This window comes from Malania oleifera, chromosome 8, assembly GCF_029873635.1.
Source record: "Malania oleifera isolate guangnan ecotype guangnan chromosome 8, ASM2987363v1, whole genome shotgun sequence".
Lineage (NCBI taxonomy): Eukaryota > Viridiplantae > Streptophyta > Magnoliopsida > Santalales > Ximeniaceae > Malania > Malania oleifera.
Window position 1 is genome coordinate 93542676 of NC_080424.1, and position 72089 is coordinate 93614764.

A 72089-nucleotide genomic window follows, 5' to 3' on the forward strand; every position below is an offset into this window, starting at 1 on the left:
ATTGAATTCAAGTTTTGTAATTCTATTCACGAGCCTAATTAAGTTTTTGTAATTTTACTATTTTAGTATTCTAATATAGTCATGATTATAATGAGCTTTTGTAATTTTTTTTAGCAAAATAAAATTTTTTTGGCAAGAGCTTTTGTAAATTTATATTATTTTTATATTATCCAAGTCATATGATTATGTTATTCGTGTATTTAAAATTATATATACATTATATTATATTTATATTATTTTTTGTTATTTTAGTATCAATTTGTAATATAGTCCATATTTAACTCAATATGTTGAAATATTGGAACCTGATGAAACAAAACATTATTAAACTCGAATTGGACACAGCTATAAGCTCTTAAAACAAAATATCTATCCCAAACTTGCAGCAATCGTGAGTGGAACATAAGTGCACCTTGGATAAGCCTGCTACCTAGCAACTCAACTTGAACATTTTGTATTGTTAACCCGAGCAAATTTGCCCACAAGTTACAAAATTACAAATAGCGATCAGCTGAGCTTGGCCCTGCTGCTCGTTTTGCACCAGACCACGTCTTTGAAGATTACTCGCAACTTGCAGCAAAGCATTCTCAACAACAGATAATTTTAAAAAGAACCAAAAACTGAAAAAGCGATTACTGCAAATGTCAAAACTCAAACAGTAACATTGACCCCCTCTGGAGGATACTCCATAATGGGCCCTCTTTGTAATAGAATCATCTGAATGACTGAAAAATATTGTGGTATGAATATAGATCTCTCTCTCTCTCTCTCATGTGACAGGGGCTCCATGTCAAAATGGCCAGATGATTATAATGGGCAACTGCACTTAATTTATATATTTACATTGTAAAGTAAATTCAATTTAGGGCTTGAAAATTTGTTATTGGCTTTCAAACTCCATCTGTCAACAATCAATCTAAAAAGGCTTTGCTTCTTCGCCCATATTCAGATTTGTTCGTCAGGACTAAGTCACAAGTGACTAAAGAATCTGCCTTTAGCTCTGTGGCTCTAGCTGGCAAGGGGCAAGGATAGAAAGAAGTTCCCAAATGCAACCTCTTGAGATAAAACCTCTTCCAATTAATAGTTCTCTACCCGCAGAACCACGAAACTGCTACCTCTCGTTCCTTGTCTTCTTATCTGATTTACTTTCCGACCCTTTACCTCTATTTTTAGGGATTATGATCAGCTACTGGCACACCAAAAAGAATAGGCTTTTTGGAGAAGAGTACCCATGGTCAACAGAACTCTCAAAGCAGGAAAAAGACCGACGAGTTCCTAAATATCTTTATATACACCTGTGTATCAGTAGTAGCTCTAGAAAGATGTGTTGGTCGTATTGTTCTTCAAATTTGCTTCCAGTAGAACTATCATTGAGGAAAAAGAGTTAGAGAATGTTGTAGCAGTTTATGGTTCTACCCAACAACAAATAGCAGAAAAGGGGATTTAGTGTCAATACCATTTACAATGGAATTACTTTCAGCATTGCAGGAGTTGGCATTCCTAAGAGGGAGTTCTGAAGCTTTCTCCACACCATGCGACTTATAAGGAGCTATGTAAATTTTCTGCTGGAGGGAATCTAGTAAATCATTCTCAATGCATTCATACCTACATACAATAAATGCACAAATAAGTTTTCACATAACGACTACAATGCACTCCGGAAAAATAAAAAGCAGGATAATAAAATTTATTTCATTTTAGATAATGGGGAAGATGCAAATTCAGGAGTTAGGGAATGAACTGTCATCTCATCCCTACATTAATATACTTGGTTGATTTCACCATTGTTCAATTTCACGTGAAGGGGTTTATCTAAAGCCATGGTCATTAAAATTGAAGATTCCATACCCATGCAAATCCTAACTGCATTATGAGAAATCGAAATTTTTTGGGATACTTACAAATTTTTGCAGAGGTTATTGACAACCTCTGACAGATTAATTATATTCATTCTGGCCTCCATAACTTTATCTTCTGCATATGTATCAAATGGCTCTTCTAAAAACATTGAGAGTTTCTCAACATTTCCCTCAAGCTGCTGCTGCTGGTCCTCAAAAAAGTTCCGTTTTATTTCCCTTTCCTCTTCCGTCATTTCCTTTCTGAACATGTCACCAAACATGTAAAATGCAAACACATACGAATATGAGATGATGCGCCTTGATCTGAAGAGTCTGTGGAGTCCATTTGTTACCCAGCTAAAATCTTTAGACCTTGATTCTTTTTCTTCCAATCTTAATGTCTTTTCTAAAATGGTGTTCCTCAGCTTAGATTCAAGCTTGAAAGAATCTGTATGAGCCTTGAATCGATTGTGATAGTGGATGTAACGCAAGAGGTCTTTTTTTGAAGACTCGACTTTCTTCAAATGGTCCTCACTGTAACGACCACAACCATGACCACTAATCGTAGTCCACGTATGCTCTACACCAGTAGCACCACCACAATGCCAACTGCATAAAGAAATTAAATTTTATAGCATGAAGCCCAGATAAGATGCTAGAATTTTCAGCATATAAAATAAACTAATAATATCATATTCACAGCCACCAGGAATCAAACACAAAAATACTAAATGAGAAAGTTCTACTAGCACGGAAGGATTATCCCATTAAGCATTCAAGATTGCAAGGCTGATTCCATACAAGATGCATTAATCCTTATGGGCACTAATTATCCAAAGAATGGAACCAAAAGTCCAGCTTTCAAAGCAGAAATCATTGACTTCGAGCAACAATAATGTCCAACCTGGTGCTTACTTTTTAACCCTTAAGAGGATGAGGGGGAAGGGCATATTCAGATTCATTGAGGGAAAAATTTTGGTCTATGTATCAGAGTATTGAAACCACAACCAAATAAAGGAGTCATATTGTAATAAACTGAGGAAATGGCCATCTCATGCTCAGCTCATGAAACCCCACCAATGAGTCTATGCATACACGTCACTGAATTTGAGGTTGCTTTTTTCTTTCTCTCTCTTTTCTTTAGGAGGGGATAGGGGGTATAAGGAAGGAGGATGGGGAAATTGGATTCATCAGGGTAAAAAAGTTGGTCTATGTTCCTGCTCCTAGCATCTGTAATTACAATTAGAAAAGAGGAGTCTCAACATAATAAATAAAGGAGATGATCAATCCCTACATCGCTTAGAAAACAAATGTGTTTACATATAAAAAAATAATGTAAAATAAAAGAAAAGATTCCATTTCATGGGTCATCCACATATGCCCTAAATGCTCAACTGTTGAGCTGCAAGCAACTGTTAAATGTGGCTATCCCTAGTAAACACGAAATTGCAAGCTATCTTAGCATTTGTGAGGGATGATGTAATAGTTTAGGTGCTATAAAACAATGTGGTATTATCATAAAAGTTATACCCTGCATGCACATGCACCCCCTCTTAATTCTTTTATTATTAAATAAATTTTATTGGATCAAATATTTTCTCTATCTATCTTCTATTGTTCGTTTGACTTTTAATAATAACAACAATAAAATTTATGTTGATGAAGATAACCAGTATACCTCATACGAATTATACTCTGCACACACACACACACCTTTAACTAATTTATCATATAGTAAATTTAATTTTAATCAAATATTTTCTCCACCTTTTCCTATTTACAATAATAACGACAACAGCTACTATACCAACAGAAGTAACTATGATGATGATGAAGAAGAAGATAAATCAATTTGAAGAATATTTGAACAATAAGGAAAGTGGTAAAAAAAAATTTCTAGGCCCAGCTGTTAATTGTTTTGGCCCTAATTGGCTAATCAATGATTTAACCAATGCCTTGACCCACGGGTCAAACCAACCTGATGTTGTTTTAAAACCATGGCTGCTCAACAGCACTGCTCATAGAGAAGGTTTGTTATATAATGCATTGAAGAATTGGTTGTAATAAACAAGACACACTTCATTAGCTTGATCATCAATAAACATATGTTCTAGAATTTAACTACTTAACTGCTTTAACATACCTTGCTAGGATCAGTTTAGGATCAATCTTGTGGAATCATAATTATTTCTTAAAGGTTGCTTGGCATGAACGGTTATCCAATTCAAAATACATAGTTTTATCATTCAGATAAAAATGATCACAGAAGCGGACATAGATTTTGATTTACAGTAAATAGTAGCTAGCTGATACCAAATTAAACCTGCCAAAAGAAAAGAAAAAACCAAAAGGAAAAGAAAATTCACAAGCCAAAAATGCCATATAGACAAGAACAAAACACAGTTTGCCAATCCAAGCACAAAACACAGTTTGCCGATCCATGGCAAGGTCAAAAACAAAATTTAATCCAAAAAGGGAAAATGAACTGGCTATCTGGTCAAGTATACAACACAATAAATAAAAGAGAGTGTTCAAAAAGAGAAAAATGTTTAAATTGGAGGAAAAAGCAGAGACCAGAAATCTCACCAAAATGCTTGCCCACAGATACACCTTACTAGGTTGCATCCTCCATTTTTTTCCACTGGTTTGAGACATTTTGGACAGGGCTTTGTGTTGACTGTGATCCAGTTAACTGTCTCCGACTCATCCTGGCATTTCTTTCTCCAAAGCTCCCACATGAGACAAGAACAAGGCGAGTGTGTTTCAGATGAGCAATTAAAACAGAATTGCAGACTGCAAACACATTCAACTTCACACAATTCATCATCCTCCACACGAATTGCATTTCCACAATGGGGAACACTAGGGCACCATTTGACCCTTCTATTATCATCAATATATGATTCTAGTAGAAAACGATCAAATTTCTCAGCCAAATCAGGGTCCTTTGTACCAACTAGATCTCTAATTATTGTCTCATAACATATAGCATTACACTTGTGTGCCATGCACCTAATGCGTTTGCTCTGACCTTCATTTATCTTCACAATAAAATGCCGTGTCCAACCTAAGCAAAGACATATAACAACCATGAGACCATACTTTCAACTTTTTGATACGTGCTAAAATAAAGAAATAAAGAGTTGGGCCACACACACACACACACATGCATGCAAGGCATAGAACTAGCAATCCAAACATCCAGAGACATTAGGTTTACATGCTATGTGCCAATTATAATCCAATTTCATTCAGGAATTGAATTCACTAGGTTCTAGCTTTATAACTCAAAATTTATTATATTTCTAATCTTCGTGTCTGCAATCAATTTCTATCTCAAGTGTTATGCTTCAATATATACTTTTATGTATAGGAAAAATATATATGGCCCATTTTCACATTCAAGAATAGTAATGCTAAAAAGAAGTTTGGAACATCTATTAAAAACTATTATGCACCATAATTTTCACATTTGAGGAAATGCACCCAAAAGGGGGAGAAAATTTATTTTTTGTAGAAACAGAGATACAAGGATAAATGAAAAGATATTCTGGAAAATAAACTTCTGAAGGTGGCCAAGTCCTTAACAATAAGAAGGCATATAAACAAAGAGGAAGTCTTGCCAACCCAACACAAGCCAGGAGCATAGCAACCTGAATTAGCAGTTCCAATTCCAACAAAAGTTTGCCAAGGATGATGAATCATATCAAGATTGTATCGCTCCCAAGAATCACCTCTAATGTTTTTTTCTTTTTTCTTTTAATGTACTTCATGGAGGTATAAAAATCATTTGACAGGATCAATGTAAAAATAACAAATAAAAAACTCAATAGACTTTTTATGGAAAAAAAAAATCTCCAAACTATATGTTCACTCTAATAGAAATAAGAACTGAAGCACGGGCTTGTGGCCTAGCAGCCCATCAGCAGGCACCCCCACGGAAGGCTAGGGTTCAACTCCATTCAAGGCAATGTTTTGTGCATGCATGTGTCATGTGTGTATGTGCCTATTATTTATATATATATATATAGCAATGTTTTGTGCATGCATGTGTCATGTGTGTATGTGCCTATTATATATATATATATATATATAGCAATGTTTTGTGCATGCATGTGTCATGTGTGTATGTGTATTCGCCTATTATTTATATATATATATATATATATATATATATATATATATATATATATATACACACACACATATATATATATATAAGTTCTCAATTGAGAGGTATGACTTACACTAGACAATCAACAGAAAAGAAAAAAATGTCTCAGATTAAAAATCAAATCTCCATCGGACCACTAGGACTAAAACAAGATTCTGTTGAACAGAAAAGGGGAGGGAGTTTGAAGCACATGGAAGTAGTAGGCATGCTGAAATGGGGCTCTGAATGGTGTGAGGAATGGCAGCTAGGATTTGAGGCTCTACGTATAGGTTTAGGAGACTATGGGCATTAAACAAGAGTTTTTGTTATTGGAGAAATTGAGGAATTATACTTGAATCAAATACAAAATTTGAAAAAGTTAAAGAATAAGGGTATTAGAAGAATAATAGAAACTTGCAGATCCACCAAGGGTTTTTGAGTTACAACAACCAGGAAATCCACATGGAGAAGAGAAAGTACCAGTGCTAGAAATTCTTATTCATTAATCTTCTTGAAATCAAAAGAATACAATCCTTTACATAGACTCCTAGTTTAGGTATTAACTAGGCCTACTAGGGCCCTTAAAACTTGATTGGGTAACAAGGAACTTGACTTTGCCTCCAAGCACATAATTTGACAACTAGAATGACTAAGGACTCTTTAAAAAATATCCTCAATCTACCACTTTCAACTAACTCCACTAGTAAAATTGGTTTTTTAGAAAAAAATAAGAAATAAAAAAAGTAGCCCTTCCATTTTTTTACTGCCAGCTGCCTTGTCTTTTCAACCAAGCAATGACATTCTAAACAAGAAATTGACCCAAGCATCAAATTCCAGTGGCAATGAGTTCTAGTATTTAAAGCACTATCACAGCATACTAGTGTGTTATCATGCATAAGCCTGTGCAAGGGCAGATTTTCCAATAAGAGTTATAAAAATTTATATAAGAAGTTTCGTTTGCAAGATTCTGTGGCTATGAACAAGAAGCTTGAAAGAAACTAGAACAGTAGCTTACAATTGTTGCAAAAGTAGTGGCCGCAGTCCATCCTAGTGATTTCTGCAGCAGTTACTTCCTCTAGGCAGATATTGCACATCACTATTGAGGAAAACTGTTGGGAGAACTCATCATGCTCCACCACTGTTACACCTGCACCCGCAAATAATTTATCTTTCCCTCTCTCTACAAACACTGCGATGACCTTGTCAACATCCCAATGGTGATGAATGAGTAAAGTCCGTGCCTGGTCCTCCCTCAGCGACAGCAAGTCCATTACTCTATGCAAGTCTTCTCTCTGCATGTTTGAAACTAAAATTTGATATTCATGTGGCTTAACTCAGTAAAAAAAAAAGGGAAAATGTACAATTAATGCAAAAGCATAATTGGAGTGCAAAATTTTTTAACAGATGTCTAACCTGTGCAGCCAAAAGAGACTCTTTTGTAATTACCTGCAAAAAAGTGAAAGAGAGTTACAAAACAAAAGTTTGTCCAGTTGCAGAGGAATGTCTAGAAAGAAACAAAATTTATAAGTTGTCATATTTGCTTTTGGGATAAACAACATTTAATTTTAGCTGTTGAACTTATTACAAATTTTGACTATTTGGATATCAAAAATAATTGTGTGTTTTAGAATTTTCTATTACTATTTTGTCAAAGCAACCAAACCAGGCATTAAAAAATTATTAGAAAACCAAGTTAATCTTAACAAATTAATCACATTTTCTCAAAAAATCTATTCATGCACAAAATTGGGACTTACAAAACCCTATAATTCTATGCTCTGCCTGCAATCGTTCAACCAATAGGCAGGAGAGCCTCTGGATCTGCCAGAGTGACACTAAATTTCTGCCAATTCGTATTAGCAACATTCAATTCACCAAGAAAACTTTTGAAAAGAAGAAGTCAATTTTCTTCCTTCCTTCAATCTCATATAAAGAACAACATTCCTACCACGTAAAATGGATGATCAAACAAGTCTTTCTTAAAATTAGAAGAGGGACTTTTGCGTTGATTAACCGAACTCAAGCCTTGATGTTTCAATAGTTTTTAACAACAATAGTCGATCCTTCACAAACTACGAAATCTAGTCATCATCATTCTAGCTATACCCGTATCCCTCCGCTCGGTTGCTGTCATCAGTTTATCACTCCCTGTACAGAAGAACATGATACAATTACCCCAGCAAATTCCTCGCTTTGATTGGCACGACCCCAAATCACGAAACAATATATTCACGCTAACAGACCAAACTAAGTTCTTACACAAACCCTCTGCTCGGGCCTCGGATGCAGAGAAAACAATGGAAACAAAAAGAACCTAAAAAGAGAACGAAATCTTCAGTTAATGTATTCTATGATTTCGTTTTCAAAGTCAAGTCTTCACTAACTATCACTGGCAACCAAACCAACAACGCAATGAAAAAATTTTTAAAAATTAAAAAAAAAAAAAAAAAATACACACACACACACACACACACACATATTCAACCCGTCAAAAAAATTCTCTTCCCTCACTCACCTGACTCGCCGGACCGCGCCCCCTGTGCAACCGGTCCTTGTCCCCGTCGTCGTCTTCCAAGGGCTCCATAGAATCCTCGAAGTCGTAATAGTAATCATCATCGCCACTGAAGTAGTCGTCCATCGGAAACCCAACGCGGATGTAACAGTAACAGCTAAAAAAGATTATGCGAACGAGTTCCGGGGAAGATGAATTTTCCAGGAAAAAAGAAAAAGGATACAAGAATTTGCTGCTAATCTTGAAGAGGAACAGAACTACTGAGACTGCGGATTCCCCTACAGGGATTTTACAAGTATACTGTCGAGTGAAGCAAACAGGCAAGCGTATCAACAGCGTTCTGCGTTCTTGATCTCTCGCTCTCCGTCTCTCACCGCTTTCTAATTTCCGGTGCTATGAATTTATATGGAAAGGCTCGATTAAAAAATTAATGCCTTAATAGAAAAACGGCGAGGAATTAGCGTTTGTGCCGTTATCTTTGACGTCGTTAGTTTTCCCAAAATTTTATTTTACAAGTCTTAACTTTAAATTTTGAGAAAAAAATATATAATTTAATTTCTATAAAATTGTATTAATCTCCATATTTCTAATTAAAATTCACTTCATAATTTGTATTATAAAAAATTTACCATATGATTATAAATTCTTTTTATTTAGTTAGACTCCGTCTAAAACTTAAAATATATTAGAAAAAGAAAATATAGTGTTTGATCACTTTTTCTTCTACCTCACTCTTACTTGATCAATCAAAATAATATTATAATAACTAATGATAATTCAATAAAATGTAATGTTCGGTATATACTTTGTGTATACATTGACGAGTTTCATTAGTGTTGTTAAACTTAATTTGAATGATATATTTAATTTTAAGAAGTATTCATATGAATTTCAATACATTGGGAGAATCAACTTGATTAAAAAGTTTAAATTATTAAATTTTAAGTCTCATTCTTTATGTAAGTTGTTGATATGAGACAATTATTGTAATTAAAATTTTAAACAATAACTTTTTCTCAAAAACATCTATTTGAGAGTTAATTCAATTCTATAATATCATGTTTAAATTGGGAAATGGAATAAGATAGGAAATAAATGAAATAGAATTTTTAATCGTAATTCTAATGATGAATTCGATTCATTCTGCCCAGTTTCATTATATATATCAAGCGTGTAATAATAGTTAACCAAAGATGCCGCCTTCGTTCACACTTGCTCCGTCGACTTGCTTCTCCTGCGTGTATTCTTAATACCACAGCCTTTCAAAAGGAACAAATTGAAGAAAATGAAATCTCTTTTATTTATTTATGTTTTTTCCATTAGGAAAAGCGAATGTCATTATCAGTTTGAATTGGTTTAAGATAAATGATGCATTTTCTATTTCAAGAAATGGCTTGGACTAAATACAAAAAATTCAATAAAAAAACATCTCTCTACTTTCTTCTTCTACAACTCTAAACTTTTGTCAACTGTCTATTTTCATCTTCTTTAAAAAAACAATTAAAATCTGAGTTGAAAATTTAATAATTAATACACACAGATACAAACTCTAATTTTACATTTTGCACTAGAATAAAAAAAAAGTTCACCACTTAACTTTTTCATGTTCTTCATTTATTGTTATTTTTTTTTTGTTTCATTCTATTTTTATAAACAAAACTATATATATATATACTGTGTGTGTTTGTACACTTGTAATTAACGGTAGATCAAGGGTCCAAGGTGAAATACTAATTCTAAGAAGAAAAAACAAAAGCTCGCATGTAATTTAAAAATGTGTTGTGCTACTTTTAAATTGTAACATATTGATGGGAATCAACATCCGCATCGAGTATCTTTCGCAAATATTGTGACATGTGTATGACCACCCAAAGTCCACAATTGGATGTGAACAATACGTTTTCAAAATCTCAATAAATTGGGATCACTAAAATATGTTTGCGATGTTCATGCTTGGTTAATTCAATTCTTTCCTTAGATTGTGATATTATGTGCACTACAAAGAGAGTAAATCATAGGACTAGTGCTGCTTAGAACCGTCCTACATCACACATGCATCATAAGATTAGGAAACCAGATACAACATATATGCTTTGTATTTAAAAAATAAATAGTCTATTCAATAATATGTATAGAAAATATATAATTGAAAAAACACAAGCTGCAATTTTAAGATAAAATATTGATAAAAGAGAACATTTAATTGATGAAGATCTGACCTCACTCTTTAGAAAAACATAATAAATATGTTCTATAAAATAATACCAATAAGAATGATTAATGGACTTCAAAAGAAAACATTTTAAAATTTAAGATACAATATCTAGCTGCCCAAAATTTTCAATTAAATTTTAACTTAAAAACAGTATAAATTAGCGTTGATAGATGAGATTTGGATAAAGTTTTACGCATTATGTTGTTTTATTTTCAGTGGGTGCATCACTTAAGTAAGAATTGGAATAATTATTCTATGCAAAATCTATCATCTTAATTCATATTGTGCATTGAAGAGACAAAATAAAAATATAAACATACAAGAAATTTTATCCAACATATTCTCATTCTCACTTTGTTCTCTAATTTGTGTCAAAATTTACTATGGTACTCAACTTCAGTCTTTTCAAATGGAGCTGCCCCTCCATTTGAAAGTCCTTCCCAATCCCATAATTTGTGTTTTGAGGCAGGAGGAATCAATATTTCCAGCTTACTACATCTTTCTTTTCTTTTCCTTTTTGAAGAAATTCCATACAGCAAAACAAACATGATGGTTAAGACAAATAATATTACAGTCGGCATAAAGTTTTTTAACCCAAAGACAAGGACTAAGGTATTGTAACGTAACGACTGATGCGCCCACAAGACTCGTTCTTGTATTACTTGTTTTGGCATGACATACATATTCGTTTCCAAAAGAATAAAATGGGATAGGGGAAATGAATTTGGCTCTAGTCATTTTCCCTTGGATTATGGTGCATCCTTCTTCTCCGCCTGAGTTGGCATAGAATTTTTGTTGTGTAGAAAAGGCAAACGAAAAACAAAAATCAGGTCATGTGAGATTATCGATGCATCTTTTCTTCTACTTTTTTTTTTTTTTTTACAAAAATAAAATAAAATATTAAATTGAAGGAGAATCAATGAGTACCTAAAGAGATATTCCAATAGCTAAAATTGGAGAATTTTATACTCCAAATTTTACATTCTTATCTTGAAAACATAACAAGAGATCTAAAATGGAAAATGACTAACTTCAATCCAAGATGCAAGCACGTACTTTCTTCTCAAAGCATGGTTACAACACTAAGTATATAAGCTTTTGGCGACTATCCATTTTAATTTTTCTATTAAAAATATTATTGAACTTTTAGTTGAGAAGTTTACTATGTATATTCATCAATCATAACTGAACCAAATTCAGCACATGACTTTCATACTTATTTAATTTTTTTTTCTATTTCACGCCATTTTTATACATTTCATTCAACAAACCAAACATGTAAGAACAAAGCTGATAACAAGTATAAACCAGATAAAGTAATTAGTAAATTCATCTTAAAAGCATTGGAAGTTAAAAGAAGTGCTTTAGTTCTCTTGCATGTTGCCACTTCTCCAACTTGAAGACATGATAGATTTGTATGAAATCTATCAAGTTCGCTGTTAATTAATTTTTTTTTCTTCTCATTATTCGTTAAATACCCACAATTTAATCAAGTCATTTTTTAAATACAACATTTCGAACCATAAATATAAATACATAAATAACGTCAAATTAAATAACTTCAATTTTTAAATTTTTAAAATTTCCCATTATCTACTAAAAAGCAATAAATATGTGCCTGCAAGTTATAATATCCTCCTTAAAACTTTTAACTCTCTCTCTCACACACACACCTAACTAAAAAAAAAAAATGTTGGTCTCACATAGTAAGCCAAAAGAAAATAATTAAAAAAGGAACTCAAAAAATATCAAGATGCATTGGTTTATAATATACATATATATAAAATAAAGTTATGATTTCAGGTGCATGGCAGGGGCGATCATGTAATTATGTTTAAATATGGAATGGATATTACTAGTGTGAAGCTAATAAATTTGTGGCAGTGTACCAATTCACGCAGTAGGCGTGAATCTAACTCAACGAAATAGACCGGGAGGATTGAAAAGGATCCGTCCTGCCAAATCCAAAATCATAAATTTGTTGCATTAGTCATTAGTTACTCATCATACAAGTACATCCGACATTCAATCAGCAAAAGATTTTTTGAGAGAGAGGCCATCAACATATACATACTAGCGCTTCAATGCGGTTGGTCTTGTTGGGTTTACCAATCCACAAATTAATGAAATAAATAAGCACACAAGAAAAACTTATACACACCGGAGTTACGTGGTTCAGCCAATTCCGGCCTACATCCACGGGAGAGATAGCTACTATATGTATTTTAGGAAAAATACAGAGGACAATTCTCACTCAACACTCACGGCTCTCTCTGCTTACTCACAACACACGCTTATTTACATAAGATTTCTTCTCGGTGTTCTCTTTTTTGCCTTCTCTCTCTCTCTCTCTCTCTCTCTCTCTCTCTCTCTCTCTCTCTCTCTCTCTCTCTCTCTCTCACACACACACACACACATAGGGAAGGGGAGGATCAACCCAATTCAAAATTGGCAGGCAACTTTTGACATTATGGATAGCCAGTGCAAACAAGGTCGAAAGGAGCAGTCGTCAATGCCACAAAGATTGAAGGAGCAATAGCAGCCAAAGCCGAAAAATGTAGGAGGAGCAGTAGTCAACTACTCTTGACTTATTCTTCCTTACATTACCTGCCACATGCAGGTGTGAATGGGTATGTATCCATCAATTCTCCCCCTCCATACCCAGAGAAGGAGAATAACATGTCAATCTTAGGTTGACTTCCATCCCAGCTATATCTCTACATAGCTGGAGTTTCTCATAAGTCACCACCTTTGTCAACATGTCAGCCGGATTTCTCTTTAATATTAATTTTGACTAGTTTCAACAGTTATTTTTCCATCACTGCGAGTATCCAATGATAGCAAATGTCAATATATTTTGTCCAGGAATGTTACATTGAGTTCTTACTTAAGTCCAGAACACTCTGACTATCACAATGTACCTTATATTCTTCCTATTTAACTCCTAACTCTTGAAGAAACTGTGTTAACCACCACATCTCCTTCCTAACTTCTGTTACAACAATAAGTTGTGGATAGTGCAACTCACTTCTACAATTTTGACTGCCATGACACAGCTCCCCCTGGAAAGCTGAACAAAAAACCTAATGTGGGTTTTCTCCCATCAAGATCACCAGTCATGTCTGCATCAGTGTAACGCTCTAAGATTGGTTCAGTTTTTTCAAAACATAAGCATAGTCTTGACGTACCCTTCAAGTACCTGAGAATCCATTTCACAACTTCCCAATGGTCTTTTCCTAGATTGGAAAGAAATTTGCTCACAACGCCTACATCGTAGGCAATGTTTGGTCTCGTACACACTATTATGTACATCAAGCTTCCAACTGCTAACGAGTATGTGACTATTGACATTTCTTCCCTTAATGAGTAAGACAACTTCTTACTTAGTTTGAAATGATTAGCTAGTGGAATACTGACTGGCTTAGCACTTTCCATATTGAAATTTCTTATCACCCATTCAACATACTTCTCTTGGGATAGCCAAAGTTTTCTAACTTTCCTATCTCGAGCAATCCGCATGCCCAAAATTTGTTGAGTTGGGTCTAAGTCTTTCATTTCAAATGACTTAGACAAATTCATCTTCAACTTGTTGATCTTGCTTACATTCGGACCAATGATCAACATGTCATCAACATAAAGTAATAGTATGACAAGACTCTATCAGGGAATATCTGAACATATGCACACTGATCTGCTGCAACCCTCTCGTATCCATGACTCACCATGAAAGAGTCAAATTTTCTATACCATTGTCTCGACGCTTGCTTAAGGCCGTGAAGACTTTTCTTTAACCTAAGGTGCTCCATCCTTGGAACTTCAAACCCTTCTAGTTGTTCCATGTAGATGTTTTCTTCTAAGTTTCCATGTAGGAAAGCTATTTTCACATTCATTTGTTCAAACTCTAGATTTAACTTGACTACCAATCCGAGTATGACTTGAATTGTCGTCATTTTCACTATTAGTGAAAATATCTCGTCAAAGCCGATTTCTTTTTCTGTTCGAAACCTTTGACGACCATTCTGGCTTTATGCATCACTATTTGTCCGCTACTATCTTCCTTCAACTTGAACACTCACTTGTTTCTCAATGTTCTCTTCCCATTGGGAAGTTTTACCAACTCATATGTCTGATTCTTATTTAAAGAATTCATCTTTGCTTTCATAGCTTCAATCCATTTGGTTTTGTTAGTATAAGACTGGACCTTTTGGAAACTTTCTGGCTGCCCCTCATGAGTAAAAGATATTCTAATTCCTGATATCTTCTCGACAAAATCAAAACACGACTTTTTTCAGATCTTCTAGGCTCAACAACTTCTGGAGGAGAAGGTGTTTCATCATCTGACTGATGTGTTGAATCAGCAATTTCTGGTGAAGGGGGTTGTTGCTCCCCCTGCTCAACACCCTCTGCATCTGTTTCTAAAGGATCATCCTGCCACTCTCCATAGTTTGTGGAAGAATGTGTTGATGCAGAATTTGATACAATATTTGGAGCATTGGAATTGGACTTTGTTTGTGGTTCAAAGTCCTCAAAACACCTTATTTTCATGGAAAACCACATCTCTGAATCTGATAACCTGCTTCCTCTCTAAAACCTATAATTTGTATCCGAATTCTTCATCTCCATAGTCAACAAAGATGCACGGAATAGCTTTGTTGTCAAACTTCTGTCTCTGCTCCTTGGATAAATGTACAAAAACTTTGCACCTAAATACTTTTAAATGAGAGAGAAACATTTTTCTAAGACCATACCTTATCGGCTAAATCAAAGTTCAATGGTGCTATAGGTGATATGTTGATAAGATAACATACGGCACGAACAACTTCAACCCAAAATGGCTTAGGTAATTTAGTCATACTAAGCATACTTCTAACTCTCTCCATAATGGTCTAGTTCATCCTTTCAGCTACGAAATTATGTTGTGGGGTACGTGAGACTGTCCTTTCATGCTTGATACCCTATTCTGTACAATATGTTCTAAACTCGTTAGAAGTATACTCACCTCCATTGTATGTCCAAAGGCACTTCAATTTCTTCCTGGTTTGCCTTTCCACCATAGCATGAAATTCCTTGCAAAATTTAAATACTTGGTTCCTTGTTTTTAGAAAGTATACCCACACCTTGTCAATAAAGGTAATAAAATACTTGTTGCCGCCGATTGATTCTACTTTTATGGGTCCGCATACGTCAAAATGTACCAAGCTCAATAGCTTTGACCTTCTCTTTATAGAATAACTAAATGAAACTCTATGTTGCTTCCCAAATAAGCAATAATCATATGGGTTCAAGGCAATATCTTTTGTAATTTTGATAAAAGCCTTCTTCGTCAGTGTAAAGAGTCATTTTTCACCCATGTGTCTGAGTCTCTTTGTGCCATAAATTTGTTGATGCCTTATCTTCCACTGCATTGATAGCATCAATACAAATCTTTACTTACGTCTTGTACAATGTGCAACAAATACGTCTTCGTGCTATTGTCAAGGCACGTTTTGAAAATTTCCAAACGCCTTTCCTAAAGTAGCTTTCACAGCCCTGTTTATCAAAGACTACCTTAGAAATGAGATTGAACCAAAGATCTGAGACATGTCAAACGTCCTTCAATGTTATGGTGCAAACAGTATTGGTTTCGATATGCACGTCTCCAATTCCCACGATTTGAGAAGAGCTGGTGTTCCCTATATTAACTGTAATAAAGTCTACAGATTTATACACCGTGAAGAACTCCTTGAGGGGAGTGGTGTGGCAGGAGGCTATTGTGTCTACCATCCATTCAGTGTCGTGGTTCCCAATATGACAACATGTCTCTTCATCAAGAGAGAATACTGATACATCTTGGGATAGAGTGACCAAGTTCTCACCTTCGTCCTTCTTTGGTTGTTGGCTGCTTTGACCATGATCCCGCCAAAATTTTCGACAATCTTTCTTCACACGGCCTTCAATGCCACAATAGTAACAAAAGATTTTTCCTCTTTGCCAATTTCTACAATCACTGGATCTACCACGATCCTGAGACATTCTTTTGGACCTGCTTCTGCCTCTGGTACCGATACCTTTTTTAGGCCGGCCTCTGTTCTCCGTAACAAAAGCCTGTGTCGGATCAACGCTCGTCTCTTTTCTCCTGGCCTCCTCATTGAATAGGGTATCTTTTACCATCATCATGGTAAGTTTGCCATTAGGAGTTGAATTACTGAGTGATAACTAATGTTTCCCAACTGTCTAGTAAGGAGCTAAGGAGCAGCAATGCTTCTGCTTCGTCGCTAATATCCATCTTTACAAATTAAAGTTAATTCACTAGGTTTTGGAACTCACTAGTGTGTTCAGTTATAGAAGTCTCACTCTTTAACTTCAGATTAACAAGTCATCTCATCAACATGACTTTGTTGCGAATAGTCTTGGCCTAGTACATGTTCTCTTGCTTCTTCTAAAGTTCATTAGCATATCATTATCATCAGTCTCTTGTGCAACGTGATGATATACCTTATGGTCAATTCATTGTCTGATTTGACCAATGGTCTTCTCGTTCATTTTTCTTCAATCAACGTCGTTGATAGAAGCTGGTTTCACACCTTTATAATCCAAAAAATCCACCAGATACTTACAATTGAGGAGATCCTCCATCTGAGACCTCCAAAGAGTATAATTAGAGGTTGTGAGCTTGATTATAGTACTTGAGTCTAATTTCTCCATGAGTTTAGGATGATATTAGGCACTAATCTGATTGTACAGAAAAATTGGAGTAGAATTTGAGAAACCGAGTGCACGGTTGCATCCGGAACGGTCAATTTTGTTAGAAACCAGTCTACACTTGCAAAATTGGCTCAAAATTGTCTTGGTTTGGCCCAAAACAGATCTGGACTAATCTGGTTCAACTTAACAAAATAATCTCTTAGCAGATGAAAATTTTGACACCGTTTGCTGACTTGTCAAGTGAGACTCGCTAATGCATGGCATAGTGGGGCTCGCTGTTGATGTGGCGAGCAGGGCCCTCGATGATAGGACACATGGGCCCCATGCTGATGATGTGGTAGGTGGTGGCCACGCTAGTGTCTGATTATGTGGCAGACTTCTTCATGGCAACATCAATTTTACAAGTTTTGCAATGTTTAAAAAACATAACACAATTTGTGTTCTTGCGGCAGCTCGTGTGGCTTCATTTAAAGTCAATTTTTTACGCCGGTTTCAACGCTATGATCGTCTCGACATGGGCTACGCAATGGTATGATCAATTTGAAGTTTCGAGCAACTCAAAAAACTGACCGAGAGCCACGAACTCCTCCTTTTGCCAAAAAAATTTACTGGAAAACCCTCAACAAGGCTCTGATACCACTCTGTTGAGTTTACTGATCCACAAATTAATGAAATAAAGAAGCAAACAAGAAAAAATTACACATCGGAGTTATGTGGCTCAACAAATTTCGGCCTACGTCCACGGGAGAGATAACTACTATATGTATTTTGAAAAAAATACAGAGGAGGAGGAGAAGAATGAGGAGGACAATTCTCACTCAACTCTCACGACTCTCTTTGCCTACTCACAACACACACACACACACTTATTTACATAAGATTTCTTCCAAGTGTTCTCCTCTTTGCCTTGTGTATCGTCTCACACACACACACACACACACACACGTATAATATATATATATATATATATATATATATATAGAGAGAGAGAGAGAGAGAGAGAGAAAGAGAAAGAGAGAGAAGGGGAGGATCAACCCAGTTCAAAATTGGTAGGCAGCTTTTGACATTATGGATAGTTGGTGCCGACAAGGCTGAAAGGAGCAGTTGTCGGTGCTGCAAAGATTGAAGGAGCAGCAGCAGCCGGCGCCAAAAATGTTGAAGGAGTAGTAGTCGGATGCTCAACTTATTCTTCCTTACCTTACCTACTACATGCAGGTGTGAATGGGTACGGATTCATCAATTAGTGAGAATTGTCCCACCCCTCTATATTTTTCCCAAAATATATAAAGTAGTCATCTCTCCAGTGGACGTAGGCCGGAATCGGCCTAACCACGTAACTCCGGTGTGTATAATTTTTTCTTGTGTGCTTATTTATTTCATTAATTTGTGGATCGATAAACCCAACAAAGTAGTATCAGAGCCTTGTTGAGGGTTTCCAATAATTTTTTTCGGCGAAAGAAGGAGTTCGTGGCTCTCAGTTAGTTTTTTCTGAGTTGCTCGAAACTTCAAATTGATCATATCATCGCATAGTTCGTGTTAAGACAACCGCAGCAGTGAAAACGACGTAAAAAACCAACTCCAAACAAAGCCACACGGGTCACCGCAAAAACACAAATTGTGCTCTGTTTTTTAAACATTGCAAAACGTGCAAAATTGATTTTGCCGTGAAGAAGAAGACCATCACATCATTAGACATACCAACATGGCCCCCACATGTCACTTCATCAACGCGGGCCCTACTTTCCACGCCATCGATGACCCACGTGCCACATCATCGCGAGCCCTACTCACCGCATCAACAGTAGGTCCCAGTCGACAAGTCATCAAATATTCCATCTGTCAAGAGATTATTCTATTAAGTTGAACTAGATCGGTTCAAATCTGTTTTGGGTTGAACCAAGTCAATTTTAAACCGATTTTTGCAAGGTTGGACTGGTTTCCAACAAAATTGACCGTTCTGGACGCAACAGTGCACTCGTTTTCTTGAGATTCTACTCTAATTTTTTTGTACAATCAAATTGGTGCCTAATATCATCCTAAACTCATAGAGGAATCAGACTTAGGTACTATGATTAAGCTCACAACCTTTAATTATACTCTTTGGAGGTCTCGGATGGAGGATCTCCTTAATTGTAAGGATCTAGCAAATCCTTTGGATCATAAAGGTGTGAAATCAGCTTCCATCAACAACGTTGATTGGAGAAAAATGAACAAAAATACCATTGGTCAAATCAGACAATGGATTGACCATAAGGTATACCATCACGTTGCACATGAGACTGATGTTTATGAACTTTGGAAGAAGCTGGAGAACATGTACCAAACCAAGACCATTCGCAATAGAGACATGTTGATGAAACGACTTGTTAATATGAAGTTAAAGAGCGAAACCTCTATAACTGAACACACTAGTGAGTTCCAAAATCCAGTCAATCAGCTTTCATCTCTGAAGATGGATCTTGGCAACGAAGCAGAAGCATTACTGCTCCTTAGCTCCTTGCCAGACAGCTATGAGACATTGGTTATCACTCTCGACAATTCAGCTTCGGATGGCAAAATTACCATGGCGATGGTAAAGAATACCCTATTTAATGAGGAGGCCAGGAGAAAAGAGATAAGCGTTGATCAGACACAGCTTCTTGTTATGGAGAACAGAGGCCGACCTCAAGAAGGTACTAGTACCAAAGGCAGAGGCTGAAGCAAGTCCAGAAGAAGGTCCTAGGTTCATGGTAAATCCAGTGATATTAGAAATTGGTAAAGAGGAAAAATCTTTTGTTACTATTGTGGCATTGAAGGCCACCTGAAGAAAGATTGTCGGAAATTTCGGCAAGATCATGGTCAAAGCAGCCAACAGCCAAATAAGGACGAAGGTGATAACTTGGTCACTTTATTCCAAGATATATCGGTATTCTCCATTAATGAAGAGACATGTTCTCATATTGGGAACCATGACACTGAATGGGTAGCAGACACAGCAGCCTCCTACCACGCCACTCCCCACAAAGAGTTCTTCACAATGTATAAATCTGGAGACTTTGGTACAGTAAAGATGTGGAACACTAGTTCTTCTCAAATCGTGGGAATTTAAGCAGATTGTGACCAATATTGGTTGCACCATAACACTGAAGGACGTTCGACATGTTTTAGACCTTCGACCCAATCTCATTTCTGGGGTAGCCCTTGATAAATAGGGCTATGAAGCTACTTTGAGAAAGGCGCTTGGAAATAGTTGAAAGGTGCCTTCACAATAGCACGAGTACGTATTTGTGGCACACTGTATAAGACGCAAGTAAAGATTTGTACTAATACTATCAATGTAGTCAAAGATGAGACATCACCAAATCTATGGCACAAAAGACTCTTGACACATGGGTGAGAAAGGACTCATTACACTAGTGAAGAAGACATTTATCAAAATTACAAAATGTATTACCTAGAACCCATGTGATCATTGCTTATTTGGAAAGCAACGTAGAGTTTCATTTAGTTCCTCTACAAAGAGAAGATCAAAGCTATTAAAATTGGTACACTTCGTATGCAGACCCATAGAAGAAGAATCAATCTGCGGCAATAGGTATTTTGTTACCTTTATTGACGATGCTTCAAGAAATGTGTGGGTATACTTTCTAAAAACAAAGAACCGCGTATTTAAACATTTAAATGAATTTCATGCTATGGTGGAAAGGAAAATCGAAAAGAAATTGAAGTGCTTCCGAACATACAATGGAGGTGAGCATACTTCCAACGAGTTCAGAGCATATTGTACTGAACATGGTACCAAGCATGAAAGGACAATCCCATGTACCCTACAACATAATGGCGTAGCTGAAAGGATGAACCGAACCATTATGGAGAGAGTTAGACGTATGCTCAGTATGGCTAAATTACCTAAGTCATTCTAGAGTAAAGTTGTTCGTGCCGCATGCTACCTTATCAATAGATCACCTGCAGCACCATTGAACTTTGATTTTTCGGAGAAGGTATGGTCTTGAACAAACGTTTCTTTCTCTCATTTAAAAGTATTTGGGTGCAAAGCTTTTGTACATGTATCCAAGGAGTAGAGACAGAAGCTTGACAACAAAACTATTCCATGCACTTTATTAGTTGGGGAGATGAAGAATATGGATACAGATTATGGGATCCAAAGAGGAAGCAGGTTATCAGATCCAAAAATGTGATTTTCCATGAAAATCAAGTGTTTAGGACTTTGAACCACAAACAAAGTCCAATTCCAGTGCTCCATACATTGTATCAGATCCTGCACCAACACATTCTCCCAAAAACTATGGAGAGTTGCAGAATGATCCTCTAGAAACGGATGCAGAGGGTGTTAAGCAGGGGGAGCAACAACCCTCTTCATCAAATTCATCACATTAGTCAAATGATGAAGCACCTCCTCCTCCAAAAGTTGTTGAGCCTAGAATATCTGGAAGAGGTCATGTTCTGATTCCGTCGAGAAGATATCCGAAATCAGAGTATTTTTTACTCACTGATGAGGGGGAGCCAGAAAGTTTCTAAGAGGTCCAGTCTCATACTAACAAAACTAAATAGATTGAAACTATGAAAACAGAGATGAATTCTTTACATAAGAATCAGACGTGTGAGCTGGTAAGACTTCCCAAAGGGAAGAGAATACTAAGAAACAAGCAGGGGTTCAAGCTAAAGAAAGATAGTAGCGGACAGATAGTGACACATAAAACTAGATTGGTCATCAAAGGTTTCAAACAAAAGAAAGACGTTGACTTTGACGAGATATTTTCACCAGTAGTGAAGCTCGAAATGGTAGCCAAGTTAAATCTAGAATTTGAAAAAATGGATGTGAAAACAGTTTTCCTACATGGAAACTTAGAAGAAGACATCTACAAGGAGCAACCTTTGAAGTTCCAAGGAAGGAGCACCAAGTCTACAAGTTGAAGAAAAGTCCCTACGGCCTTAAGCAAGCGCTGAGACAATGGTACAGAAATTTTGACTCTTTCATGGTGAGTCATGGATACAAGAGGACTGCAGTAGATCAGTGTGCATATGTTCAGATATTCCCTGACGGTAGTCCTGTCATACTAGTATTTTATGTTGATGACATGTTAATCATTAGTCAAGATGCAAGGAAGATCAACAAGTTGAAGATGGAGTTGTCTAAGTCATTTGAAATGAAGGACTTAGACCCAGCTCAACAAATTTTGGGCATGCAGATTGCTCGAGACAGGAAAGCCAGAAAACTTTGACTATCACAAAAGAAGTATGTTGAATGGGTGATCAAAAAGTTCAACATGGAAAGTGCTAAGTCAGTCAATACTCTACTAGCTAATCATTTCAAACTAAGTAAGAAATTGTCTTACTCATTAAGGGAAGAAATGTCAATAGTCTCATACTTGTCAGCAATTGAAAGCTTGATGTACGCAATGGTGTGTATGAGACCAGATATTACCCACGTTGTAGGCGTTTTGAGCAAGTTTCTTTCTAATCCAGGAAAAAAACATTGAGAAGCTGTGAAATGGATTCTTAAGTACTTGAAGGGTACATCAGGACTATGCTTATGTTTTGGGGAAGCTGAAACAATCTTGGAGGGTTACACTAATGCATACATGACTGGTGATTTTAATGGGAGAAAGTTTACATCAAGTTTTTTGTTCACCTTTGCAGGGGGAGATGTGTCATGGAAGTCAAAATTGCAGAAGTGTGTTGCATTATCTACAACAAAAGCAGAGTATCTTGTCATAGCAGATGCTAGAAGGAGATGTTGTGGTTAAAACTATTTCTTCAAGAGTTAGGGGTCAAACAGGAAGAATATAAGGAACATTGTGAGAGTTGGAGTGCTCTGGACTTGAACAAGAATTCAATGTACCATTCCCGTATAAAACACATTAACATTCGCTATTATTGAATACACGAAATGATAGAACAAGAACTGTTGAAACTAGTCAAAATTAATACTAAAGAGAATCTGACAGATATGTTAACAAAGATGGTGACTTATGAGAAGCTCCAGCTATGTAGAGATATAGCTGGGATGGACGTCAACTGAAGATTGACATATTATTCTCCTTCTATGGGTATGGAGAGGGAGAATTGATGGATATATGCCCATTCACACTTGCATGTGGCAGGTAAGGTAAGGAAGAATGAGTCAAAAGCAACCGGCTGCTGCTCCTTCAACATTTTCGGCGTCGGCTGCAGCTGTTTCTTGAATCTTTGCGGCACCGACGACTGCTCCTTTCAACCTTGTCAACACCAGCTATGTCAAAAATTGCTTGTCAATTTTGAATTGGGTTAATCCTCCCCTTCCCTATATATATGTGAGTGTGTGAGAGGATACACAAGGCAGAGAAGAGAACACCGAGAAGAAATCTTATGTAAATAAGCGTGTATGTTGTGAGTAGGCACAGAGAGCCATGAGAGTTGAGTGAGAATTGTCCTCCTCCTCGACTGTATTTTTCCCAAAATACATATAGTAGCTATCTCTCCCTTGGACGTAGGCCGAAATTGGCCGACCCACGTAACTTTGGTGTGTATAATTTTTTCTTGTGTGCTTCTTTTCTGCCTTGTGTATCCTCTCACACACTCATATATATATAGAGAAGGGGGAGGATCAACCCATTTCAAAATTGGTAGGCAACTTTTGACATTATGGATAACCAATGCTGATATAGTTGAAAGGAGCAGTCGTCGGTCCTACAAAGATTAAAGGAGCAATAGCAGCCAGCGTCGAAAATGTCGAAGGAGCAACAACCGACTGCTCTTGACTTTTTCTTCCTTACCTTACCTGTCACATCCAAGTGTGCAATAGGCGTGAATCTAACTTAACGAAATAGACTGGGAGGATTGAAAAGGATACGTCCTACCAAATCCAAAATCATAAATTTGTTGCATTAGCCATTAGTTACTCGTCATACAAGTACATCTGACATTCAATTAGCAAAATATTTTGAGAGAGGCCATCAACAACATACTCGTGTGGCTTCAATGCAGTTGGTCTTACCTCCCAAGTATCTTGTCCTCACATTAACACCATAAATAATAGATATCGGACACTACAATGTACCTCCAAAAAAACATTATTTATTAAACAACACTGCATAAATTTCAAAGGCATTTGAATTTGTTACAAGAACCTAGCTTTAAGCAACCACAAGCTATATATTTTCACCAATAAAAAATAAAAAAAATAGAACTCCACAAGAAGAAGAACACTAACACGACCAAGTCCATGTCCATCCCTTGGACATAGTAAAAAGAAAATACAAAACAATTGAGCGAAATTACATTAACAGTATAAATTACAATGCGACTCTAGGGCAAAGTGGCCCAATGCAACAGGAAACAAACTCAGTAATTGAGCCACCCCATCAAAATTCCTTTTCTGTTTTTCAGCTGGAGGAGCTATAGCCTATCTCACACTCATGTTTGCTTGGATAAGCAGCTAAAGGTGGCAAGAATCACCTTGGGAAAGTAGATTGCAAGAGGAAAATGTTCAATGGAACAAGCAGACTGAGGCACCATGAGAAGAACACCGAAGTTCTGTGAGACATTTTTCAAACTACATACTTTATCAATATAGGATATATATATATATATATATGGTATCTATTGATAATCCTATAATATCCTCAACAAAAATTTTCAAAAATATTGGATTAAGTTCATGCAAGAAAAATCATGAGTATATTTCATCTAATAAATTAGTTAATCATATGCCAAAAGAAAAAGAAACACATCCTAGGTGAGACTTGGCCCAGTGCTTAGTGGTAAAGGAATTACTCTCCTATGGGTAGAAGAATGGAAGGTGCAAGTTTGAATCCTAATGGCTGGTGGCATGGATTTCGAGTCTTGACCTTTAATCTTACCTCTCACTCTAGGCCACTTTGCCTCCAATGCAATTGGATCATGTTATGCCTCAACCGTCTAATAATGTATGTCAGTCCGTGCCTCTAAGATAGGGCCATAGTCCATTCATTTTGGATTCATCTTAAACAAATACAAATAAAAAGCAAATAAACCTTTAATTCAAGAACAATTCCCAACCACTAAGAACATAAATTAAAAATATATATTTAATTAAAAAAATGCTCATTTTTATCTTTGAATCAAACAACAATTAAAAAATATAATTAAAATAAAAAGTATACAAATTAAAAATATTCTAGTAAAAATAGAATTTATCATGATCATTTTACTATATTATTATATTTCAAAACTCATTGTTCAATGCTACAAGAACAATCGTTTAACACATGATAATTAAAAAATAGTGAAAAATATTTTTAATTGATTTTTATTAATTTTTTCAATTTTTTTGCAATTTTATTGATATTTTTATTTTAAATACATTTTAAATTCACAAGGTAATTTTATTTTAGTTTTAATTAAAAATTATGCGTAAAATAAACAATTTAATTCACAAAGATTCTCAGTTTTTAAAAACTAGAAGGAAACACGTAATCATAATTCATTCCTCAAAAACCAAAAAAAAAAAACAATGATACCAACCAAACACTTGGTTTGTTTTCTCAAAGACATCGTGAGAGCTACGTGCTTCCTCACCCATCTTCAACCTCACCAACTGCCCTATCACCTTGTGTGGAATTCTCGACTCATTATTACTACCTAACAATATATCAATAGGGGTGACGACACCAGTGACAACTTCCACTCCAACCAGACCAACCACTAGCACATAACAAAGGCAACATGGACAAAGTTTTTTTGAATCAATACAAATAACAAACTCACAACATTTGGTCATGGGAAAGACCAGTTTTTTGCCTTTCTCAAAGTTGAAAGGAATAAAAGAAAAGCTTAAGATTTGGAACACAAACACCTTTGGCGATGTCCAAGCAAAGAAGATTGGTATCCTTAATGACATCAAACAAATTGATGAGCAAGAATTAATCTAGGGTTTGAGAAGATGACCCCCTCCATATCTTCTTTTCGTAGATGATACTATTATTTTTTTGTGAAGATGACTCCCTCCATATCCTCAACCTCTAATGCATTTAGTTAGGATTTAAGGCCATCTCAGGCCTAAAAGTGAACGTTGGAAAAAGTAAGCTTATTCCAATTGGGGAGAACACCAGGGGCACCCCCTTGCTAGTCTTTTGGGTTGCAAGATAGGAACCTTTCCCATTAATTACCTCGGTCTCCCCCACAGAACCAAATCCAATGATAAAGGAGTCTAAAACCATATTATTGAAAGTTTGAAAGAAGATTGGCAGGATGAAAAAGAAATTTCTTATCAAAAGGAGGCAGACACATCGGTCACTAGGAGATTGGAGGGAATTCAGAGAAGATTTCTTTGGGGAAGCATAGGTGAGGAGTTTAAAAATCACCTAGTTAAATGGGGAGTGGTCAAGCAACCCATTTGCTTAGGACGTTTGGGGTTGAAATCCCCCTCACTTTCAATAAAACCCTCCCCAGGAGTGGTTATGGAGGTTCATAAAAGAGAAAGATCACCTTTGGTGGAATATTATTGTTTCTAAATATGGGTTTGAGCACAATGATTGGACAACACACATTAAAAGAGGTCCCTATGGAGTGGGTGTATGGAAATTCATTAGGGAAGGATGGGATGATTTTTTTCAATTTGTCACATTTCAAGTGGGGGATGGGGTCAATGTTTACTTTTGACATGATGTGTGGCATGAGAATCGTAATCTTGGAGCTACATTTCCTTCCATCTATAGCTTGGCTTGTGATAAAAATACCCTTATTAGTTATCATCTCCGAATCACCGATCAAGGAATTTTTCTAGGACATTTCTTTTACAAGGAACATTGCAGATTGGGAACCTCACACACACACACTGAATTCTACAAATTTCTTTATAGATTCCATCACCAAAACATTCCCAACGAGCCTAAATGGGCTTTGGATGAAAATAGCGTTTTCTTTATTACATATTTTTATAAGAAGCTCTCCTCATTGGGAACAAATTGCAATAACACCCCTTGGATTCACATTTGGAGGACAAAAGCCCCTTCAAAGGTTGCCTTTTTTGCTCAAGAGACATACACGGAAATATTTCAACCCTCAACAATTTGCAGAAAAGAGGGCTTACAATCACGAACTGGTGTTTTCTATGCATGATTGACGCTATTAACCTTGGACAAGGAACTTGTGGAATTTGGCTCTTTCCTTGGTTGGGCAGTAATGGGATACGGCAAATTTAGTTGGAGGGGAGATTTGAGCTTGGAAATGTATCAAAGCCACAAAGGAAAGTGAAAGGCCTACAACCTCATCCCACTTGCCATCTTTTGGTGGGCTTGGAAAGAAAGAAATAAGAGAGCCTTCAAAGATTCATCTACTTCGCTACAAACCTACAAAGCCTAATCAAGTATTGTTGTCTCTGGTTGGCTTAGTGGGAAACTTGTTAATGATCATTTTGTAGTCCTTGATGTTTGCGACACACTACAAAGTGGCTGATGTTTTGTACCAAAGGTCGACATCCCCTTGATGCCTTGCTAATATATATATATATATTTGCTAATTAAAAAAAAAAGGGGGTAAAACTAGGGGTGTACACAGTTCGGTTTGGTTCGGTTATTGCCAAAACCATCAACCGAACCGAACCTCTCAGTTTTTAAAACTCTGAACCGAAACCGAACCGTATACCGTCAGTTTAAAACCAAACCAAACCGTTTATTTTACGGTTCGGTTCGGTTAATTCGGTTTTACCAAATTTTAAACTAACAAAATAAAAAAACTATTACTTAAAGCCAAGTAAGGCCACAGCCCACAGCCTCCTATATTATTCCAATTGGGCCAAGGCTTTAACTGCAAAGCCCAGCACTAACGAGGATGAGCAGATCAAACTTCAATAAATAGGGTGGGGAAACTTCTTTCTTCCCATTTCCAACCGATGTGGGACGACCAGAGCACCAGAGATAATGTGGGCGTGACTCGTGAGCTGCGTTGCTGAACTTGTGTGTGACTGCCAGCGTGGAGATGTGGGCGTTGGCGACTGGCGTGGGCGTGACTCATGAGCATCGCTGCATCGGCATGGGGTGGGACTTGGGAGGAAGCGGGAGGTGCTATGACTATGAGGAGTCGAGGACGGAAGGATTGGGGCCATTGGGCGACTCGGCGTTGGTGTGGCTGTGGGCGTGAGCGTCAGAGAAGATGATGCATGCTGTCATTGCTGTGGTAGTAGCAAGCTGCTACTGGTTCGATTCTTCCCAATAGCACTCATCCCACATGGCCAAAATGGGAAGCTTCGGTTCTCATGCCTCCTTTATAAAATCCTTCCACACTCCCTGAGAAAGTACAAGGCAATAAGTCAAATTAAAAAAATAATATATTTCACAGGGTATAATTATTTTTCCCACATGTACTTGTAATCAAAGTTCCCACAGGGTATAATTATTTTAAAATTATAATCGGTTTTCGGTTTTTACGGTTCAGTTTTTGAGTGAAACTGAAACTGAAACTGAAACCGAAAATCTATTTTTTATAAATTCAAAACCGAAACCGATGACTGAAACCGAAAAATCGAACCGAAGCTTCAAACGGTTTGGTTTCGGTCCGGTTCTCGATTTTTCGATAAATTTTGTGCACCCCTAGGTAAAACCGATGAAACTATAATGAAAAAAAGAAAAAAAAAACGTCAAAATCAAACTTCCAAAGTAACACATTTCTTAGCTCTCTCGGGTTTTGGAATGAACCATCCCGCAAGTCAACCTAACAAGCAAATCCTCCTCATTGCCATTTGTCTCATTAAAACTCACCACCGATGATTTAACTAGAAAGCTAAGGGTAGAAGAAGAAGCAAACAAGTCAAAACTCAAGTTTATGTCATCATCAATCAATAAGGAAGTGTGACGGAAGCCAAAAGCTCACCATTGTCAGGAATCTTTGCCAAAGGAAGGCATTGAATGCAAAGATTAAGTAGAGAAAAACAAAAAAACAACAAGATATTCCAAATGACAAGACAATAAGGGTATAATAGGCTTTGGCAAATGGAAGTTTCTCTTTGTCTAGACACAACAGCAAACCTGTCTAACCTACACATCTTCAATGGCAACAGAGAATAGTTTCTTGTTTCTCTCCAACCAACTAGAAAGGTGTTCACTAATAGGACTCCAATCGAATCCCTTTAGGGTCAGTCTATTCTCAAAGACCTCATTATATAGTCTTCTATAAAAATTCGTGATCTCCTCCCTAATAATCAGACTCATGCACCCCTTGGTATTAAATAACGGTCGTTATGTTGCATAACAACTATTACGTAACAAAAAATCAGGCCATTGATACCATTACAGGCCGCTAATGCGATGAGTAGAAATTTCACATGTGTAACAACCACTACACCACATTACAGCTACCAAAAGCCCCCGAAACCTTACCTTATCTCCTCGAATTTGCTCCATTTTGTGTGTTTCTCTTCACGTGTTGCTGCTTTAGTGCTTCTTCCCTCTTCGTCTCCATTGTCCAACTTAGATCTACTAATCTGAAGCCTCCAAATAACCAAAAAGCAGCTTCGAAGCCTTCGATTTGTTGTTTGAACTTTGAAGTTGCTCCGCAAGTCGACTAAGTTCCCCCTTCCACTTTTCATCTCCTTCATCCAGCTTAGATCTACTGATCTGGAGCTTCGAAACCCCAAAACTCAGCTTTGATTTGTCACTTGAAGCAGTGCTCCGCGAGTCGGCTCCATTTGCAAAATCGCAGCTCCAAAAATTAGCTTAGATTTGAAGATTTGGAGGCTTGCAGCTCAAGCTCACTCCATTCGCAGCTTTGGCCATTGTCGGGAATGGGTATGTCTTCTTCTAACTTCATGGGTTCATCCAGCATTCCATTTTTTTTTTTCAATTATTTCAAGCAACAACTAGAAGGCTCCATGCCTATTCTACATATTTATTTTTTAAAAAACCTTGACAATTAATAATTTAATATCAGATCTACAATTTATAATATATTCTAATCTCTCCACAATCAGTCAAGTGACTCAAGTACACTACCTTTTAAATAATTAAATTGAAAGATCTAAAATTTTATATTTATTTTGTTAAATTGTAAATTGCAATATAAATGATTGTATTATATATGTATAAATCAACTAAAATTTTTAATAGTTAGCAAGTTAAAGTTTAAATTTAATCCATCATTTATGTAATATTGTTATATAATTAACTAATAAATTAATTATGTACCATTTTATTCTTAATTTATTGTATATGGACCACAACTTTTTTTATTTTTACTTGTGTAGAAGTCATTTAATCAAGCACCAAGATGTCGCGTGATAAAAAGGAAGTGAAGAGCTACCTAGTGAAGACATTGGTTGTTATTTTGTCATTCCAATGGAAGGTAGTAGACATGTTTTCTTATGTAAATTATGCGGAAAGACAATTAAAGGAGGAATTACATGTTTAAAACAACAATTGGCACATAAAAAAGGTTAGGTGTCTTCGTGCCCAAATGTAACCACGCAAGTGAGAGAAAAAATGATGAAACATTTACAACAATATGTAGAGAAGAAGAAAGAAAAACAAAAAAGGCAAGAGGAAGTAGAAACTCAAATGAGAGGAGATTTTGAAATTTTGAGCGAAGAAAAAGACTCAGATGAAGAAACAATTAAATTTTCTCAACAAGAAAGCATACGAGCATCACAAGAATGGGAAGAGAGACAAAGATTTAGGGCAAGAATAGGTGGAAATGGTAATTATTATGAACAGGGCGGTGGCTCTGGTAGTGGCAGTGCCTGTGGTTTTGGTAGAGCTCTGTCACAAAATGTTCGAGAAGCTGGAGGCAATGGACAATAATGAATAAAACTAAACGCCCCTGAAGCGAAATTAAGGGTAATGGATCCTACTCTAGAAAGAAGTAAAGAGTGTCAAGCAGCCAAAAATAAATACCAAAATTATGAAGGTTTAAGGAGTAAACTAGGAAAAGAAATGGGCAAATTCCTTATTTATAATCAAATTCCAGCGAATGTAGCTGACTCTCCATTTATACAGCCGATGCTTGATGTTGCCGCAGAAGTTGGAAAGGAAGTGAAAGATCCATCACCTATAAGGTCTCTGAAATATATTTATAGTTAGAGTATCAAGAAATTAAAATTTATGTATCTTCTTTTTATGACATTTGGAAAGAGAAAGGTGCAACAATTATGTGTGATAGTTGATCAGGGTCTACAAGAAAACACATAATAAACTTTTTGGTTTATTGCGATTAAGGTACTATTTTCCACAAGTCAGTTGATGCCTCTGATGTGCCGAGCCAAACAACTAAATATTATTTCAAGTAATTTTTTTTTATTTTTGATTGACTTAAGCCACTTGATGACTTGTATATTTTTAATTAAGTAGTAGTAATTGTTAAATCTATAATTTCATTTCAGATTAATGAACGAGGTGGTGTAAGAAATTAGAGAGGAAAATATTGTCCAAGTAGTAACTGATAATGAAGTTGCAATAAAGGCGGGGGGGAAATTATTAATACAGAAGAGACTCCATCTCTACCGAACAGCATGTGCAGCTCATTGCATAGACCTTATTCTTGAAGACATTGATAAGAAAAGTAATGTAAAGAAGGCCTTAGAAAATGCAAAAAGAATAACCTCTTTTATTTACAATCACACGTGAACAGTGAATTTCATGAAAAAAATTTACAAATAATAGAGAATTGTTTCATCCTACCATCACTTGATTTGCCACCAACTTTATTGCCTTAAGAGACCATTGTTAGGCATAAACAAGCATTGAGAAGAATGTTCACATCTGATGCTTAGAAAAACTCAAGGTTTGGGATGGCAAAATTTGGCACAGCATATGATGTGAAAAAGATTATCTTAGGGAAAGAGTTTTGACAAAAAACATCCGATATGATTAAAGTATAGGAACCCAGAGTGAAAGTTCTTAAATTAGTTGATGGTGATGAAAAAACAACTATGGGTTTCATGCACAAGGCAATTGATAGGGTAAAGTTGGCAATTTAGAAAAAAGTGTCATTCTACAAAGATTATTGAAAAATTATTAATAATCGGTGGGGTTTTCAATTGCAACAAAACTTACATGCAGCTGATAAGTGTAAATAAAATACAATTTCTTATTATTTCAACTTTTAAATCATGTGTAGTTGCATTAAAAATTAAAACACTATTATTGATTAATATATTTATAAATTTATTTTAGGATATTTTTTTAACCCCCAATTTCTTTATGATACTCCACCCTCTTCTGAAGTTGTTAGAGAAGTTATGGATGAGGTCAAAAAAGTGATACCCAAGCTGGTACCCAATATAGACACTCAAATTCGAGCTATTAATCAAGTATGTATTGGTTCTGTTGAATAATGAATTATTTTAGTATTCTATCATACTTTATATACTATATATCTAATTAATTAATTATACATCACAATCCTTGTTTTTTAGTTGTTGCTATATTGGAATAAGTAGGAGACATTTGGAATTCTGTTGGCTCAAAAGGCAGTGAAATAAACAAATCCTGGTAACTGTAACTAAATAATGGATGAATTGATCTATTTCTGTCATTTTTATATTCAAATTTGACTTTTCAAAAATACACTATATTGACATATGTTTTTCTTTAATTATTTATGCAACCGAATGGTGGATTCATTAAGGCATGTATGCTCCTAAGTTATAAAAAATAGTTATCAGAGTTTTTAACCAAACAACGTCAGCTTTGAATTGTGAGCGTAATTAGAGTACTTTTAGCCTCATCCATACGAAAACAAGAAATAGACTAAAATACATGAGACTACAAAAACTTGTTTTTGCGCATTATCTAAAGTTAAGACATACAATGAGAAGAAGCCAACAGGAAATTGAAGATAATTTTAACCCTATCAATTTGGACTATATTTTCAAGGAAAATGATCCTTTGAGTCCATGGTTACAGGAGACAGAGGCACCATTACTCGACGATCAAGACAACTCAAATTGGTTAGACGAAAAGGTTGATGGTACTACAGAAGGAGATAATCAACCACCAATAAATGTGCATGATTCAAGTTCAAGTCCTGAACGTACACAAGGTGATGATAATCTTGGTTTGAGCCCACCAAGTGATGATGGTGGTGGTGGTGCAGAATATAATTATGGGTATGACACAGAGACATCATTTGTAGGGGATACATATCCTCCTAGTTGTTATGGACTACATGATATACCCGAAAATTATGGCTTGTGTATTCCTCTAGAGTACCAAACTTCACAACCCAAGAGAAAGAGTGCTACTAGTGATGACCTAGTTGGAGTCATGGTGCACAAAGTAGAAGCAGTCACCAACACCGCAAGCGTGATTCTACTGAAGATTCATATGGTGTGGTTCGTAGTTTTGGAAATTTTGGTTTAAATGATTCATCATCACAATCATATGGATCTCATCAAGCATATCCACCATCTCAATACTATGATCCATATTATGCGTCTCGTCCATATCCTAGTGGGTCATGATCTAGTGAGTCATCTTCTACACACTACCCAAAGTCAGAGTCAGCCCCAACCCCAACCCCAACTAATGGATATTGTTTAGAATATGGTCAAGGAGGAGATTATGCACCTCCTATATCAGTTGGATTTTCACCACCAATAGATTTTCAAAAGCAACAATGAAATAACATGAACATGGGTTCATTCGGCTATATATTTCCACAAGAGTGGGGAGATAATTCTCAATCCCAATCACAAGATAGAAATGAAGATTATAAAGACCCTTCATGTTATTCTTTTTGGTGGTGACATGTGCTGCATTGTAATATTGTACTTATGTATTGGACTATTGATACCAATCATTTTTTTCAAATTCATGTGTGTATATTGAGTATTGACTCATTTTTAGTAATTTTATGTCTCTAATTAATTGATTCTTCATTTTAATTACATTTTACATTTTTTTTACTCATTAAAGTAGTGCAAACTATTTTTAAAAATGACTTTTTTTAAACAGCGCACTAAAATTAATATAAAAATCTTAATGCCTATTAAAAAGCATTTGTAGGTTGAATAAAAGCAATCAAAATTCATAAAAAAATCATGTATTAATGGATGTCATGCTTATTGTTCAATTTTGGCATGGTTGTTCATGCTTGAAACAAATTCATGACCATTACAACCGCTTCCTGTTACGTAACACCCGCATCTCTCGTGTCCCCCGACACCCACGACCATTACGCGAACTTACCAGCGACCGCGATTTCGAACCATGCATGCACCAATCTTCCCGAATTTAACTCCAATTCTTTAATAAAACTCCTTCTCCCATTGGCCATGCAATGAACTAATTTGATATTACAATCAACCTCCTTCACCCACTTGACCCTAGACTTTTATCTCCAACTAATGCCCTCTCGGAACAAGATCAAATCCAAATCCTCAATAACACAACCCCTCCTAATCTTGTTCTCCTCACCAGTTAGCCCTACCTATCTAAGCCTTCAATCATTAACAATCACACTCTTTTATTCTTTTAGGTCACCAAAAATGTCTTTATTCCACACTTTCAATATGGTGAACTTCAACTTACTCACAAATCTAAACCCTGCCCACCCTTGAACACTGCCCTCTCCAGCAAGAATTAATGGAATCCCTAAAAGAAGGGTGTGTAAGCCGCATATTTTCAAATCTCAATGGAGTACAGACCCACTTCATGGGATTAGCAACCAGCAAACTGGACAATGACCCAAAAAACTTGAGTGACAATAATCTCTCAGCAATTGGAAAAAAAAAAATCTTCTAGTTCATTTGTGAATAGGAAGGGATCAATGCGGGGAGAAGACCCCTCACCAAAGATTTTGAACAAAAATTGCAATGATTGTCAAGCTCTCAGCATAATTGTGCAATTTCTCAAATACTCAAAAAAAAAAATCCATGAAACAGCACCATAGAATTCAATCAAACTGTTGTCTTCGAAAATTTCCTTCAAAAACAGGTATCATACACTAACACTTGAAATTTCCTCAATCTGGCTTCAATATTTCAAGGAAAAGCAAAATTATTGTGGATGGAACAATTTATTGCAAATTTGGAAAGCAGGAGAAATTCTGGCAATTTCCTCGTACACTTCACTGGCGCATAGGCATGTGTGCTGCTGGCAAGGTGCCTCCAGCAATGGTGCTCCAGCTGTCAAGAAGTGATGATTTCATTTCTGGGGACGTATCAAGAAAATTTAAGAACAGGATTTGAAAGGGTAGTTGGCTGGGATAAATTCTGGTGGCGCCTAAGGCCATACCAGTGCTCAAATGAAGGCGAAATTGCAGGGGATGGGTTTTGGTGGTGTATGTCTGCAATGGTGAAGGAGGTTCGTGAATTGATGCATGGAAATTACAGTTTCAGAGTCAAGGGCATGACTGTAATTTTTTATTTAGTGGCAATGAATAGTGATGCAGTGATAATTGTTGATCTGCAATAATGAATGCATAGAGATAGGGATCGTGAAGAAAGAGAAAACAGCTGGTGGAATTAGAGAGAATGGAGTTGGGTTGAAGATCAAACCAAACATAGTTAAACTGCAAGAAGAGGAGGCTGTTCTAGTGGAACGTAGCAGGCCAGCAAGCCAGGGATTGCCTCTGATTCTAGATCCATCACTGTCGGGCTCCTAGATCCATCAGCCTAGGGGAAGAAGGGAAGACCCTTCCCCCTCCTATAAAAATACATTCCAAATGGGCTGGGATGTATGGATTCTAATTGTTCAAACTTATTAGTCCAGGCTTCTCTATTTAATTAAGGAACTGGGCCAATCTCGCAAAGCCCATTTCTCTTGGGCTGTGGCAGTTAAAGCCGACATCTTTTGGGCATAAAACATTTTATTTTGTCCTTCTGTTTGGCCCAAGCCAATTAAAGTTTTAAATTTTGTATTAATAACCGAGAAAAACGGAACTGAACTGGAAAATATCAGTTTACCATCGGTCTGCAGTTTGGTTTCGGTTTGAATAATTTAAAAACCAATTAGTTTGGTTTGGTTATCACTTCTGCCCAAAACTGAACTGAAAAGAACCAATTACACCCCCCAGTACAACTATCAGATCAACGACTCAAGTACAAAGCTGCTTATGATAGTTTGTCTCCAATCATCTTTTTCTTTGACCTTCTGGGAAGAGAGTATAGGTTGGAATACTAAACAATTTTTCAAGTTGCCATTATCATCCAAGTCACCTAGGATTTCTGTTTCAGGATTTCAGCTTCTTCTAGTAATTGGAAGGTACAAATTGCTCCTGCATGGGTCACTTCATCTCATTCCACACACACACACACACACACACACATATATATATAGCAGTAGGAGATATCTCATTAATAGATTAAGAATTTACATAAAGGAGAATAAGACATCTCCCTATCAAAATATGGGACAAACCAGAAGGAAAATATAGAAAACAGCAAAAGAAAGAAAAAGTAAACAAACAAGACCACAACTCCCAAAATCAAGCCATCAGATTATGCCCATCTCGCTGAACATCCAAAAAAGTTCACCTCATTAACACCCAAACCCAAACCATCCCCCAATCACCCTGCATTGATATCTCACCAAATCTTCTTCTTCTAAAAATCTCCTGCTGTTTAATCCACCAAATTCAAGCAGGTCCCTTTGATTTTGATTCAGCCAAATATAACTTTCAAGCCTCAGTAATGTCATACAATTGGAAAAAGTTCTCCAAAGAATAGACCCAATCATCAAATTCATCAAGAGAGCCATCATCGTTAAATTATGAAACTTCCAGTTTAATTCCTTTATTGAAATAGTCATTTCGGCCTTCACAAAACTCAAAAGTAAGAGTAATAGCAGCTATACCACATTCCTGTTTGATAAGAAACAATGGGTCTTTTGGGCTGCAACTTCAGCTTGTAGCTTATTCAAAAGCATTAGCGATAGTCTCTAAGGCATTCCCCATGTTTGTACTCTACTAGACAAGAAGTCCATCTTTGCAAACAACTTTAGTCAACATGATGCTGGTCTTTTTGGGGGGCTAATATATTACTACTGTGACTATGTATCACCAAGGATCCTCAAGGCAATTTGCTAACAATCCTCAATTTATTCTTGCAAACCACAAACTTGATTCTCAATTTCTCAAGAAGAATCTTCAATTTCTCCTTTATAAAGTGTCTCATGAAAATTAAACAAACCATCATAAACAACTTACAAATGGCAGCAGTTTGGTCTGAGTCTGATGTTGGCAGCATGGTGGATCCTTCAAAATGTGTACAAATCTCAATCAATCAACCTTTCCATCAATCAATTAACAAAATTGCAACTATTGTGTGATGCAGGCTTGTAAGGAGAGGAATGGTAACTCAGTTACTGCTTATGAAAAAAAAGATATTGGTGAGTGTTTTTCTGTTAATGAGCTGTCAGATGTGAGATCAACTGGGTGCTACCTCACTTGGTCTGACAACAGAGTTTGGTGTAAGTTGGATCGAGCTGCTGTGAATAATGAATGGATTCGAATAGGGCTGGAGGCACATGCTGAATTTCAATTCCCTGAATTGCTCTCAGACCATGCCTCATGTATTGTCTCTCTGCTAGAAGAAGACAACCTTGGGAGAAGGCCTTTCAAATTCTTCAATATGTGGACATTGCATGAAGATTTCAGAAAGTGGTTAAGTCTGCTTGGAAGGTCAGATTTGAGGGATGCAAATTATTTAGGTTGGCGAAGAAGCTACAGGTTGTCAAGGAGCCCCTGAAAACCCTGAATGCTCTGCATTTTTCACATATCTCAACAAGGGCTGAAATGGCTAGTCTGGACTTAAAGAATGCTCAACAAGGTCTGCATGACAACCCTGATAATGAAGACCTGCAGAGGGAACTCGTGGAGAAAAGAAAAAAGGCTGCCAAGCTTGAAGAAGCTAACAGAAGTTTATTAGCCCAACAAGCTAAATGCAAATTCCTTAAAAACAGTGACCAGGGTACTGCTTTCTTTCATTCCTTAATGAGAAGGCACACTGCCAGAAGTCACATTGCTGCTGTCACCAAAGAGAATGGTGAGTACACCAAGTCCCAACAGCAGGTAGCTGAGGAGTTCTTGACATTTTATAAGATGCTGCTGGGCACTGAGGAACAGTGTGAACCAGTGGACCCCCTGGTTATTGCTAATGGACCTACTCTGAAAGAAGACCAAGCCTGTAAAATGTCGGAGGAACACACTGAAGGTGAGATTAAAAGTGCCCTGTTTAGCATTGGAGATGACAGATCTCGTGGGCCAGATGGTTTTACCTCGGGGTTCTTCAAGAAAGCTTGGGATATCATTGGCAATGAATTCACTATGGCAGTTAAGGAGTTTTTCAGAAGTGGGAAGCTTTTCAAGCAGTTTAATAGAACTGCAATTGTGTTGATTCCTAAATCACAGCACGTTAACACAATTCAAGACTACAGACCCATCTCATGCTGTAATGTGGTTTATAAAGTCATTGCCAAGATCCTTGCTAACAAAATTAAGCCAGGGTTGGAAGAGATTGTAAATAATGCTCAATCAGCTTTTATAAAGCATAGGTATATGGTGGAAAATATTTATCTGGTATAGGAGCTGGTCAGGAAGTATGCTAGAAAAAGGATTTCCCCTCAATGCATGATAAAAGTTGATCTTAAAAAAGCTTATGACTCAGTTTCATGGAGTTTCCTGAAGAGTATGCTGGAACAACTCAAATTTCCTGCAGCATCGGTGGGGTGGGTAATGCAATGTATTTCATCTACTTCTTACTCCCACTCTGTCAATGGGGGTTTATATGGTTTCTTCAAGGGGAAGAAGGGGCTTAGACAGGGTGATCCCCTATCCTCTATTCTATTTGTTCTTTGCATGGAATATCTTTCAAGACTTTTAAAGAACCTGGAGAGTGACCGAGACTATAAATTTCATCCCAAGTGTGGAGATCTTAAGATTTCTCACCTTGCTTTTGCTAATGACCTAATCCTGTTTGCAAGGGGTGACTATTCTTCAGTTAAGAAGATTGTGGAGTGCTTGGGAGACTTCTTTGATTGCTGAGGGCTGAGGGCAAGCTTGCTTAAATCAAATTTGTATTGTGCAGGGGTTTTTGGAAACAAACAGGAGGAACTTAAAGGCTTAACAGGTTTTCCAATGGGGGAGTTTCCCTTCAGATATTTGGGAATTCCTTTGGCCTCCACAAGATTAACATCATCACACTTTTCTCCCCTATTTAACAGGAAAGCTGGACTTATAGACTCCTGGCCAAGGCACACTCTATCCTATGCTGGAAAGCGTGAGCTCATAAATTCTGTGATACAAGGAGTTGACTGTTTTTGGCTTTCTATTTTCCCTATTCCCTATTCTATTTTGGCTCACATTGTCAAACTTTGTAGGGCTTTCTTGAGGGGTGGCAGGAGGAGGCCTTTGGTTGCGAGGAAGGATGTCTGCTTGTCTAAACAGGAGGGTGGACTTGGGGTTATGGACCTAAAATTCTGGAACATGGCTCTCCTCACTAGGACCTTATGGAATATCCACAACAAAAAGGATGCTCATTGGTCAAAGTGGGTGAGTCATGTTTATTTGAAAGGTGGAAGTATTTGGGAGGCTTAAGCTAAGCATGAAGACTCTCCACTCCTTAAGAAGCTCATTGAGATTAAAGATCTTCTGCTCCTTCAGTGTAGGGACATTACCAGTGCTGAGATCCAGTTAAAACAATGGGGTATGGATGGGCAATTCATGTGTTCTGATGCATACTAGCTCTAGAGAAATAAAGGAAGAAGAGTTCTATGGCAAAACCTGGTCTAGAAGAATGGTTGTGCCCCAAAGCATTCTTTCATTCTGTGGTTGGCTACTGTGGGGAAGCTGCTTTCTTGTGATAAATACAGTGGGGATGGGATTGATAAAACCTGTGTTTTTTGTGGCACTGAATTGGAAGCAAATGAGCACCTATTTTTCAAATGCAGGCTGTCCTCAATGGTTTGGAACCATCTTAAGGGCTGCTTGGGAATTTCTGGAAGTATGTCAACTATCAAGGCTAGCCTTAAATGGCTACATAAGGAGGCCAGAGGTACTGGAATTCAAGAGGTAGCTAAGAAAGTTTGCTTGGCCACTACAGTGTACTGCTTGTGGCATTTTAGAAACAAAAGGAAATTTGAGGGGGCTGTTACTCAACCGAATGCAATTGTCAAAGTGATCCAGACCCACATTTATCGAGTTGTGTATGACAAATTCCCTTCCTATTTCACTTGATTGGCTGATAGGTTCAGATTTTGCTGAAGTGACTGACTGTAGTCACTTGTTGAATTTTTGAGTTGTAGTTATTTTGGCCTCAAGGCCCCTGGGTATGCCCAGGTTTGATGTAGTTTTCTTTGTTGTAGATAGTACTTTGATTGATTAGAGCTAAATGCTCCCCTCTCCTGGGTATGCCCAATGTAGCTGTACATATCCATTTTGATCTTATATAATTATAATTTTCAAATAAAAAAAAAAAAACAAAATTGCAAGGTTTTGTAGGAAAATTTTCAAATCAAGTGGCTGGAAGCAAATTTTTAGGGTTTTGGAAGCTGCAGAAGGGAAATTTTTGCCACCCTACACATTGCTGGTGCATGAGGCGCATGAGCTGCCAACAATGACGTTCTAGAGACGTAATTTGGAGCGAAAGCAGATTAGAAGGTGCTAATTGCAGTGGTGATGACATGGTTTTAAATTGCGGTTGCAGGTAGCATAACGTAACGGTAACGAGTGTAACGGGAAGCGGGAGTAATGAATGTTACATAACGGGAAGCAGGTGTAATGGCCGTGAATTTTTTTGAAGCACGCACAACCTTGTGCATATTAGCGTACTTGCATGTTTTAAGATTTTAGTCCTTCTTAAAAAGAGTTTTAGTGTATTTTGGATCCTTTAGTTCGAGTAACTAAGTTATTTGGTAAGGGCAACAAGTTTACATTTGTTTTAAACCACCATTGATAGAAAAATTACATGCGTGCGTATTTATACTTCTCATTGTTCTTATCTGTGATAAATTCTTATGTGTACTAACTTAATTAATAGAACAAAATACATTATACACTCTATTAATCTATTAGACACATAAGACATACAAAGAATACAAATATGAAATAGCTAGAAAAGAAAGATGTTTGAAGTTAAAAAACATAGAACATAAATATCACATTACTAATATTATCAAAATAAAATATTTTCCTAACTAGTATTTTCAAATTGTTAATTAATGCATCTATTGTGAGTATTTAAAGAAATAGTAAATTTTGTATCCTTGTCATCCTCATTATAATCTTTTCCCCCTCTCGCCACATGATACATTGAGAATGATTTATGAAAGAGAGGGAAAAAGTCAAAAGAAAAAGTAATAAATAAATTAAATTTTTGGGTGTAACAATCCTGTAGCGGTTACGTAACGGCAATAGCGGCCTTTACATAACAGTCGTGGCCCGTAACGTCCACTACGGCTGTGATTTTTCTTTTCATCGATTTCGCGGTGTGTAACGGTATCGGTAACCCAAAAAACAATTACATAACGGCGTTACGTAACGGTCACGGCCTTTATTTAAAACCATGGGGGATGATGGTGTGTCAAGAAAAATACAAGAAATAGGGGATTTAAGAGGGGCACTGAGTGCGGATTATTTTTCCGGCACATGAGGTCAGACATATAGTTAGACGGTGATGAAGTTTTGGAAGAAGGCCTTTCATAGGTTTCTATTTTAATGGTGGTGGAGGGGTCACAAGAAGGTGTTAGAAAAGTGAACACAGGGGGCAGTGGCTCAAATCATATAGAAGACTTGCAGATGTGGGCAGTGCATGTGTCTGGTTAGTGGAGTGCTTTGTATGCCTATGCATGGTTCTAAATAGTAGTCACCCGAAACGTCGTCTAATGGTCACAGACAAAGGGAGTAGCGGATGTTAGGCAGCAGAAGGTGGCCATATTGGCTGTGAATCTTTTTCAAGCACGCACAACCATGCCTTTATTGAAGAATAAGCATATGATCATTTAAAATATGATTTAAATGTATTTTGGATAACTTTATTCTACCGAAAAACAATATTTAGTTGAGAAAATAATTTCTATATTAATTTTAGTGCATGGTCTGTAAGAAAATTTATATTTGTCTTCATTTTTGTATTAAAATCAAGAAATAATTAATCAGGGAGGCGATGCAAGTAAATTAAAAATATATATTAAAGTTTAAATTACAAAACTTATTTTTATTTAAGTACAGAAATAAAGTTCAATACTAATCTATTCAACACTATTATAAAAAACAAGAAAATGCAGGAGGAATGGAGGAAAAGCACGTTAATATCTTAATCCAAAAACAAAGGTGATATTCAAAATGGTAATAACTATCGCAGAATTAAGATTATGGGTCACACAATGAAACTATGCAAAAGGGTAATTAAGCAAAGAACAAAACTAGAAACAAGAGTTTCAGAGAATCAATTTGGTTTTATGCCTAGGAGATCGACAACAGAGGCTATTTATCTTTTAAGAAGATTAATGGAAAAGTTTAGAGAAAAAGATTTGCATAAGGTTTTTATTGACCTAGAGAAAGCTTATAATAAAGTACCTAAGTTCTATGGGGGGTTTTAGAAAATAAGGGAGGCTATAGTAGATGTACTAAGGTCATTAAGGATATTGTATGATAAAGTAACAACTAGCATTAGGACTGTAGGAGGGGAATCTAGAGAATTTCCAATCACAAGAGGTGTACATCAAGGTTCTACTTTCTATCCTCATCTTTTTGTTTTAGTGATTGATGAACTCACTAGGAATATTCAAAACAAGATCCTTCTGTGTATGTTGTTTGTAGATGATATTGTCTTCATTGATGAAAAGTAGGAATGGTGTGGAAGTTAGAACTTTGGAAAACTATTTTGGAGTCTATAGGTTTTAGAATAAGTAGGAATAAAACATAAAGTATATGAAAGGCAATTTTAGTCAATGGGGTGTGGAACCTAAGCTAGAACTTTGGAAAACTGTTTTAGAGTCTATAGGTTTCAGAATAAGTAGGAATAAAACAGAATATATATAAAATGCAATTTTAGTAAAAGGGGGGGTATTGGAAATAAGATTAAATTTGATAATCAAGAAATTAATAGCGCTATTAGATTTTGATATCTAGGATCTACTAGGCAAGCAAAAGGGGAAATTGAAGAAGATATAATACATTGAATTAAAGCAAGTTGGGTAAAAAGGGAGAGTGCCATCAAGCGAATTGTGTGATCGTAGAATTCCCTCAAAAGTAAAAGGAAAATTCTATAAGACAGCTATAAGGTCAGCCCATACTTCATGGATCAAAATGTTGGGCAAATAAGAAACATGTACAAATGGTAAAAGTTGCCGAAATGCAAATGTTAAGGTGGGTAAGTGGTATCACGTTAAAAGATAAATTAAGAAAGAAACAAATAGGCAACAAACTAGGCATGGCACCTATCAAAGACAAGATAAGGGAGGGACAGCTTAGATGGTTTAGGCATTTAAAATGCAGGCCTTTAGTGCACCTGTGAAAAGGGGAGCATTAGTTATGTTTCTAGTATTAAAAGGGGCAGGGATAGACCTAAAATAACCTAGAATGAGGCATGAAGGGTGCGCAAGTTATTGTTTCAGGCCTCCTTAGCAAACAATTGTTTAAAAAAGTAGGTAATCTCATCCTCGAACAAAGATTGCGCCCTCACTGCAAGCCCAGAATCTACTTCCAACTCCCTGATATACAACCTTTCCTCCTCCTCCCACATGCCCCCTATGGAAATACCCAAAGTTCCTTGACCCACTTCACCCTAGCTTTCAGACACCAACTCATACCCTGCCTCAATAAAAGCATCACCAACCTCCCAGCCCTATCCTCCTCAACTAGCATACCACACGTCTCTAGCCCATCCAAACCAGTAATTTGCAAAAAAATATTGCTTTTGCTTCTTTGGCATCACAAAAAACTCCATATTCCAAATTTCCAACTTCGACTTCACATACTTCAGTTTCTCATTATCCTATTCCCACCCCTAAACTAGACACTCACCCCACACATCTTTAATGATCCTAAATGGAGGGATGCATTAGCCACATGTTCTCAAAGCAGCAAAGGGAGGGGCCCCATTGCACTGAGTTGGATTCAAGAAGGGCAAGGTTGTTGTCAAAGACATCTAGAAAGCATTTCTTGAACAAGAGGTGGAAATATGTCTCCCCATGTGTTGGTAAAGAGGAATTTATCAATGTGAGAGGATGCATGTCTATAGACACCACCCAAGTAGAATGACCACTGCTTAAGGGAAGATCCTTGAGCCCACAGTCCTAGACAAGGGAATCAAATCTCCTCATTTTTGTAAAGATCCTAGAACTCCCTAGATTATCTCTAAAGCTATAGATGATGTTGAAATCCTCACCCACCACCACCTAGTGCAGACTGGGCAAACCAAAAACACCTACCACCTCTTCAACAAATGAGTTCCTTAAGGAGGACAAGGTCAGCTACACATTGAAGTAAACCACCACTCCTTAAAGCCTCTAAAATCAAGCAGGACCAACAAAGTAAAAGACCCCTTAAGGATGTCCTTTAAGGATGCCATCCTCATGCCTTAGTGTACAATTTGGCCCCCAAACGCCCAGGACGGCCCCCCAAATCTTTGTTCCTATTGTCCCAAAGACTTCCAAAAAGGAAGGAGTCTACTTCCTTCAACTTAGTCTCCAAAAGAAGTAAAGTGTGACTTTATTTACAAGCTCCTTGATCACTCTTCTCTTACTTCTCCCCTGTACTCTAACATTCCAAGAGAGGATCTTCATTGAATACTACTAAATACTCTTGAGGCCTTGCCTTCCTTATCATATTTAACCAATAATGTCAATCTATCCAATTCCTTCTCAATTTCATAGCCTTTTCCCTATGCCCCGACTCCCCTTCCTCAATTAAACCCTTTCCTCTCCAGAGTTTACCAAGAGACCCCCAATTCATCTAGGAGATCTTGGGCCTCCTTGTTATCCCTCTCATCATGTATTAAGTCCACAATTTCAGAAGATTGCTCCTAGTACGACTTCCTATGGCACAAAGGTGACTCAAAATGTTTATAAGACTCCATTACAAACAAAAAGGACATTATTTACCTGTATGGCCTCTAGATGATCATTTCCTAGCCCTACAGTCACCAGGATTGGGAATGAAGTGGGCATGCGACAATTGTTCGACTACAAGGGAATATTTAGGCTAAGGTTATCTTGAAGTCCGGCCTCATCTAGATTTGTCTCTCTCTAAACCCACTTTTGCAATCCTTGTTAGGTTCCAAACCCTCTGAAAAACATTTCTAGTGGTTTGTACCAATGTCTTTCTCTGAAATTACATGCGTAGATGTTCAATTAGAAGCCCTTCATTTTCACATGAGTTCATCAAATTTTTATCCCTCCAAATTGGTTATTTGCTTCCCCTCATATAGATTTAACCCCAATTTACCAAGTGCAATTTATCTTTCTTTGATAATTTTTTCATTATTGCCTCTTTAAATTCTGCCAGACCATTTAGCGCGAGCCCTCGTCTCCCCTTGTCATTCTTATTGGAGCATGCGCTAACTACTTCGTTGGCTCTGCAATTGTTCACTAACAAAATGGGTTTGGGACACCCCTTCAAGAGTGCCTCCTTGTAGCTCTTTTAACAGTCAATTTCGGCCCCTCTCATTTGCCCAACACAAGTCCCTTTTTTTGTGGCTTCTAAGGACTTTGCAGTTATGGGCCTGACAATAGCCGGTAATTTAGCAAGGTCCAATGTCAAGCCCATCATGTAATTCAAGCTAGGATTTGAAATTTTCCAAAGATTACAGGTCAACTCTTTATACTAGTTTCTCGATGGAAGAGTTTTTTTTCCTTTTCTTCCCATTTTGGGGTTTCTCTGTTCTAACCATTGTCATTGGAATTCCTCCATTGTCAATGAGATGAAGTAATTCTTGAAAAAACTAAGTACTTAGATTCAATTCCTCCACCCAAATTTGATGAACCACAATCAAAGTATCATAACTCCTGATGGTTCTTGGCTTTGTAGCTTCCTCTGTCGTCTTATTTCTAACCTTTCCAAAACTTTTCCAACCTAATGCCTCTTCACAATTTGATACACAAATTGATTGCAAGGGACCCTTGTGCAGTATCTTCTTTAACAAGACGAACCTTCCAAATCTGTTCGCCCTCAGTCAAACCATGATAATATGGTTGGGTGCCTTAAAGGTCCTCATCCAAGGGTTTGATGTTTATGAAGAGAAATGATTGTTGTTTTATATCCAACTAACGACTCCTTCTCTAGAAGGGAGATGAAGAATAGTGTCATCTAGATGACTAGATTTTTCAATAGTGCACCAGGTTCTAGCACTCTCTTCAAATATGAACAGTTTCATGCCAATCAAAGTTCATTTTCCATCTGTTCAGCCATGGGAGCATAACAGGCTTCTAGAAAAGGTTAGGCTACGCCTAGGAGTGCAGAGGTTAGAGCGACAATCACTAGTGATGAAGGGCAATAGAATTAAAAGACTCGTCTAAAGGAGGTTTGAAAAGATAAAAGAGAACGAGGTCGAGAGAGGGCAAAGGATCCAATGATAAAAAGTTCAAGGGTTGGAATCTCTAGCATGGAATCGTGGTTCAGGGCTTAGTAATCTTGCGAACAAGATCATTAGGTGGAAGGGGGTGATATCTAGTTTCTGATTGCAAAGCAGTTTATCTTACAAATGATTAATAGAGTATATCATATTACAAATTAATGTATGTAGTCCTATTAATTTATTTATCATGCACAAAACTACTAAAAAGTATAAGGGAAAAAAAAATTCCAATAGCATTTTAAAACCAATGGAAAATTTATTACCCTTACTAACAATGTTCTTAAGTTGAACTAAAGGATACCAAACACAATAAAATCATTGGAAGAAAGGTAAAGAGCTTAAAACATGCAAATATACCAATATACATAAGGTTGTGTATGCTTGAAAAAAAAAAATTTTCAAGACCACTATGCCTCCTGCTATGTAACATTTAACATTGTTGCAATCCACTACACTCACTACCATCGCACTACACTACCTTATCATAGTTTTTAGAATCTTATGATCCACAATTTGGCTCGTAAGATTCATATCAATTCGACACCAAATCAATTTGAATCTTACTAAAAGGGGGAACCTAAAATAGCCAAGTCATTGTCAAATCTATTGATTCACATGATTTTGGACCTATAATATACTAATAGACCCAAGACCACTATGCCTCCTGCTATGTAACATTTAACATTGTTGCAATCCACTACACTCACTACCATCGCACTACACTACCTTATCATAGTTTTTAGAATCTTATGATCCACAATTTGGCTCGTAAGATTCATATCAATTCGACACCAAATCAATTTGAATCTTACTAAAAGGGGGAACCTAAAATAGCCAAGTCATTGTCAAATCTATTGATTCACATGATTTTGGACCTATAATATACTAATAGACCCAACTAGTTTAAACCCTAAAATCAACATTCTTTTTCTTTTATTGCTTTTATTTAGCATGATTCCTTCCATTCCTTTCCAACATTAGTTTTGTACTAATCAAAAGGAGAAAATAGAACTTTAGGTCCTATGTCGCCTTCATAAAACCATTCATCACTCTTGGAGGAATATAGCGGCCATTGAGAAGAAGGGCAGAACACTCATCAGATAAGGTGGCAGTAGGGTGGTACTCATGTTTCATTGTGTTTTTAAGATTCAATAGTTGGTTTTTCTAGTAGTTAGTTTACTTTTTTTTTAGTAACAAATGAAGGAATTTCACTAATAAGAGGAGAATTCACAAAAAGGGGGGAAAAAAATCCCTCATCAAACTTCTAGAAAAATCTAGAAAAAACAAACTAATAAAAGAAATATTTCACTGATAGTAGTTTGTTTAAATTATTATCATTTTTTTAAGGTTAACTATTTTTTATTTTTACTTTGAGAAAGAATATGCAAGAAATATATATTTTTTTTTTCATAACTGTTGATGAACACCAAAAGTTCAGTCTTTAATTAATTTTTTCTTGGTTCCTTCCCTTAAATGGCATAAAGTTCATTTTTTATTTATAACCTCAACTCATTCCCTTACTTTTCATTTTTTTGGGGAAAGTATACACATGTAATATGATTTTTTTATTGTCAAAATTACATGTATCATATTTTTTGCTTCTTGTTCATATATCAATAGACACATGTTATGCAGAATTGAATTTAAAATTTTGTACTAAATCTTACTATTAAAGTTTGATATACATTATTGGATCACAACCTAACAGCTTAAGCCTTTAGGCAAGTGGTATTCTAACATGGCATTGGAGCTGGTTACCAGGCAATCTTGGGTTCCAGACTTCCAGTATTGTTGCCCGAGTCTATTGTGTGGTGTTCAAAAAATTATTGTATTCCCTGTAATGGGTGTTATCTACTGTGTATTTATCTCTCCACGAGTTGTTGGGCTGCATGTGTGGGGGAGTGTTAAAGCTTGATATACATAGTTGGCCCACAACCTAGTAGCTTAAGCATTTTGGTAAAGTGGTATTCTAACACTTACAATTCAATTTAATTTTTGATTCCCAAAATATGAATTTCAACTCATGATTCAAATCTCGACTGGACAACTATGCATTTTACAACTCTTTAAAACCATGAGCAGGAAAGAGAAGGGAGGGTAGGAATGATCTAGGGGCATTTTTAAAACTTCGTATTATTTTACACTTCAGCAAATTTCCCCTATCCTCATTAATGGTCATTTAGTGAAGTTTAAGTGTCATAAAAATTAAATAGCAAATTCATGTCATTTTTGAAAACTCACATAAAATCTGCGTTTTTTCAGGGGAAAGTATTTTGCCTCCCAAAAAATAAATAAATAAGGCTTAACCTGCTTGTAAAGTTAAGCCCAGGCCCATGTACTCTACACCTGAAACTGCATCTCCATGCCGTAGCTACATTGACAACTTCAACGTTCAAGGACCATTTTTCTTTAAGAAAAATTTTCCTATCAAAATACATGGAGCTGAGGGTGGACACGGACAGAATGAAGAAACAGAAAAAGAAAGGGAGAGAGACTACCATTGCAAGGGGTCACCAAGAGACACAAAATTACTCCGAAACTTCACTCTGATTAAAAAATTGCTAATATAGCCTTTAGCCCTAGGTTTACTTAAAAACCAAAATCACGCAAAAGTCTCCAAATAAAATAAATAACAATAAACATAAATAAATTACAAATTATTATCCATAAACTAACATGGCCACCTTCTTTGGACTAAAATTGCTTTTCTTGGACATTGGGATCCTAATCTTCAACTTAGGCTTCCAGAGTTTATCAAATTGATCTAGCTAAGCTCATCATTCTGCATCACGAGCCTAAACATTTTCTACATCTAACGTTGCATGCAAACAAGGAAATTAAAGGGCTCAAGATGCTGAAGTAAGGAACTTTATTTTCTCTTTCCAGATCCAAAAAGAGTAAAGAAGGGTTTTTTTAGGGAGTCGAAGGACTCTCATAATCCTCACAAATATTGGTCATATCACCTCCTTAAGAATCCCCCAGCCACATATGCACCTCCTGGAGCCCTTATCCCACTTCGTCACCAGCCCATCCTCAAAAGCGAAAAACAAAAATAAAAAAACAAAACAAAACAAAAAAACACAAAACAAAAGGGGTTTGTGGGGGATCTTTTTTTTTTATGTATCCCATACAAAAAGTAAGGAGCTGAGAATAAATCTGAAACAAAAGCAAATTGGAAATGTTTATGATATAAGTGTGAGAAAGTAGAGTATGAAGATAAGCCATGATTTTTCTTAAAGAAATTAAAAAAAAAAATAGAAGAACAAATTTTAGCTACAAAAGTTCTAACCTCAACGTTTAGAGTATTGTGGAGCTTTACGAGCTTTCTTGAGACCAACTTTTTTCCTTTCAACTACTCTGGAGTCCCTGGTGAGAAGCCCTTCCTTTCTAAGAGGCACCCTATGGTTCTCACTCACCTTTAGCAGTGCCCGAGCAATGCCAAGGGAGATTGCTTGAGCCTGACCAGATAGACCACCTCCATGAGCTTTGACAAACACATCATACGTCATTTCATATCCCAACGTCACCAACGGAACTCTAATGTACTGAAGCCATAATGGATTGCCTTGAAGGTACTCCTACATGGCATTATAAATCCAATCACTATGTATGTATAATAATCATTCACAAATCAAATAAATTTGAACATGTTACTCAAATATTTGTGTTGATGCACAAGAAGGTTACGGATCCCAAACTTATGAAATTTGAACAACTGTTATACAACTGAGATTTTTTTCCTCAAGTGCTAATTTAATTCCAGGCAAATAACACTAGTAATGATGATGATGATGCATGCATACCTTGTTTTGTTCTTTGAGACTTATGTTCTTCCATCCTCGGCCTTCCCCCACAAACCATATATCATTACTGCTGTTTTTTGTGCCAGGATTTAAATCATTTTAATTGTATTTTATTGATTAATCTACCTACAAAATAAAATACTCTTCGAGACAGATCATCTGAATCCTCATAAATCTCCAATTACTGTCATTAGAACTCTAACTATGTACAAGGTATTGAACATTAGAAAGGAGACAAAGAAGAGAGAATTCTGATTCGAAGTTCAAAACTGTATTCAAACTTCCACGATGCACAACGTACATAAAAGTATTTCTACACCCTACAGTTAAAATTAAACAAATATTACAAAACGATCCTACTACCACATGCAGGTCCAAGGGTTTCAATGCCTTGGGGGTGGCAATCGAGAATAATGGTTTGATTATCTATTACCGTTCTTCGGAGTTTCCACTAACTTGTTATTTGTCCTATGTATGGTTATGTCACCTAATTACAAAAATTTTAAGGAAACCTAAGCTAGGTCTAAGTCCAATCTGTAAAAGGGTAGATGCTGTGGCTTGAGAGCCAAAGTTGAGTTTGAGAGTATGGCTGTGTGGAAAGGTCCTAGTGCACCTAATAGACCCATCCCACAAATGGTACCTACTTAACCTTGTATGATCATCAATCAAATTCATAGCCCTTGGATTTCTTCTTCTTTATTACCCTTTCTAGCTCCTTTTAGATAGTAAGATCAAGTATGCGAGGACCATATCACCTCGAGCAACCTCAGGAGTGTGCTACTGCACCCTGTGTTCGTTATTGGGTTAATTCAAATTAAGGTTCACAAGAGTAAAAAATGGAAACAATCATAAAAGAGCAAATCAAAAGAGGAAATAAGACCCATCAATTAAACAAGAATCACAACCTTAGGCATTATACCAGGAAATAGGTCAATTCCTGGTATTTTTCTGATATTTTAAATAGAAGAGGAAACTTAAAATAACACACTAACAGTAATAAATGTAATAATGATAAAAATAGCAATAATATAGTAAGAACAATAGCTGCAACCATAGTTGTTAGAATCTTACAATTTTCGTGATTCAATTCATATGATTTGTATCAATTCCACGCCAAATCAACTTGAATCTTACTAGCAAATTTAACTGAATTGTTGTCGAATCTATCAACTCACTTCATAAATCTAAAGAATTGATCTGAATCCATCGATTCACACAACTCTAGATCTATGATATCTTGACAGACCCAACTAGTTTAAAGGCCCAAAAACAACACTTTTTTTTATATAGCTTTCATTTACACGATTACCTTCCATTCCTTGTCTACATCAATTTTGTGCTAAAAAGGAGGAGAAAATAGAACTTTTGGTCGTGTGTTGTCTTCACAAAACCAATATTCACTCTTGGAGGAGTATAGCACTCTGCCACTTAGAAGGGGAAAGACACTCATCAGCTAAGGTGGTATTCATGTTTCATTGCATTGATAGCCTATTAAGATTCAAAAAGTTGGTTTCTTTTAGTAATTTTATGTATATATATTTTTTTATAAACAAAGAATTTTTTAGAAGAGAGAAGAATGTACATCAGAAAAAAGAAAGAGGAGAAAAAATGGTAAATAGAACAGGGAGAATAAAAATCCTCCATTACATCAATAACAATAAATTACAACAAATATTCATCATACACTGAAAGCCAACTCAATGAAGCAGAGCCAACCAGTCCCGCTGCAGGTCTCCCAAAGAAACATGACGAAAAATTCCATTAGTGGACACCCACAGGACGCAAGATATACCACTCTACTCCAAAGCAAATTATTGGCAGCAGCCAACCCTTTAAAAATTCTCATGTTTCTCTCCAACCAGATGCACCAAAAAATAACCATAATAGTGCATCGCCCCAAGGCTTTCCAATCCTTCCCTTTACCAAAACCCAGAAAAATGATCATATAAAAACCCTTCGAAGTGGAGGGACAAACCCAATCTTCACAAAAAATACCAAAAAGGTTTATTCCAAACAACCCAATGAAATGGGGAATGAAGAAAGATGTGAACAAATCTCACCCCTCCTCAAACAAAGGACACAAATATCCGGAGACAGAGCCTCATTAGGTCTACTCTTCTGAAGCAAATCATTAGTAATAACTCTTTCAAGAACAGCACTCCAAATAAAAGCTTTTATTTCAAGGGAACTTTAGCTTTCCAGATCAAAGAACACAAACCAAAAGGTTTTATGTTAGGGTCACTAGTCAAGCAGGAGAAAAAAGATTTACAAGAGAATTCCTCAAAAGGATCTAAACTCCAACCCCTTCTATCGCTCCCCCAAATAACTGTGAAAAGAATCAAGCAAATCGGTTAAAAATGCCAACTCATTAATCTCTTTGCCATTCAAATTTCTCCTGAAATGGAAATTCTAGGAGAGGGTATACCCTTGTAAACTAAAAAGATCAGCAATAGGAGTATCATAAAGAATAGACTCAATAAAGACGAGGGAAAGCAACAACCAAAGGCATCTCCCTAACCCAAATATCCTCCCAAAAATGAATATGCTCCCCATTACCCACATATACTAGACTTTTGCATAGAAATAATAATCTGAGACATGAACTTCCAAGGGCTCGCATGAGTGAAATTAACCCCAACTTTAGCATCCCACCCTTTTTGTAGCAATAGCAGACCAAATTTACTGCAAATTACCTTATGCTAGAGGGAGTTAGGCTTTGAAGGAAAGCGCCATAACCATTTCCCCACCAAAGAAATGTTCTTGGCCACCAAATTACCAAGACCCAAGCCTCCCTCGCTTTTAGATATACACACAATCTCCCAACCTAAAAGGTGATCTCCATTACTCTCCTCCCCCTCCCCCCCGGACCACAAGAAGTCCCTCATTAATTTCTTAAGCCTCCGCAGCACTCTCACCAGAATTCTAAAACAAGAAAGATAATACAAAGGAATGGAGGATAAACACGCATGGATATGAATGATACGACCCACTAAGATGAAGAAAGCTCCTTTCCACCCATCTAGTCTCTTAGCCACTCTCTCAAAAACAGGATCCCAGAAAGCTTTAGCATCAGGATTGCCTCCTAGAGGAACACCTAAATAAGTAATCAGCCAAGTCAAGACAGCACAAACCGCAAGCCAGACAAAAGGATCCACATCAATGCCAAGGCCTACTAAACCACTCTTAGAAAAGTTAATCGTCAGCCTGGAAGCTTTCTCAAACACCTGTAAGATAGTTCGCAAATTAGAGAAGCAACACATATTATCTGTGAGAAAGGGAATAGTGTCATCTGCAAATTGGAGATGCAAAATGATACAATCCTCATATCCTTTTTGATCCCCTAGACCAACCCTCTATCGATTCCTCTCTCAATCATCCTACTCAATGCATCAAGGCAATAGTAAAGAGAAAAGGTGAAGGAGGATCCCCTTGTCTTAGACCCCTAGATATATGAAACCAAAACCTAGCATCACTATTTACTAAGCACCCTCTAATCCATTTCCTCCACCTCTTAACCAAAACTATTCTGGCCATCACCTTATCCAAGAAACCCCAGTCCACCCTATCATAAGCTTTTTAAAAATCCAATTTCAGAACTAGACCTCTCTTATTCCTTCGAACAGCATCTTTAACCACCTCATTTGCTATTAAGGCAGCATCTAGGATCTGCCTATAACCTATAAAAGCACTTTAGCTAAGAGATACAGTATCCTCCAGAACTGTAGCCAACCTCCTAGATAACATCTTAGTTTTTAAAATATTATGCAACACTCATGACTAAGCTAATTGGTCTAAAATCCTTGACTTTAACTGCACAATCTTTTTTGAGCGCGAGGGTAATAAAAAAGCATAATTCATACTCCTTCCTACCACTCCATAATCAAAGAATTCAAGAAACACTTTGAGAAGGTCTCCCTTCAACATATCCCAACAGTACTGAAAGAAAGCCAAGGTAAACCCATCTGATCCAAGGGCCTTCTCTCTATCCATCTCAAAAACCGAGCACTTAATCGCCAATCCAGTCCCTCAACCATAACTCTCCCCTATCCTCCTAAGAAAAGAGATTCCTATAAAAATCAATAACATTTTATTATTTTTCTTCTTTTTACAAGAAAGAATATGCATGAAATATTATTCTTTTTAATTGTTGATAAACACCAAAAGTTCACTTTTTAATTATTTTTTCTTGATTCCTCCCTCAAACAGCATAAAGTTCATTTTTTTAATAATATTTCCATACTCATTCCCTTATTTTTCATTTGTTTAGGGAAAGCATACAAATGAAATATGATTTTTTATTATTCTCAAAATTTAAGTGTATGTTCTTATTTTGCTTGTTCGTATATCAATATATGCATGCCATTTCGAATTGATTTTCGAAATTTGTGGTGAATCACACAATTCAATCCTTGATTCTTGATTCCCAAAATTGGAATTTCAATTCACGATTCAAATGTTAATTTGACAACTATGGCCACAAAAATCCTAAAAAATGCAGCCATACCTTTTTTACTTTTTTGTTTTTTTGAATTTTTGGTATTTAAATAGGGCAACACTAATAGTAATAACAACAATAAAGAACAATAATAATCCTGAAAATATAGCCATAAAAAAAATCCTTGAAAATACAGCCATAAAAAAAAATTTCTTTTATTTTATCATTTTCATTTAACTTAAAGTGCCTAAAAACAAATAAGGAGAATTTAAATGTAAAATAAAATTAAAAAATTTAAATACCTGGCCCAAATTAACCCACAAGTCAAACTAGGTCGGCCCAGACCAGATTACCTAAGCGAGCTGAAGTGAGGAGCCTTCATTACGCCCTTCTTCTTCCTTGCTGAGAATCAGTCAATGGGGGTTCCAAAGGACCAGCTGTCATGGTTGCACACAAGAAGCTCCCCTCTGTTCGCATCGTCATCCTACAGCCAACCACCAAACAAGCATTGCTGGAACTACTACCCCATAGTTTGAACCAGCAGCGTCGAAGCACCTGAATCTGGACAACAACATGAGACTTGCAACAGCAGTGCTGGATAGCCCATGTCGCCATGCCAATCATAGGCCTATGACTGCCTTGTCAGAAAGTATCTGGGCTTTCAGCTAAGTGCCAAAAGAACCCACAAAAACAACACATGTTCACCCCCTTCCTTTTTTACTCTTCCGGAAGAGTTACAAGTTTGGCCAGGTAACCATGGCATAGGATTTGCATAACACAACACTGACTCTCTCTCACTCTCTTCCTCTATCTCTTTCTTCAACAACGTTCTCTCACAGCTACCCTTATACTCTAGGGTTCATCTTTCAAAGCATGCTCCTTCTTCTTGTTTTTTGCTTTTTTCAACTCCTCAACGCATATTTCTCTCCTTCAACTGTGTCTCTCTTCCCCCCATAGACCCCTTCCCATAAGCCATGTTGCAACAACTCCCATAATCTCACTCCTTTATTGCAGTCCCTGATTCTCTCCATTTGTGCCTAATTGCACACCACACCATTAAGTCCTCCCATAATCTTATCTCATAGCCTTAACTAACAGCTGACTTTATACATGCTTGCCAGGGGATGAACCTACACACAGCTCACTGGGCTGGGATGGTAATGAGCATAGGGCCCACAAAAAAGATGTTTTTGGTAATTTGTCCTCAAAATGTAGTCCAGTGCCTAGCTTGGGATCGGGAAATTGAAGTCCAGAGGTAGTGGACAGGAAAACAGGTGTACAACCCCTAAAGAAAAAATTAAACCTACATTAACCAAATCTCCTAAAATAAGAAAATCCAGCTTGATTCAATGTTTTGAAAATATTAAATGTGTAGTTTTTCTTTAATACATCAGCATTCAAAGATTGAACATGGAGATGGATTCGTCATTTTTTTATGGGAAATTCCAAGTCAATATATTTTTTCTTTCCTCTTTTTTTTTTTTTCAGATATTTTAATATTCAAAGACAGTCTCGTGAACACAAACCCATAACTAGTACTTAGAATTTTCTATACACCTTTGGCTTGGATTTAACATGAATGTCATTAGTAAGCTTGCTTCTCCAAGTAAAATGTTGAAAAGATCTAGATAGCTAAGAGCAATGCCGAAGTCCAAATGCTGGTCACCCAGAGACATTTTTTACTTCATGGTCAACCCCCCTCCCCCCAAAATAAATAAGTAAATAAATAAATAAAAGTCAACATAAAAATCCTGCCAAAATAAATTAATAACAAAAAAAACAGCTACACCTTATGTAGATCTTTTCTCCACTTCTACTTCGCTTAACTTATGAGAAGTCATGCACACAATTAAGAGGTCAGCTCACATTATAATCTGTGTTTTTTCAATAGTTAACCCAAATATCGTAACACAATAGGAGAGCCTGCGTATGGCCTACAAATGCACAAGACGTTTGTGCCCAATGAATTGAACCATCAACCATTACAAGAAAATAAGAGTATAATTAAATTATATGATGGCGTTCACAAAATTTCACTGCAATTTTTTCCAAATGTTTTTCAAAAAATGCATAAATTCCATATAGAAACCTATTCTTCTTCCCGACTATGATATGGTGGGTGTGTATTTTTTATTTTTTTTTTGTTAAAAAAATCTATATTTAAGGAAGCAATTCATTATGACGTCAGGTCTAAAATTTCTATATTAAATGTTCATCTCTTGTAAATTCAAAATATATTCCAAACCATAATCCTAAGACACCTAAAGAAGATGTTCTTGCCTTCCTGGATGCATCTTCGTTTGTGTTCCCACAGCAAGACATGAGGATATAAATTAAATTAAACTACAAAACGATAAATTTTCTTTATAATGTGGCTGTGGCAGAGACTTGAGTGTGAGCGGAAAACATATGGTCGAAAATTACGCGCTTTAAAGAACTCAATAAACTATTTTGCAAATGTAGAGACCTTCTAAAATAATAAGAATCCATACATTATGAATTTAAAGACGAACACAGACAGAGAACGAGAGGAAGACAAAGGGAGTACCCTGGCGTCACGGTAATTGATTATAAATTTTCCAGTCCCTTCCTGGAGAACGACACGAGCAATGGCGCATTTGCGGCGACCGGTGCCGATGATCGTCTGGGCCGCGAAACCGCCCGGAAGTCTCGATTTCACGTATTTCTTGAGGTTGGCGGTCTCCAAATCGAGGGGAGGAGCAGCGACGGCAGTAGCAATCACCACCAGCGACGGTGGCTTTCTGGGTGCCTGCGAAAACGGGAGAGGTTTGGAATTGGAAAGACCGAAGGACAGGGCATGGGGTTTACGACAGACTTGTGAGGAAAAGGAGAGAGACGAGAAGGAAGACGCGAGGGAGGAGATGGATGTCGCCATTTTCCCCTTCAGCTTGGTCACGCAGAGCGTCGATTTCCGGCCCGTGAAACACAGGGGTTACTAAGGAGCACCACCAACAATGAGTGTGTGCGAGAAGGATAACGTAACCGAAATGACGAAACTGCTTCCAGAGAGGAGGCTGCGGAGAAATAAATCAAAATAAGTCAGAAAAAATAAAATAAAATAAAATAAAATACTTTTAACAAAATAGAGAAAAATGAAATAAATACTATATAAAATTATACAAAAAAATGAAAGAATATTATATTTCATAAAAATGCATGTTGATATTGAAAAACGAATGAGTATACAAATATCAAATTTATTTGAACTAACATAAAAAAGTATGAACAAATTATTATGCAATCTTTTTGACAAAATAATTAAAATTTTATTTGTATTAATTTGTCTTAAATAGCACAAATTTTAGTTATATATTTTATGGTAAATTTTCAATGCAAGTAAAAAAAAAAAAAAAGTTAATGAAAGAGATTAATATTCGGATATATATGTCATTTTCATTATTGTGGAGATAAAAAAAAAAGAAAAAGAAAAGAATAATAAGTGATTTCTCTTTCATTTCTATTTTTGCTTCGAAGATTAAATATGTGAAGTCTCAATAAATATGAGTTACGGTTAGCAATTATTTTTTTTTTTTTATTAATTTTCATTTCCCTAATTGTTATATTTGGACTTGGGAATTCTACAATGGATCAATGATATAGTTTTAATCTCTAAAATTTAAAAAGTCTTTGAATTGACAAATCATTAATTATAAACAACTCTAACTAAAAAAAATTCATCATTCTGATATGTAATTCATAATCAATTACTAAAACTAAACTTTCATCATTGTCACCATCTCTCTCGTAGTATTACTTCAATAATTTTTTTCCCTTTTACTTTAATCTTTTTCATCTTATACTTTTTCGTTTTGGGTCGAAACAAGAGCAATTTTTTATTTATATAATTTATTCTTGCAACAAAAGATGCTTGAGAATTTCCCAATGAGATATTTTCCTCAACCATGCAACATTGTCTCTCTAAAACTGATATAGGAAGTGAAAAAACAGCTCAACGCCAAAGCAAGATCCTCCTTATATCTGTCTGGCATCCAATTTTCTCAAACATGTAAACATTGCTTTAAATTCTTTCACTAACAAATACTGATTTTTCAAACAGTAAATCTGGTATGTGAAGGAGCATAAGCATACTAGTATACTTTATAATTGCCAACTCAAAAACTGGAAACAAATAACAAGGCTCCAACAATACTGTAAGGATCAAATATAACAACCAAGCAGATGAACAAGTCAAACAAAAAACAACACATCAACTGCTACATGGCTCAATTTTGAGACCAAGGTCCACAAACAAGAGAGAAGAAAATTTTTCACTATGAATTAAATGGATATATATATCACGAAAATTAAAATTACACAACTCTAAAAATCTAAACCCAAATACACTCAACCAAACAAAGATTAAAAAAAAATCATCTGAACTTGGCCGATGAAAAAATAAGGATCAAATTCCAAATCAAATATATAAAGTAGATAAACAAAATGAGAAAACAATACAGCAGCATTCAAACAGCTCAAGATTGAAACCCACATGCGCAAGCGAGAGAGTAGAATTTTTTTACTATGAACCAATTGGAGATATAGTGAAAATCAGAATTACACAACAATCATACACTAATCCTAAATACGCCCAACCTAATGAAGACAAAAGAAAAAAATTTAAAGCCAGAACACAACAAACATATCTGACTCGTGAAAAATACAAAATTGATCGGAGGCTTGGAGAAAAGAATCCAAGACATACTCAACACATATGCATGACTTGGGACAGGCTCTCTATGTTAGGACCCTGTGAGCATCCAGAAGAAAGTGACACCAAGAAATTTACGTGGTTCGGTCAAGAACGACCTACGTCTACAGAGCACACACTAACTATTCAATAACTCGCAGGAAAATGTTACAATTCTCTCTCTCTCTCTCTTCCTCCCTTCTTCATCACAGCTCTCTTTGCACTCTCTGTGCTCTCTCTGCACTATGCTGTGCTGTTGTGCTATATGTAAAAACATCTTCCACAACCCTCCTTTTATAGGGTTAGGATTAAATTACAATTAAGATAAAATTTAATCAAGAATGAGAGTTATAACAAAGAGATAAATTGCACAATAAATTCCACCGCGTGAAATTAAATTCACCACGCGTTTTCTGACTCAGCAATGCCACGTCTCCAGCTGTGTTTCTGGCTCCATCTCTAACAATCTCCCACTTGGAGACAGAGACACCTACTCAACCAGAATATCATAAATAAATGATGTGCTCATAACATGTCTTCAGGCATGAAGACCAACTGAAGTTAAATACAACTTCAGCTTCTCTGTAGTCATCACCTTCCTGTCTGCTCAATTTCTACAGACTAATCTATTGGCTGTCATCTTCACAACTGGTGTAAAAATGTCGGTGTAGTCAAACCCTTTCTTATGCTCAAAGTCTTTGACTACCAACTGAGGCTTGTATCTTTTGGAGCCGTCATGCTCCTCTTCGATTATGTACACCCACTTGTTGTGAAGGCCTTTGGGAAACTTCTATGTTCTGTTGGAGGTGAGGGACTTCATCTCATCCTTCATCGCAAGCTCCCACTTGCTCGTATCTGCCACCTGACATGCTTCATCATTGCATTCGGGCTCTCCTTCATCTGTAGGAAACAAGTAGTTAATATACCTTCTGTCTGGTATATGTGACCGAGTAGCTCTCCTAAGCTCCGGACTTGGAGTAGGAGACGGTGATGCGACGATCTGCTCCACTGGTTCCTCCACCTGAGGATTCTCGGTATTCTGCTGATGTGTCCCAACACATTCATGGGTGTTTATCTGGAAACTAACCCTCTTCTATTTCCTGACTATACAATCCTCACACATGTCAACCTGCACTGACTGTAGACCACTCAATTTTTTATTTGAGTGCATCACTCTGAGTCCCTTCTCGCTCATGTGACCAAGTCGTTGGTGCCAGATGTTGTTATCGTCACTTCCTACAGCAACTGAAATAGACATGGAGGCATTAGAGGTTAGAAAAAGTGTTCCGCTTTTTTTACCTCGCACAATCGTTAGTACACCCTTTGAGACTTTCCATTCATCGCCAATAAATTTCGTTGTGTATCCCTCATCTGCCAGCTGACCAACTGAGATCAAATTTTTTCTTAGGTCTGGAATATACCTGACATCCTTCAGTTTCCATATTGACCCGTTTATACTGATCTTCACAACTCCCTTGCCGATTACGTCGCAAGGTTGATCGTTGCCAAGGTACACCTTACCAAAATTACCTGGTGTGTACTCCTCTAGGCAATCTCTACAGCATGTGACATGAAATGAGGCTCCGGAGTCTATGACCCAAGACTCCTGCTTGCTCTCCGAAGAGCAGATCAACATCTCATCATTCTCAGAAGCAATATTTGCTTCCGTCTTTGCCCTCGTCTCGAATTCTTTCTTCTGACTCCTACACTGGTTCCTGTAATAACTAGTGTTTCCACAGTTCCAGCACTCAATAGCTTTAGTGCTCTGAAAACCTGTGTCCTGAGTACCTCTGGGATTTTCAAATTGAGACCGCCTGGGCCAAGATCTGCCGCGGTTGTTTGATCATCCATGCCTGTTTCCTCTGCCTCGACTCTCCATGTTTAAGGCTGAACTCGAATTGGAGGTATGGTTCGGCTGCATTCTTATTTCCTCCGTCAAAATCATGCTGACGACCTCATCGTATACAAGCTATTTTCCTGTGGAGCTACTGATGGCAGTGACGACACCATTCCAATTTTCAGGCAGCTGACTGAGAATCAGTAGAGCCCGAATCTCATTATCAAATGTTATCCCTACTGAGGCGAGTTGATCAGACAACTCATTGAAGTTATTCAGATGTTTGTTGAAACTCTCACCAGCAGACATGTTCATCATAAATAATCTTTTCATGAGATGTACCTTGTTTGCGGCTAAAGGCTGCTCATATATATTTGAGAGCGCATCCATCAGAGACTTGGTGGATGTTATATGTTTGATATTGAACGCCACAGATTTCGACAACGTCATTCTGATAGCTTCGAGGGCTTTTCGATCAAGCAACTCCCACTCGTCCTCGTTCATGGATGTTGGCTTACCCTTCAACGGTAAGTGCAATTCCTTCCCAAACAAATAGTCTTCTATCTGCATCTTCCAGAAATCGAAATTGTTCCCATTGAACATTTCGATTTTTGAGCTCTTTTCATTCGACATCTTGATTTTCTAATCAAGAGATGGAATTAGCTCAAATGGATAGCACAGATGAATCCGGAACGATCGAAAACCCTAGAAATAATTCAAGTCGCTCGAAAAACGGACCCAAAATGACTCCGAAAAGCTCAGTCAAAGTTTTTAGTCAAACCTGGTCAAACTGATGAAGTGGCGCTGACGTGGCATCTGCTGACGTGGCAGTGGGACCCAATGATGACGTGGTAGTGCCTGCTGACGTGGCGCCTCTGCCACGTGGCACCCCTGCTGACATGGCCTTGCTGGCGCGCGCGCGGTATACGCGCTGACGTGGCGCTGAGGTCAGACCCGGGTCAGGAACCGGATCTCGGGTTCACCCGGATCTGAGTCACTTGCAGGGTCGGGTTGGGTTCTCTTCGGGTCGGGTCGAGGCGGAACGGGCGAAGAAGACGCGTGCGGTGCATGCAGCGCGTGAGGAGATGTTCGCCGGCGCGTGAAGAGGCGTCTTGCTCCGGCAAGGCGCGTGAAGAGGTGTCTTGCTCCGGCAAGGCGTGTGGGGGTGCGTGCGGGCTTGTCTAAACTCCATTTGAGCTCTGGGGGGCACCCTTCTCTTCGTCTTGGCAAGAAGAATACAATAGTGGTCTCAAAACACACTTTTGATCTACTGGACAGAGCTCTGAATTTCGGGATCACTTCCGATCTGGATTTTCTGCTCCAAACGGGCTCTGATACCACTTGTTAGGACCCTGTGAGCATCCAAAAAGAAAGTGACACCAAGAAATTTACGTAGTTCGGTCAAGAACGACCTATGTCCACGGAGCACACACCAACTATTCAATAACTCGCCGGAAAATGTTACAATTCTCTCTCTCTCTCTCTCTCTCTCTCTCTCTCTCTCTCTCCCTTCTTCCTCACAGCTCTCTCTGCACTCTCTGTGCTCTCTCTGCACTGTGCTGTGCTGTTGTGCTATATGTAAAAACATCTTCCACAACCCTCCTTTTATAGGGCTAGGATTAAATTACAATTAAGATAAAATTTAATCAAGAATGAGAGTTGCAACAAAGAGATAAATTGCGCCATAAATTCCACCGCGTGAAATTAAATTCACCACGCGTTTTCTGACTCAGCAATGCCGCGTCTCCGGCTGTGTTTCTGGCTCCATCTCTAACACTCTACCCCTCAAGAAAGAGCCATATAAGTAGGTCTAACAAAAAGAATTCAAGAATACACAACAAAATTTTGATTCTAAACAATTTCTAAAGTTCCAAATTTTCCATTTGGACCAAGATAAAGTTCCTTAGGAGCTTCTTAGAAGCAAAATGAGTTGCAAAAGAATAAATGTATACAACCATTCAAGGGAGATGAGATTTATATTCCAGCAATTAAATAGAATATCAGTACAATTAAAGGTTAGACATAGTAGATGCAACAAAGAAATGCAATTGATTGATTTTATGGTGCAATTGTGTTTGGGCATACATTCATCTTTCATTTCCCTATGCAAATAAAGTCCATCATCTATGATCTATGGTATCGCTTCACATGAAACTGTCATATGAGCCCACGATCAGTGTCTTACTTTTCCAAGAAAGCACCATTCACATTTTCTTGTTTTATGCATTGGCAACTTGTCATTACTGGAATTTTTGAATGTACATTCAAAAGGAAGAAAAGCTTCCAGCTGCAAGGGGGGAAATAAAAAAGGAACAGCTTCATTTCCATGAAATATCTCTATATATAAATAAACATTCCAACATTGGCAATGATACGGCACCTTAAGGATGACTATGAAGAGTCTATTCCACTCTCGAGTGCAACAAAATTGAATGACTCATGACTCCAAAGTACAAAATTCCTCAGCTGCCCTCTAAAGTTGAATTATTGTTAACAGAAGCTACCTCACATGGCACTAGCCAGTTAACATGTTTGGGATCCAATTACTTCTCCCACCTCACCCTTTCTTGTAGCCATTTGTGAATCAGGGTGTCAAATAGCAATGCAATAATTTTAAGATAGTTTGCCCAAAATGAATGAAGCACGCTAAGCACAATGATATGTGATGGAGCTGGTGTCATCCCCTCAAACTTGAATTTTTATTGGAATCAATGCTCCCCAGCTGATCCTCCCCACCTTTTAACACGGCCCTCTGCTTCTTGAGCCTGCATTTCAGTTCAAGGGAAAGATAAAAAATCAAGTTGAACATCTAAAACAAATCACCTGACTCCTAGGCTGAGAAAAAGAGAAAGAAAAGCACCGAACAGGACATAAAAAATACTGACTTCTTTGTTCCAGTTAGTGATTGAAGTGATCACCACCAAGATCAAGGTCTGTAAACAGATGCCTCCTATCATGCCTCCCCAAATGCCCTACAACTCAGATAAAGAAACATATATATTAGGAGAAAAAATAAACAATATGCAAGAGAAAATGGACATATTTAACCCCATGTAGTCAAGTAAGGGAAGGGTTTATGTCTATCAAATAAGCATTCAATGGGGAAAACAACTTGGGTGCTCACATGCACGGAATGGAGCAGAATTGACTAAGTTTAATGTCAATATGATAATTTTGTTTCTCTGGAATATCAAGTTCCAGCCAGAGATAAAGCAGTAATTTACCTCAGCACCAAGACCGAGTGTGAATCCTAGGACTATACCAGCAGGCAACCCAACAAGATAATAGCACCCAATGTTGATGTATGCGACAACAGCCTGCCATCCAGCTCCAACAGCAACCCCTAAAGAAATAATTAACCAAAAAAGAAGGAATAAGCCACCACCTATCATGAACCAAGGATGTCCCTTGTCTGAGTTTTCATCCAGTGCAGCAGCAGCTGCACCTCCATATTAAGTAAGGCATCTTTTTTGTTTGTGGCAGAACGTGTTTGCTCGGCATAGAGGTGAGATAACATCAACAGCAATGCTGACTTGATGAAACTTCAGTCACATATATGTTAAAAAATATGTTTTTTTTTATTTATTTATTGTGACTTTTATCACAGCCGTTGGATCATCTCTAAATCCAACGGTTGTGTGGTGTCATATATATGTTTGTAAGCCATGAAAAAAAGAGACTATTGCTTGTCATTTTGTGCAAGGAGAGCCAGTGGTATAATTGTATCAGTAATCATCTCTGATTTAATTCCCACGGAAGGGAATCACCAATAGTATTCTTTTTTCTTTCTTGGTACTCACCTGATAAGACTGGCTGAAGGCTGTTTAGAAGTACTGTGACTCCCAGCAAAGTGGCAAGCTTAGTTGTTTCCTTAGCGACTGCAGTGCTGTTGGTGAAAAGGTAAGGGAACACGTCTCTTGTTGCAAACACTACAACCATGCAAATCAGTCCTATAGCCACAGAAGTGACAGAAACCACAACCACAGCAAATTTGGCCGCTCGAGGATTTCCAGCTCCAAGTTCATTTGACACTCTCACACTGCAAGTACATCCCTGTTAGGTTTTCCAAACAAGTACATTTGTTTGACTGCTGAGAAAATAGAGAAAGCTGGAAATCGACTTGAATCATACAGCTAGCTAAGATCCCAAAGTTTCATTCCTTTTCTCCATCTCCTTGTCAATCAAATAGCCTATTCAATATAAAATCATTTAAAAATTCTTGATTGACTAGCATGTTGTGTTGTTGAGTAAGAAGATCAAAGAGGTGCGGGGAAAAAAACCTTATGGCAGCGTTGAACCCAATTGCAATCATCGCATCCCATCCATTTATGTTCATGCTGCAGTAGCATAGTATGAAGTTAAGCAAAGAATTGGTGACATTGAATTCTAGAAATTCTGAAGACACTACATTTAGAGGGACTTTGGCCAATTCTTACAAATAAATAAACTCCATTTTTTTTCAAACAATAGCTCTATCCTTGGAAACAAAACCAGAATGCATGTATTGTGGAAGTTAAGGAGCTGTAACATAATGAGCTGTTTGCAATTCTCTTGGAAATAGAAATAATTTAAAAATTTTTATGTAAATGAGCATTGGATTTTTGACAGAAAGCAAATGGATTTTCCCCACTTTTCCTTTCTTTTTCTTTAGCAGTACAAGAGTAGTATTAATATATCATGAAATTTTAATATGCAACCTAATTTCTGTTCATTGTCATTTTTCTCCCTCCTGGCCACACTATTTTGGTTAAATGCGGTGTCGTCTACCCTCACAAAATAAGACCCACAACAATTGAGTTTTTTCCCGTTTTATTATTAAAAAGAAATAAAATATAACATAATACTCTTATTGGGGAAAAATTTCCCAAACTGATGCTCACGTAATCTCGCAACTTGATGCTGCGAGATTTAAAAGTCCAACCAATGAGAAACTGCCGCGTGGCACAGTTGCAAAGAAAATCTCGCAGCATGAAGCTGCGAGATTTAAAACCTCAGACCAATAGAGTGGTGACACGTGGCACTGACCAAATCTCGCAAGTTAGTACTGCGAGATTTACGGCTATAATATACATTCCTTTATAAATTATAACTTTCCTTTTTTTCAACTTTAAATTTAAATAATAAAAATTCTCTTTTAATAAATTTAATCATAACTTTCCCTTATAAATATAATTCAGAGTTAAATTTAAATTTAAACTTAAATTTAAAATTTAAAATTTAAAATATATAATTTTAAAAAAATCCTTACATAAAAGAAGTTATTGATTATAAATAAGTATTTTGTCATAAAAATTTGGATAAAATCCAAAAAAAAATTTCAAAATATGATTCTCACCCTTGAATTTTCAAAAACATACTAAAAAATTTCTTATAATTTAATTTTATTGACGGAATGAATATTTTGTTAGTTAACTATTAAGTGCATGTGGAATAACAAAATTTTTCCTTAATAAAATGATATTTTAAAATGACATTAATTTAGTAAATAAAAAATATATATATGATTAATATAATAATTAAAGTCAAATAAGTGGATTAGAGACTGCACAAAAATTTCGAATTGACTGCTTTGATGCTTTGGGTCAACTAATTATATAAGTATGACAAAATAATTTGTATTATTTCAAAATTTTCTAAAAATATAATTGGAAAAAATAAATTTCTCAATAAGTTATAAAAATGCCTAGTTTATAATATTGTAAAATGTTTATTGGATGTAATATTTAAAATTAACAATTAAACATTTTGCAAGACAAATTTAAATTTATTATTTAAATTTAAATTTAAATTTGTAAAAAAGGAAAGTTATAATTAAATTTAAATTATAACTTTAAAAAATTTAAATTTAATTAAATTTTAAATTTATAAGGGAAAGTTATATTTTAACAATTAAAAAATTTTTATATTTTAAATTTAAGTTTATAAAATTTATAAACTTAAATTTTATATTTTAAATTATAATTAAATTTAAATAAAACACATTGTTAATTTTAAATATTACATCCAATAAATATTTTGTAGCATTATATTTACTAGACATTTTTATAACTTATTAAGAAATTTATTTTTTCTAATTATATTTTTAAAAAATTAACAATGTGTTTAATTGTTAAATTTATAAGGGAAATTTTATAAGGAAAGTTGTTAAAATTATATATTTTAAATTTTAAATTTTGAATTTAAGTTTAAATTTAAATTTAACTCTAAATTATATTTGTAAGGGAAAATTATGATTAAATTTATTAAAAGAGAATTTTTATTATTTAAATTTAAAGTTGTAAAAAAGGAAAGTTATAATTTATAAAGGAATGTTTATTATAGCCGTAAATCTCGCAGGACTAATCTGTGAGATTTTCTCTACAACTGTTCCATGCGGCTGCTTCTCATTGGCTGGACTTTTAGATCTCGCAGCATCAAGCTGCAAGATTATGTGAGCATTGAGAAATTTTTTTCCAATAAGAGTATTATGTTATATTTTATTTCTTTTTAATAATAAAACGGGAAAAAACTCCACAACAATTTCAAGAAGGGGGATGAAGAAGCACGCTTACCAGATGGAAATGGCATCGACCGGAATCAAAGGGTTTTTCAGACGTCCTGTTATGACCACCAGTATCATCAAGTACCAGAACTCCAAGCTGCATTACACATCACCGATGTCATCACACTTTACCCAATGCACACACGCAGGAGAGAGAGCGAGAGAGAGAGAGAGAGAGAGAGCGAGCGAGAGATACCATAACATAACGGCAGAAGCCAGGGAAAGCTTGACGAATCCGTACAAGTCGGAAAACGCCAGCCAGGAAAACCCACTCCACGCCCCATCCGATTTGGTGATGAAAATGTACAGCAACTGGCCGAAGACGATGAGCCACCAGGACAAATTGAGCATGACCGCCGCCCCAACGAGGCCCCACCCGATCTTGAATATCAGCAACCAGCTGAAGATGGTGTGCAGCACCAGCACCACCGCCGACACTATAGCCATCACATATACCTTCCTCTGCGCCTGCAGGAACTTCTGGATCGGAAAATTGACGGCGTACGCGAACAGCTGCGGAAGCATCCATAGCGCAAATGTACCTGCTCCCAATTACAAACACGATTCCAATAATCCATTAAACCCAGGGAAATTTTAGGCATTTCAATTAACCCCTCGATCTCACTCGTCTCTACTGCTGTTTGAATTTCAGCAATTACGGGCTTGTGGGAGATGGTTTCGCAATTTCGCGTTTTCAAATTTTCGGTGATTTTGCAGTTTCCTTCCCGTCGCTCAGGTGTCAATTGGTTTGTTCTGTCTGTCGCAGAATGAATCAAAACCCATCACTACAAATGGACTTCTCTCACATATGCTTTAATTGTTGAAGAAGATTAGAATTCTCAACATTTCATTAGTCAATTTGTTTTCTATCTTGAGAATAGCTTTGCCGTGATATTCACTTCTAGATGAAATATTATATTTTGAATTGTGATTTTTATTAATTTTGAACATTTCTATTTAAATAATATTTATGTTCTTTATTTAAATTTAGATGTTAGTTGTTTTATATATTTTTAAGAATATTAATGTTTTCATTTAAATTTGGATTATTTTTAAAATTTTGCTTGCATGCCTGTAGAATTACAAAATTATTAAATTATTAGAAATATTTTTAATTTTACAATTAATTATTAAATGTCTTATAATTTACTAAATTATAAATTTAAACAAAATTTTCAATTATTATGTCAAGAAACAATTTACTTAAAAAAAAAGTTATTATTATAAATGATAAATTATCGGTCATCTGTTATTCGAACTTCCACTTAAATGAAGCAAATATAAATTATATACCTAAGTTGACATGAATAATTCAATACAATTTGTTTTGACAAGTTTACAATCTCTCCACAAAAGGCTCACTTGGTCTAAATTAAATAAAATTAGTCCATCGTATTTTCATTCTTCTCGATTCACTTAAGGTTTAACAAAAAAAATACAAATAAATTCTATTGATATTTTCTAAAATTTTAAAAATATCATAAACTTTCTTAAAATTTGCTAAAAAGATATCAATTCCCACTTTACAAAATAAATATGAGAGATTTGTAAATTTTTAGCAAACCTTAAAGGATATTCCTAAAATTCTTAAAATCTAATTTTAAGAAAAGAATTTTAAGAAAAGCATGTGTCGTCCAAACAAAAAAATTATATAAAATAAAAACTCATAAGTTTACCCTCCATCAATTTTGATATTTTATGTTGGTAGTTTTATTATGCAAGGGAAAATCACTAATAAAAGAGGCATGCCTGCACAAAATGACAAAATCTAATTTTGTATTGAAATATTTTAATGTTTTTTATTTAAAAAGGGCAAAAAAAAAATCCATCTTGGTGCTAGTGACGTGTGTCAATTGTGAAGCTTAAGTTTGACAAACATGGACTTGATGAGTTCGCCAGCACGTCGAAAGCAAACGATTCAACATCCAGCAAGTGTTATCCAAAGAAACAGAAAGGAAGAGTACGGACCGGCGGCCTCTGAGATCTCGGTGGTTTCTCCGATGAGCTCGAGTATGGGAGGGGCGAAGACGTAGATAGGAACCATAACACAGGCGGTGGTGACCAAGATGACCCATGATCTCTGCATGTACACCCCCAGCATCCTTATCTTCCCCGCCCCGTAGGCTTGCCCACACAGCGTCTCCAACGCACTCCCCATTCCCAACTGCGCCATAGACAGATTTCATTAGTTGCGAATCAAAAAACAGAGATAGTCATTACTCACTGTTATATTCCACAAGTAATCTCATTCCTCGAATCAGGGGATTGTCCTAATCGCGACCCTCCTTCCCTTTTCTGATTAGAAAAAGTTCAGGTGCGCGTGCATATGGGAAAAAACATGAAATTAGAGGAAGAATTTATTAGATTTTCTCGCTAAAAACGCCCAAAGCAGCCTTAAGTTTACAATCGAAACAGAGCAGCTCCCCATCCCCAACTGCACAAGTTCCGTTCAAGAAATCACACACACTCAATGTAGTATTCGACAGTCAATCTCCTTTTTTCCGAAACTGGGGATGGTCCAAATCGCAACCCCTTTTCTCCTTTCAGATTATAGGAAAGCAGGGAGCTACAGCAAGTCTGCATCTACGAAATGTTGTGTGCATATGGGTAAATGTAAATGCAGAAGAAGAGTTCATTCGCTCACTAAGAACACCCAAACCGGCCACTTTTAAAATGTACAATCAAAACAGAGCATCTCTTACTGTTCTATTTAAATTTGCTAAACAATGCGAAATTAGCACTCAATTTAAACGATTAAGGCTGGGATACTGTATATTTTGTGTGGGTGTGAGTTTACCATGACCCCGAAAGCGAGACCTGCGATGACGGAGTTCTCGACGGAGACGGCGGCGAGCTCCAGCTCCCCAACGAATCCGGCGAAGGTCTGGGTGAGCGCGCCCAGGGAGTACTGACAAATGGAGGTGAAAATCGCAGGGCCCGCCAGCTTCCAGAGCTTTTTCGACTCGATGCCGGTCTTTCTCACGAGACTCACCGGTTTCCCCTCATCGGCGCCGTCGCTGTGACTCTTCAGAAGGGGAGTTTCCATGGCTCCCACGGGTAAATTTCAATGCCCAAAACCCAAAACCCAAACGAATTAAAAATTAATCTCCAAGGAATATGAGAAGAAAGAATCTCTGTGTAATTTATATACGGGAACAAAGCAAAGGCCTCTCTGCTTGAGGTTAGATGTGCAACGGAAATGAGTGTTGCTGGGGCATTGACACATTTGAACGGTGGTTACGGTTTGATAAGAGAAGAGCACGTCACTGGGTTCACCAGGACGCAAGCGTGACCGTCAAGCGCCGTCGCAGAACGGTGGCGTGGTCCGCACCAGACAATTCACGCCGCCGTAATGACGGTAACGGAAGTGGGGAGTCACGTGCGGGCTCGTGGGCAATGTGCAGCATCAGATAGAATCACAATTCACAAAGTGGCGTATCCGCCTGGTCGCTGCTGCTGCTGCTGTTGCTGCCAAACGGTCCAAGTGTAATTTGAGGACTAAGTATTAGTATTAGGTTGCCCTGTTCTGGTCAGGGATTCCAAGTTTAAAAAGGTTAGAAAGTTTGGTAAAACGGTAAAAAAAAAAAAAAAAAAGTGAGTACCCAGTAAGAAAATAAAATTTTTATTTGAGAGCATGATGTAAATTATACATAACTTTTTTATAGAACTTATAACTTTTTTATAGAACTTAGTTTCAATATAATATAAAAATTATATTAAATTTTATTTAAAATTATAGAAAAAATTAAAATTAAGTTTGAAATTTATACTGATAAAAAATTAAGTCTAAAATTTATACTGATAAAGGTAAATATAGTGAATATTTTTTAAATATACTATAATTTTGCACAAGGCCACTCTACCTCTGGTGCAATCAACATGTTCTTTCTTTGACATTA

The 72089-nt window shown here is 36.6% G+C and overlaps 3 protein-coding genes across 12 annotated transcripts; all 3 read right to left on the reverse strand.

Annotated features, from left to right (window-relative positions):
• Positions 1–431: 431 nt before the first annotated feature.
• LOC131161332 (probable E3 ubiquitin-protein ligase ARI1) lies at positions 432–8916 on the reverse strand. 2 transcript variants are annotated; one of them, XM_058117027.1, is made up of 7 exons: positions 8507–8916; positions 7405–7437; positions 7007–7283; positions 4425–4905; positions 1902–2447; positions 1457–1605; positions 432–1364 (listed from the first exon to the last, which is right to left on the reverse strand). In XM_058117027.1, the coding sequence occupies exons 1-7, from the start codon at positions 8627–8629 to the stop codon at positions 1315–1317; spliced, it is 1659 nt and encodes a 552-aa protein (XP_057973010.1). In that variant the 5' UTR covers positions 8630–8916; the 3' UTR covers positions 432–1314. The 2 variants fall into 2 exon arrangements, with proteins under 2 accessions (XP_057973010.1, XP_057973011.1); XM_058117028.1 differs by lacking the exon at positions 7405–7437 and having other exon boundaries at positions 7007–7297; positions 8503–8910.
• Positions 8917–11199: 2283 nt separating this feature from the next.
• On the reverse strand, positions 11200–58154 carry LOC131161333 (small ribosomal subunit protein uS9c). Of its 8 annotated transcripts, none has more exons than XM_058117033.1 (3): positions 57653–58154; positions 50156–50444; positions 11200–11491 (listed from the first exon to the last, which is right to left on the reverse strand). In XM_058117033.1, the coding sequence occupies exons 1-2, from the start codon at positions 57998–58000 to the stop codon at positions 50157–50159; spliced, it is 636 nt and encodes a 211-aa protein (XP_057973016.1). In that variant the 5' UTR covers positions 58001–58154; the 3' UTR covers positions 11200–11491; position 50156. The 8 variants fall into 8 exon arrangements, with proteins under 8 accessions (XP_057973016.1, XP_057973017.1, XP_057973013.1 ...); XM_058117034.1 differs by lacking the exon at positions 11200–11491 and adding an exon at positions 12460–12673 and having other exon boundaries at positions 57653–58130; XM_058117030.1 differs by lacking the exon at positions 11200–11491 and adding an exon at positions 24440–24887 and having other exon boundaries at positions 57653–58130.
• A 5800-nt stretch (positions 58155–63954) lies between these two features.
• Positions 63955–71663, reverse strand: LOC131161334 (protein DETOXIFICATION 33). Of its 2 annotated transcripts, XM_058117039.1 has the most exons (9): positions 70988–71409; positions 70159–70354; positions 68387–68732; positions 68201–68287; positions 65930–65986; positions 65450–65688; positions 64874–64992; positions 64535–64621; positions 63955–64414 (listed from the first exon to the last, which is right to left on the reverse strand). In XM_058117039.1, exons 1-9 carry the CDS (start codon positions 71234–71236, stop codon positions 64358–64360), a joined length of 1437 nt encoding a protein of 478 aa, XP_057973022.1. In that variant the 5' UTR covers positions 71237–71409; the 3' UTR covers positions 63955–64357. The 2 variants fall into 2 exon arrangements, with proteins under 2 accessions (XP_057973022.1, XP_057973020.1); XM_058117037.1 differs by having other exon boundaries at positions 63955–64621; positions 70988–71663.
• Positions 71664–72089: the final 426 nt, after the last annotated feature.

Bases quoted from the DNA above. Each gene is read 5' to 3' on its own strand.
- LOC131161333 (XM_058117033.1), bottom strand. From the start codon at position 58,000: ATGGCGACATCCATCTCCTCCCTCGCGTCTTCCTTCTCGTCTCTCTCC. The intron at 50,445-57,652 runs GTACTCCCTTTG...AATGCCATGTAG, and splicing joins TCAATTACCGTGACGCCAGG to GAGTACCTTCAAGGCAATCC.
- LOC131161334 (XM_058117037.1), bottom strand. From the start codon at position 71,236: ATGGAAACTCCCCTTCTGAAGAGTCACAGCGACGGCGCCGATGAGGGG. The intron at 70,355-70,987 runs GTAAACTCACAC...TCTATGGCGCAG, and splicing joins GTCTCGCTTTCGGGGTCATG to TTGGGAATGGGGAGTGCGTT. The intron at 68,733-70,158 runs GTCCGTACTCTT...AATTGGGAGCAG, and splicing joins CGAGATCTCAGAGGCCGCCG to GTACATTTGCGCTATGGATG.
- LOC131161332 (XM_058117027.1), bottom strand. From the start codon at position 8,629: ATGGACGACTACTTCAGTGGCGATGATGATTACTATTACGACTTCGAG. The intron at 7,438-8,506 runs GTGAGTGAGGGA...ACTTTTTTGCAG, and splicing joins GGCGCGGTCCGGCGAGTCAG to GTAATTACAAAAGAGTCTCT. The intron at 2,448-4,424 runs GTGAGATTTCTG...TTCTTTATGCAG, and splicing joins ATCTGTGGGCAAGCATTTTG to TTGGCATTGTGGTGGTGCTA.